The sequence below is a fragment of the Taudactylus pleione genome, unplaced genomic scaffold (assembly GCF_031769625.1).
Source record: "Taudactylus pleione unplaced genomic scaffold, aTauple2 ptg000199l, whole genome shotgun sequence".
Lineage (NCBI taxonomy): Eukaryota > Metazoa > Chordata > Amphibia > Anura > Myobatrachidae > Taudactylus > Taudactylus pleione.
In genome coordinates, this window is record NW_028284601.1 from 8597179 (window position 1) to 8669267 (window position 72089).

Genomic DNA, 72089 nt, shown 5'->3' on the forward strand with positions numbered 1-72089 from the left:
CGCCAACATGTAATTGGCATTCTTGTGGCCCTCGACCGGCTGTCTGGCCTCCTTCGCCAGTAGTTTTTTTATTTTTGTTAACTTTTCAAAATAAATTTATTCAGACAAATATACGTTCTGGCTCATTTTTTAAATCCAAAACCAAGATAGTTTAGCATGGCATAAGTAGACTGTTCCTGCAAGGATTTCCCTTTTTTAAAAGTTAGATTGTGTTTTGTCTTTGTATGTCAAACAGACACAAGAAACACATAACAGTAACAATGTCATTTCCCTTTTTGGGTGTAGTGTCAATTACATATTTCTACATTTTACAGGTTCCTAGTTGGTGCGCAAGCTGCTTAGGCCAATCTTACAAATCCCAAGGTTGGGCCAGGCTTCCTTTTGGTGTGGGTTGGGAAGCTGAAAACATATTTCAGTTTAGCTCAACTGGCGTCAGTACTGGATTACCCCTTAGTCAAATGTAACTTGTGTTAACCTGGTTACACTTGCTGTTAACGTCCCAAAAAAGGAAGACCATTTCACTCTCCAAACATTTATTCACAACATAACAGAGAAAACAAAGTGGTCACTCCCAAAAAAAGAACACAGTGATAAATTCAAATACAACACATACCAAGAAATAATTAAATAAAAACAAAAAATCAAGAACTGGTTGACGAAGGACCATGCCAACATGATTCCACAAACATGGCGTTGCGATATGGGTTCCAGAATATATGCCCAAAAGGACCAGATCCAGGTTTGGTAAGGGTAGCAGGAAGTAGTGAGCGTTGGAGTGCCAAAGATTATGTGAACAAACAGAAGATGGTGAGAAAAAAAACACAAAATTAGATGTTCGCAAACAAACACAAACACATTAGGTATAAACACTGTAGTTTTGTTACAACTTACCAAAAAAATCTGGCCACCACATCATCGCGTATGGCCCCCCCACATACTGACCTCCGACCAACCTCGGGGGGGCCATCCTCAGGTAAGGCATCCTCTGGCTGCATTGGGACACCACTCCTTATGGCAATGTTGTGAAATATCCCACACAGGACCACAATTTTAGACACCATATCCGGCACATACATGAGCTCGCCACCAGAGCGGTGGAGGCATCTGAATCGGCCTTTTAAAAGGCCGATACAGCGCTCCACCACTTGCCTGGTGGCTGTAAGTGCGGAATTATACGCACTTTGTGGCCCTGGTGTGGGAGCCAAATAAGGAGTGAGCAGCCAGGACATGCAAGGGTATCCACTGTCTCCTGTGAAAAAAAATAGACAACATCAGGAACACTGTGTATCAAGCTTAACATTGTTATGTACTAAAGGTCTCCACTTACCCAGAAGCCACGCATCACCAGCTTGTAGGTTGGTTAATTTCTGCCATATCCCTGATTGCCGGATGACGAAGGAGTCATGAGCACTTCCTGGTAATTTAGCATTCAGGGACAGGATCTGGAGGGAGGCATCACATACCACCATTACATTCAGGGAGTGATAGTGTTTACAGTTTCTAAATATTGCCTCCAGCCGTGCTGGAGGCTGAAGTGGTATGTGAGTACCATCCACAACCCCTATGATGTGTGGGAAGCCAGCTATTTGTTAAAAATTGGCCTTGGCCACACTAAGGGCACCCATATCCAAAGGCATTTTAATAAAATGATGGAGGTGCTTGAAAAGTGCCTCCATCACTGCCCTCAGGATCCGGGAAAAGGAGGATTGGGAGATGCCCGCCACTATTCCCACCGTTGTTTGAAACGATCCTGAGGCACAGAAATGTAACACCGCCATAAATTGCGTCAGTGGTGGTATTGCTGTTGGACTGTCAATTTGCCGCTCAAGATCACTTTCTATTAATGAGAGAGTGTCTATGATGATTTTGGGAGGTAGACGGTAGCGTCTTAAAACCTCATCATCGGGCATTCCAAAAAGGGTGACACGTGTTTGAAATATCTGGGGCCTTGCATGCCTACGATGCCTACGCCTGGGACGAGTTTGAGGTTGGTCGTCTTCCGGGAGCAGGGCCAGAACAATTCGCCCCAGATCTACCTGAAATTCAAAGTTTACAATGTAAGGCTTTTGAGCCACCCCAAAAGTAACATAAAACAACTTAGCTTTATGATACCATCCATAGCTGCTTACATGCCGGGGTATTGTCATGATACGTATAAACTGTAAAAAAGCCAAAAATGAGACATCAAAAATTTAGAGGGTGATTTTATGTTTGTCAAATTGGTGCAAGCCAACACATAAAATAGGCGAAACACACATTTGGCCATCGATGAAAACGACATTGCACACCGTACGTCAAATAGGGGTCAAATGGACCCCAAAAATGGAAAAGGGAAAAGCAAAACTGGTTTACATGATGAATAAGCCTCGAAAAATGCGTTAATTATTTCGCAAATGCAAGTCACTACACCAACAGTCAAAAATGCGTTAATTAGTTCGCAAATGCAAGTCACTACACCAACAGTCAAAAATGCGTTAATTAGTTCGCAAATGCAAGTCACTACACCAACAGTCAAAAATGCGTTAATTAGTTCGCAAATGCAAGTCACTACACCAACAGTCAAAAATGCGTTAATTAGTTCGCAAATGCAAGTCACTACACCAACAGTCAAAAATGCGTTAATTAGTTCGCAAATGCAAGTCACTACACCAACAGTCAAAAATGCGTTAATTAGTTCGCAAATGCAAGTCACTACACCAACAGTCAAAAATGCGTTAATTAGTTCGCAAATGCAAGTCACTACACCAACAGTCAAAAATGCGTTAATTAGTTCGCAAATGCAAGTCACTACACCAACAGTCAAAAATGCGTTAATTAGTTCGCAAATGCAAGTCACTACACCAACAGTCAAAAATGCGTTAATTAGTTCGCAAATGCAAGTCACTACACCAACAGTCAAAAATGCGTTAATTAGTTCGCAAATGCAAGTCACTACACCAACAGTCAAAAATGCGTTAATTAGTTCGCAAATGCAAGTCACTACACCAACAGTCAAAAATGCGTTAATTAGTTCGCAAATGCAAGAAAAATAATGGACTTACCAAAATCGAATATATAAGATTTCCCTCAAAAAGGTCTTTGGGTCCGAAAGCCAAAACAAACTAAAATAGATGAAATTAGTGTTAAAAAAAAAATATCAAACAAAAAACCAGAAGTAGACACCAATTGGCCACAAATTAGACTGCACAAAACTTACCAAATCAGGAAACGATGGCAAAAAAAACCCCCAAAAAATGCGAACGGAAAACCAAAACAACTGTAGCAAACCAAAAAAAATACAAACACCGCCAAATCCTCCAACCGCAAACAACCAAATCCAACCAACTTAACCGCCAACAATCCAACAACGCAACCTCGACTCCACACACACCAAGCCATAAATAGTGTTTATTTTCCCGCACAAATTAAGGATGAATCATAGGGACGCACAATCAATGATGCGGCCGCAAACTAAGGACGCATGTATAAATACGTCACGAAATCACATTTAATTTCTGGTTGATTTCATTCTGGAAGCAGAGACATGGCTTCAGACCAGGGAAACAATGGCCAAAATTCCGGCGGTAAGGCCTTCATGCATTTTGTCTCAATGATTCTTTTAAAACATAATATTGTGCAAGTTGTGAAGTGGCTAAATCTGCATATTTACCCAAATAGGTGAGGAGGATGACATGGAAGAGACTGCTGGCCCCAGTCAACCCGCCAAAGCTGCCAAAAAAAAAAGGCAGCCACATTTCACAAGCAAGGAGATGGAGGTTTTGATCCAGAAGTGCGTTGACATCCTGCCCCAGGCAGCCAGGAATATGAGCCAAAGCCAGAAGTGGAGAATGTGGGAGGAGGTCGCCGTTGCTGTCAATAGGGTGGGTGATTATGTCCGTCTAGCCCGGGATGTCAAACGGCGGTAAGTAAACACTTTCCCATCCTATAAACAAACCCCATTGTAAAAAAAAGGATAATGGTTCCAATTTCATTCCACAGATGGGCAGACTTCAAATATCGTCTCAAGCAAAAACTTGCCGACAGGGCTAGGCATGCAAGGGGGACAGGTGGGGGTCCCACCCCTGTGTCATTGGAGTTGACAGACTTAGAAGAGCTGGCACAGGGGTGTGTGCAGGCTGTGGAGGTGTTTGGCCTGTCCAACATGGATACGGACATGCCAGACTTTGCGGCTCCTCATGTTGGCCAAGGTAAGTCTTGTGATGTCACCAACTCTGAAATGCTATTGTGCCAATATGTAGATTCTAATGTGAGTCTTTTCGCATTTTTCCTAACAGAGACAGAGGCGAATGAGTCTGCTCCAGAGGGGAGCCTTGGCCGCAGAATTTCTGCTGGCTCTGCAGGGGAGGAACCAGTACATCCGGCTGAGGACCCTGCAGAAGCCAGTCCAGGGCGTGCCCCCTCGCAGGCAGTGGGCCTCCTCACAGAACTCAATTTTAAATCGGATTTCCATACGGAGATTCTGCAGAGGATGGACGCCAGTCTGATACGGGTGGCTGAGGCCCTGGAGCAAAATGCTGCGGCCAACGTGACCATTGCTCAGGCCCTGGCGGAAAATACCAGGGCCAACATCCGCATCGCCGATGCCCTGGAGCAGCTCGTTCGCCAGCACATGGTGGAGCCGACCTCCCTTCCTGCCGGAACATCCGGATCCTCCACTTCTGGCACAACATCAGCCAATCCTCCAAATGTGCCTAGCCCTGTGCCTAGTCCAGAGGCCACAACATCTGCCTCCTGACAGGCCAGCCCGATGGCATCCCGGACCCGGTCTGGCGCCCACCCTCACCCAGCCAAACGGGCGAGAAAACGGTGACAGCAATGGCGACTTTTCCCACACTCCTTCTGTGCTTGGCTCATATTCCTTTCTGGTCAAAACTTCCCTCTCCTTTCTTGTGAAATGTTTTTAATTTTGGTATTTACGTTTATGTTACCAGTTATGGCTTTTTTTTTTTTTTTAACAAATATCTTTGCCACAAAAAAAAGGCAACAAAATATTAGGCCAATTTGTTTGTGTTTAAACAATAAATTTAAAACAAAAAACTGACATTGTATTGTGACATTATTGTACAAATGGGTTACATTTAATCCTGGCCCTAAAGGCAAAAACTGACCCTCTTAAAAAAAAAAAAGGCCTCTTTAAGGAACGTATAAAAAATCACATAGCGATGCAAATTCCACAGTAAACCAAAAAAAGGGGAGCTAATTAAAACATGATGACATTATTGTTACAATAGGTAATAACCAACAAATTGTGTCCAAAATAAAACACCAAAAATGTACGCTAATTGATTGTGTAATCATGACATTAGCAGCTCTGATTTCCACCTGCGTACGCTTTTGTGCTATCCCAATAAACTGCTTTCCAAACACATACCAAGCCGGTTTTCAATCCAACACTAATTACTTTACTGACCAGCCGCGATTAATCGCAGCACCATCGTTGAGTCCCGGGACGGAGGAGAAGGCCATCGCCAATGTGGTCGAGTAATCCTGACCCTAAGCTGTGCGAGCATTTTGAAGGGAAAGCGGATGTTCCAGTGACGTATGAGACGGTCCGAACACATTTGACGTTCGCATCTGCTAATGTATGTACGCCCCAAAAACGCCTCGCCACGCCTGCGTTTTTTCATCTCCACCCCCGTCAACACCCAAAAACGCCCTGTTCTGTCAATCACATTTGACATGTCACTTCCTGTACGCTATTTTAGGAACGAGAGAAAAAAAGCTCACAATCTGCCGTACGCACATGCGCAGTGTAACACCGACGCATGCGCGGTTAGTCAACATCGGAACGCAACGAGCGTACTGTTGTTAACGTGCGGCTCTGAATGAGGGCCAGTGTGCGCAGTAGCCGCACGTGCATCAACAAAGTAGTGCCAAGCGTGCGCCTGTGTCATAAGTAAAGGTCCGGCTGGCTGGACCGTTAAAGGGTGCTGTAACCCCCAAAGTACACTCCAGTCCAAACAAAAAAAAATATATTTTCTGTGTTTGTGAATTGTGTGCGCAGTAGCCGCACGTGCATCAACAAAGTAGTGCCAAGCGTGCGCCTGTGTCATAAGTAAAGGTCCGGCTGGCTTGACCGTTAAAGGGTGCTGTAACCCCAAAGTACACTCCAGTCCAAACCAAAAAAAAAATTATTTTCTGTGTTTGTGAATTGTGTGCGCAGTAGCCGCACGTGCATCAACAAAGTAGTGCCAAGCATGCGCCTGTGTCATAAGTAAAGGGCCGGCTGGCTTGACCGTTAAAGGGTGCTGTAACCCCCAAAGTACACTCCAGTCCAAACCAAAAAAAAATATATTTTCTGTGTTTGTGAATTGTGTGCGCAGTAGCCGCACGTGCATCAACAAAGTAGTGCCAAGCGTGCGCCTGTGTCATAAGTAAAGGGCCGGCTGGCTTGACCGTTAAAGGGTGCTGTAACCCCCAAAGTACACTCCAGTCCAAACCAAAAAAAAAATTATTTTCTGTGTTTGTGAATTGTGTGCGCAGTAGCCGCACGTGCATCAACAAAGTAGTGCCAAGCGTGCGCCTGTGTCATAAGTAAAGGTCCGGCTGACTTGACCGTTAAAGGGTGCTGTAAACCCCAAAGTACACTCCAGTCCAAACCAAAAAAAAAATTATTTTCTGTGTTTGTGAATTGTGTGCGCAGTAGCCGCACGTGCATCAACAAAGTAGTGCCAAGCGTGCGCCTGTGTCATAAGTAAAGGGCCGGCTGGCTTGACCGTTAAAGGGTGCTGTAACCCCCAAAGTACACTCCAGTCCAAACCAAAAAAAAAATTATTTTCTGTGTTTGTGAATTGTGTGCGCAGTAGCCGCACGTGCATCAACAAAGTAGTGCCAAGCGTGCGCCTGTGTCATAAGTAAAGGTCCGGCTGGCTTGACCGTTAAAGGGTGCTGTAACCCCCAAAGTACACTCTAGTCCAAACCAAAAAAAAAATTATTTTCTGTGTTTGTGAATTGCGTGCGCAGTAGCCGCACATACATCAACAAAGTAGTGCCAAGCGTGCGCCTGTGTCATAAGTAAAGGGCCGGATGGCTTGACTGTTAAAGGGTGCTGTAACCCCCAAAGTACACTCCAGTCCAAACCAAAAAAAAAATTATTTTCTGTGTTTGTGAATTGTGTGCGCAGTAGCCGCACGTGCATCAACAAAGTAGTGCCAAGCGTGCGCCTGTGTCATAAGTAAAGGTCCGGCTGGCTTGACCGTTAAAGGGTGCTGTAACCTCCAAAGTACACTCCAGTCCATACCAAAAAAAAAATTATTTTCTGTGTTTGTGCATTGTGTGCGCAGTAGCCGCACGTGCATCAACAAAGCAGTGCCAAGCGTGCGCCTGTGTCATAAGTAAAGGGCCGGCTGGCTTGACCGTTAAAGGGTGCTGTAACCCCCAAAGTACACTCCAGTCCAAACCTAAAAAAATAATATTTTCTGTGTTTGTGACTTGTGTGCAGTGTGGCTGCACGTGCATCAACAAAGGAGCAGCGCCAAGCGTGCGCCTGTGTCCCATAAGTAAAGAGCCGGCTGGCTCATTTCTTAAAGGGTGGTGTAACCCACAAAGTGCACTACTCTCCAGCAAAAATAAAAAAATATTTTCTGTGTTTGTGTGCGCTTTAGCCGCACGTATATATCAATATAACATAAATGGAGGACCAAACTTTCTCCGATAAAAATAAAATAGGGAAAGATCAAGAACCACTTCCTCCTAGTGCTGTTGCTGCTGCTGGGAGTTGTTCATCATCCCAGAGAGGAAGCAGGAACATCACTACTTTTACTAAACAATTGACCCTCCAACAGTCCTTAGCGATGAGGATGAAGTACGACAGCAGTCATCCTGAAGCAAAACGTATAACTGAGGCCTTGACTGCTATGTTGGTGTTAGACGTGCGTCCGGTATCCGCCATTAGTGCAGTGGTATTTAGACAATTGATGGAGGTAGTGTGTCCCCGGTTCCAAATCCCGTCTAGATTCCACCTGCATCCTCAAAGCAGCAGCGACAAGCGTGCGTCTGTCTGTTAAAGGATGGTGTAACCCTCAAAGTGCGCTCCACAAACAATAAAAATATTGTTCTTTTTTTTTCTGTCTTTGTGAAATGTGTGGGCTGTAGCCGCACCTGCATCCTTAAAACAGCAGCGACAAGCGTGCGTCTGTCTGTTAAAGGGTGGTGACACCCTCAAAGTGTGCTACACAAACAATAAAAATATTGTTCTTTTTTTTCTGTCTTTGTGAAATGTGTGAGCTGTAGCCGCACCTGCATCCTTAAAGCAGCAGCGACAAGCGTGCGTCTGTCTGTTAAAGGGTGGTGACACCCTCAAAGTGTGCTACACAAACAATAAAAATATTCTTCTTTTTTCTGTCTTTGTGAATTGTGTGGGCTGTAGCTGCACTTGCATCCTCAAAGCAGCAGCGACAAGCGTGCGTCTGTCTGTTAAAGGGTGGTGACACCCTCAAAGTGTGCTACACAAACAATAAAAATATTCTTCTTTTTTCTGTCTTTGTGAATTGTGTGGGCTGTAGCCGCACTTGCATCCTCAAAGCAGCAGCGACAAGCATGCGTCTGTCTGTTAAAGGGTGGTGACACCCTCAAAGTGTGCTACACAAACAATAAAAATATTCTTCTTTTTTCTGTCTTTGTGAATTGTGTGGGCTGTAGCCGCACTTGCATCCTCAAAGCAGCAGCGACAAGCGTGCGTCTGTCTGTTAAAGGGTGGTGTAACCCTCAAAGTGCGCTCCACAAACAATAAAAATATTCTTCTTTTTTTTTCTGTCTTTGTGAATTGTGTGGGCTGTAGCCGCACTTGCATCCTCAAAGCAGCAGCGACAAGCGTGCGTCTGTCTGTTAAAGGATTACATCGGTGACAGCATCCAAGTAGGCATGTCAGACAGTCCGTACCTGTACTGGCAGGAAAAAGAAGCAATTTGGAGGTCCCTGTACAAACTGGCTCTATTTTACCTGAGTTGCCCCCCCTCCAGTGTGTACTCCGAAAGGGTGTTTAGTGCAGCCGGGAACCTTGTCAGCGAAAGGCGTAGGAGGTTGCTTCCACAAAATGTGGAGAAGATGATGTTCATAAAATGAATTATCAACTCTTCCAGGGAGACCAGCCTCCAGAACGTACAGAGGGACCTGTGGATTCCAGCGGGGACGAATTAATACTCTGTGAGGATGAGGATGTACACAACACTGAAGAGGGTGAGGAATCGGTGGATGAGGAGGATGAGGACGACATCTTGCCTCCGTAGAGCCAGTTTGTGCAGGGACAGATTAATTGCCAGCTTGTTTTGTGGGGGCCCAAACGAACCAATCATTTCAGCCACAGTCGTGTGGCAGACCCTGGCGCTGAAATGTTTGGTTTGTTAAAGTGTGCATGTCCTGTTTATACAACATAAGGGTGGGTGGGAGGGCCCAAGGACAATTCCATCTTGCACCTCTTTTTTTTCTTTGCATTATGTATAGTTTGGGGCATAGTTTTTCAAACTGCCATCCTGTCTGCCACTGCAGTGCCACTCCTAGATGGACCACGTGTTTGTGCCGCCCACTCGTATCTCTTAGCATAGTCATCCAGCTACCTCGGTGCAACGTTTTGGACATAAAAACACTATTTAGAGGTGTGAAGTGTTCAGAATAGACTGGAAATGAGTGGAAATTAAGGTTATTGAGGTTAATAATAGCATAGGAGCAGAAAAACCCACAAATTCTGTGATTTTAGCTGTTTTTAAGCTTTTTTTCAAAAAAATACAGATTCAAAACACAAAACCCAGAACCCAAAACACGGAAGGGTGGTTTTGGCAAAACCAATCCAGATCCAAAACACGAAGAAAGATCCAGATCCAAAACCAAAACACAAAACACGAAAAGTGGCCGGTGCACACCCCTATTGCTATATAGACACAGATGGCAGCGCTGCCCATACTAACCCACTTGCTTGCTGGACTGATAGCCAGCTCAGATACAAATGATAAAGAAACAATAAATTGTGTGAATATGTTGTGAAGATCCCAATATACTAAATTGTATATAAAATATAAATATATTCTGTATAAGACCAATAGTGGGTTGTGGTAGAAATCAATATAGAAATCAACTAAACGGATAAATATGGGCTACTTTATCATTTGTTATTTATTTCTTGTATGTTTTGTTTTTATCCTTGTGGTTTCAGGGTCTCATTCAGACCCGCTCGCGAGCGCTGTACGCTCGCAAGCGGGTCAATGGTGCCCAAGTGCGCATGCGCACGATGGAGGGAGCTCCGTCGTGCGCACGCGCGAGACCCGGCGAGCGACGGGGAAGCCGTCGCTCCAGGTCTCGCACCAAAGGGGGCGTGCTGTCGATGGTGAGTGACAGCACGCCCCCTTTGGTGGGCGTGCTGGGGGCGTGGCTACCCAGACGGAGGCGTTCCCATGGGAACGCCTACCCTCTGGGTGCGGCCCCACTGACATCACTAGTGATGTCAGTGGGAGTGATTTTGGCTCTGATAGAGCCAAAATCACTCCTGGGCTTGCGGCAGACAAGACCCTACCGCAAGGGTCTTGTCGCAAGCCTGATGGACCATCATCATGGACGCTCGCATAAGCTGTGGGTGGTAACCCACAGCAATGCGAGCGTCCAAAAAGCCGCTTCGCAATTAAAAAAAACACGCCCTGATTCAGAGCGGGCGCTCGTTCTGAGCGTCCGGCTCTGAATCAGGCCCTCACTCTGAATTTTTGCCATTATGACGTCCAGTCATCGGGAAATAATTTATTTATCCTAGTGACGTGTCTTTAACTAAGGGCGGAAGTAATTACGATGTGCCCATACCACAGATGACGATCACATTTGGGGATACTATCGGAATTCCGCCGCCTTCCCCACATGGTCAATTCCATCTAATGATATCATTATGCTCTTTGAAGAACATCCAATTCATAATAAGTCCCTACTAGCCGGGCGGAAGTAAATGAAGCCGAGTCTGGTGGAAGTGACATAATTGACCGGGCGGAAATAAACACGGCCGGACGGAACCCAATATGGTTGAACCGGGCGGAAGTGACAACTCCAACACGTGGAGTGAGGAGGAGGACTTACCAGTGGGTATATAAAGTGCGGAGGTTGCAGAGACTCGCCATCCTGATGAAGCCCAGATATTGGGTGAAACATGTTGATGACAGCGAGGTAAGTGTTTGCCGGCAAACCACCTCTGTTCACTTGTTCCTGCAAGCGACCCAGCTCAGCACAACAACGGTGAGGTCATTACTTTTACACCTTCACGTGGATCTATACCGCATCAGTGTGTCAGCTGCTACACATCTCAATTAAGGTGTTACCTTTACTCCATGGACATTTATTGCATACTTGCCTACCCTCCCGATTTGGTCGGGAGCCTCCTGAAAATCGGGTTCCGCTCCCGACCTCCCGGGAAAGCAGGCAATTCTCCCGGCTGCCACCCACCCCTCCAATCCCCCCCCTCAATAACCCCTGCAACCCCCGCAGCGGGTTGCAGGGTTCGCATAATTTTGGCCCCGCCCACTGCTTCACAATGCCTATTTTATCGGCATTGTGTACCGGGGGCGGGGCCAAATTGACGCGATCGTGTGACCCCGCCCAAGCCACGGCCACAAGTGATGTCACCTGCCTGGACACTCCCCCTTGTCCCAGCCACGCCCACCCCATCCTGCCGATCTGGCTGCTCCCTCCCGGAAGGAGCAGCCAGAAATGCGGCAGGTATGATTTATTGTTTACATGGAACATTCCATGTGAGACTTTATTCCAGTGTGGAGACTATTGACTGCACCCAGTTTTTTATTAAGAGAAGGGAAGAGTAAAACGCCCAGTGGTGTAGCCTACCCTTATACCTTACACGAATCTATACCTGCACTGTTTGTTTTATGTTTTTTGTTTTATGTTTGTTTGTTTATCTGTACGTTATCTTTTATACTATATATACCGGTATATTTTTAGCATACACTTGAGATATCATTTATAATAAATTGTTATATTACCTACTTACCATTTGTGGTTTGGAATTTATATATATACATACACTGGTCTATAAGTGAAGCGCCAGGGGTGCATTTCCTTTGTTTCATTTCTCAACATTACAGTAGGGAAGGTGAATCCCTATCCACCCCCAGGCTAGCATCCCTTATAAAATATATATTGGTGTAGCGCAGCTTTTATTTGTTTTGTTTGAAAAATTACAGTTAGGAGCTGATTGGTTGGTTCTTTTTGTTCGTCCACTTTATCTTTCTCCAAGGCTTAGAGAATAGACCCCATATTTTCTCTTTCTTCACTTTCACTTCCTCCTGACCCTTGGCCATCATTTCTGTGTGACTATGGGGCCTATTCATCATCAGCACATTTTCACCTGTAATGGTAAAAATTAAGGGCCTGATTCAGACCTACTCGCGAGCGGCTCCCACGGGAACGCCTCCCGTCAGAAGCCGGCCCACTGACATCACTAGTGATGTCAGTGGGAGTGATTTTGGCTCTGATAGAGCCAAAATCACTCCGGAGCTTGCGGTTGAAAACCTCAACCGCAGGCTCCGGCTCGCAGTTTCGATGGTCGCGATGGTCAAGACCATCGCGGCCATCAAACTGCACGCTCGTATAGCCTGTGGGTGGTGACCCACAGCTATACGAGCGTCCAGGAGGACGCTCCATTTTCATGGAGGCCGGCCCTCATTCAGAGCGTGCGCTCTGCTCAGAGCGTACGGCTCTGAATGAAGGCCTAAGTTATCGGGCCATTCATCAAGAAGGTAAAGTAGGAGATATCACGGCTATCTCCTACTTACCTTCCTCTTGCGGAATGGCCCGCTGTCTCCATACACTAGTATCTCAGATCTCTCCTACTTACCTTCCTCTTGCGTAATCGCCCGCTGTCCTCATACACTAGTATCACAGATATCTCCTACTTACCTTCCTCTTGTGGTCTAACCCGCTGTCCCCATACACTAGTATCACAGATATCTCCTGCTTACCTTCTTCTTGCGGAATGGCCCGCTGTCCCCATACACTAGTATCACAGATATCTCCTACTTACCTTCCTCTTGCGGAATGGCCCGCTGTCTCCATACACTAGTATCACAGATATCTCCTACTTACCTTCCTCTTGTGGAATAACCCGCTGTCCCCATACACTAGTATCACAGATATCTCCTGCTTACCTTCCTCTTGCGGAATGGCCGGCTATCCCCATACACTAGTACATTGGTTCTCAAACTCGGTCCTCAAGACCCCACACAGTTCACGTTTTGCAGGTCACCCAGCAGGTGCTTAGGTGTAATTATTATTCACCAACACATTTTGAAAGGTTCACAGGTGGGGCTAATTATTTCACTTGATTCAGTGTGGAGACATGGAAAACATGCACTGTTTGGGGTCCTGAGGACCGAGTTTGAGAACCTGTGCACTAGTATCACAGATATCTCCTCATTACCTTCCTCTTGCGGAATGGCCCGCTGTCCCCATATACTAGTATTACAGATATCTCCTACTTACCTTCCTCTTGCGGAATGGCCGCTGTCCTCATACACTAGTATCACAGATATCTCCTACTTACCTTCCTCTTGCGGAATGGCCCGCTGTCCCCATACACTAGTATCACAGATATCTCCTACTTACCTTCCTCTGGCGGAATGGCCCGCTGTCCCCATACCATAGTATCATAGATATCGCCTACTTACCTTCCTCTTGCGGAATGGCCCGCTGTCCCCATACACTAGTATCACAGATATCTCCTACTTACCTTCTTCCTCTGGCGGAATGGCCCGCTGTCCCCATACCATAGTATCATAGATATCTCCTACTTACCTTCCTCTTGTGGAATGGCCCGCTGTCCCCATACACTAGTATCACAGATATCTCCTACTTACCTTCCTCTGGCGGAATGGCCCGCTGGGAGGGGGAGTCGCCAGCTGCTGCTGCAACGGGAGGAGGAAAGGGTGAGAGGGGGGAGAGAGGAGATTGACGGCTGATTCGGGGGGGGGGGGGGCGCCGTCTGCTGCTGCTGCAGGAGAAAAATGGGGAGAGGCGATTGCCGGCTAATGAGGGGACGGGGGGGGCGCCATCTGCTGCTGCGGGAGGAAGGAAGGGGGAGAGGAGATTGCCGGCTAATGAGGGAGGGGAGACCGCCATCTGCTGCTGCGGGAGGAAGGAAGTGGGAGAGGAGACCACCGGCTGATGCAGAAGAGTGGAAGTGGCTTCCGTGCACTGTGGGGGGGTGGGGGTTGGGGTGCTGGCTGGTGCAGGAGGAAGAGAGGAAGGGGGGTCTGACGGGACCTAGTGCTTGTCAGCGCTACATAACAGTTACTGCACCCAGAAGAGTTTCAATTACACCAACAAGCTGTAAGTTCAAAATACCGCTCATTGATAAATACACAGAGCAGTGATTTTCAATGGCTATATGAAGGGAAATAGCACTGCTATATCACAGCAGACAATACAGTGCTCACATCAATGATAAATACCAGGAGCTTCTATTTTACATGCAAAATGAGTTTAAACACATAAAACTCGTTAATAAATGGAGCCCAAAGTCCCAACCAATCAGCTCCCGTCATTTTACAGGCTGTGTTTGAAAAATGACAGTTAGTAGCTGATTGGTTGGTACTTTATCTATCTCCATTTTATCTCTCTCCAAGCTTTGATGAATCTCCCCATATCTGTCTGTTATTACCCAGTTTTGATCTATTATTGTTGTTTCCAATTATAAAGTGCACCGAAATATGCTGTGTTATATCAGAAACTGTTATTAATCATCATCATAATAATAATAACTGTAACAGAGTTATAACAGTGATAACACACACATACATTTGGTAACAGCACCACCTGCTGTCCCTCCAGTGTAATTACTCAAGCACATTAAGGGCCGGATTCAATTAGCTGCGAAAAGCCGAGATCGATAAAAAGCGCAATGTTTTCGCCTCATTCACCTGTTTTGAAGCAAAGTTTTTGCGTACTTTCACAATGCGTGTCCCCCCCTATTCGCCCTATTCAATTGCAAAACAGGTGAAAACGCATATGTGCGAATGCAGTGAATAGCGAAACTAGCGAAAAGGACATTTTTTTATTTTTGAAAATAAGTCTGTACCCCTTAAAAAGCATAACTGACACGGAGAATCAATATAGAAGTGTATTAATAACCATAATAAAAGTAATTAGGGTACTTAAATTCAGTCAAAGGGCTGTAATATGCATATTTGCATAAGTGTGGAAAAATGATGGAAAGTAATTTATTTTGGGAAAAATAATTGCTGTAGTTAAATTGGGGTTACATGTAAATGGTGCCATAGTAAATTTTTGTGTCTGTCAAGTGCAGATTAATTTTTTTTTAAAAATACACCTGCTGCAGCCACCTACAATCCTAAAAACACCTGTCCCATCCATACAGCAGCCCACATATAGCTGAGCCACTGCTTTAGACCAATTTTCCAACACTTTTTAAATTTTCACCCCAAAAATGACATGTCTTTTTTGGGGTGAATTATAATTAGTAAAAAATGTTTTGCCTAAATATTCATTAGGGGGTTGTCCAAAGGGTTCTGAACCAAGGCTCCAAATTTTTACCACAAAATATGGAATTTGCACCTTTTATCCTGCCTTTGGGTGGAGAAACTTTTTCGCCTGCTTTTACCTATGGAGTTTTCGCCAAGGCGAAAACGTCCTGGAATTGAATAGAGTGATACTTTGGAAACAGGCGAAAACCGTGCATCAGCGAATACTTTTTGCCAATTGTGGCTTTTCGCCTTTAAATGAATACGGGCCTAAGGGGGTAAATTTACTAAGAACCCTGTCTGGCCCGAAGTTAAAAACGCTTGACATTGCAGGGACATGGAAGAGTTTTGTCAGCTGAAACACTCAAATATATCAAGAATTGTGTTTTGCTGATTTGTGTTCTCCGATGGTGTATGCGATTGTGTTTTCCCCCCCGTGTTCTCTGAGTCTGACCGTGGCCAAACACTCCTGGTCATGAAGCCTGCACAGATCATTGAGATCCGTGCAGGCTTCTGTGTGTGTATACGTGCCCCCCCAACCATAACTAGCACCAGGCTTTTTGAGCTGGTCCTGGTTCAGGAAATACAGAGGAAAAACGGCATGGGGATCCCCTGTGTTTCATTGAACCAGCATCGGGCTCCTGAGCCTGTCCTGGTTGAGGAATTATGGGGAAAAATGCATAGGGTTTCTCCATGTTTCCATCAACCATCACCGGGCTCTTACTAGTGAGGGGGTAATGCCACAGCAGGGGTACATACTTCACGGGGTACCCCGGCCAAAGCAATAACCCCCCCAACTAGTCAGCCCAGGCCCGGGCTATACTCCACACCCCTAGTGCCTTTGGGTGTAGGGTTAATTGTATAAAAATAGATTAAATACTGTCTATTACAGTCACCTCTTGGGTTTCGGGGCTATGGGTGCTGCAGTAAAAAAGGACGGTTCGGTACACATCTGCATTGACCCTGTGCATCTGAACAAGGCTCTGATGAGAAAGCATCACTCCCTCAGAACTGTGGAGCAAATAATAGCTGATATGCCAAATAAAAGATATTTAGTGCAAATTGGTTTTTATTGAGTTGATTTGCATTAAATGGATAAACAAGACAAAAAAAAACATTTTTAGACATGTAAATCACAGTCTACATTCAAATAAGGTATGAGGAGACAACATAATATAGAGATAGCAAGAGCATACAATACAGTCTCAAAATAAATCAGAACATAACAATGTCCATAATAACAAAAAAAAAAAACCATACGTTACTAGTAAATCAAGAAGGAAGCAACAAACCTGGCGAGTTAATTGAAGAAAGGAAAGAAAGAAAGAAAGAAAGAAAGAAAGAAAGAAAGAAAGAAAGAAAGAAAGAAGAGCTGAAGGAAAGAGAAAAAATAAAAAAGGAAAAAGGGGACGATGGGGAAAGAACAGCTCCGGGTCCTACAAAAACAAGCAAAAGAGAAGCAAACTCCACTCAGTCAATTCCAAAGTCCGGCCAAATGAAGAAAACCCAATCAGTGTCAAAACCAGGGAGCCGCCGATTAAGAAGGTCCCGCAAACCATAAAAGGGTTTAGGAGGGATAAGATGTAATAATATCCTTAAAGGAATTTGAGCCCTTGAAGTCCATCCAGGTGAACCAAAAGCTGCATAATTATCTTCCGCAGAATACAGAATAACTTCCATTTCCATATAGAAATCAATTTTATTGAACCAGTCTCTAGCTGTTGGAGGAGAGGCCAGGACTTCATACCCATTCCTTTTTTGTTATCTCTGTTATTTTTAAGTGTATATTTATTTATTTTTGTCATGTTTATTATTAATATTTTTTTGGATTTAGATATGATTATAATTAACAATTTGGATGTAGATATGATTCTAATTAATAATTATCTGTAATACACTGAATTTTACACATACATCTACAATGGTATCATTAAGAATAGCATCAGCTTTTATAGTGGTAGATAAATAGTGTTTTTCATTATGTCTGATTCATTATGTCTGATATATCACAGACTTCTTAAATATATACTGTATAATGTGTACTGTGAAGCACTCTGGCTGGAAAGAGGACAAACACCGGCAGACTTGCAAGGTAGAGTGGACTTTATTTTTCTTACAGCAGTTTACAAAAGACAAGTTGTTGGCATCTTCATATACATCACTACTACAGGTCCTGTTGTTCACGCTGCTTGGCAGGGCTCCCTAATGCTAGCTTTTACAAACTATCGCCTGGCCACTTGCTGGTGTCAGGAGCACTGGTAACAATACCTACTCCAGCTAAATCGGGAAGTCACTTCCTGGAACAGCTGAGGCAAAGCCCATCCCGGCTCCCAAGGAAACCCGGACTCCGAGCTAAACCCAGGTCGTAAGCCTGAAACAATGTTAGCTGCTTGAACTGTGGCACCTGAGTCTCTCTGCCACAGTACTCTAACTTAAATGGGGACAAAACAGATTGCAGATGCTGTATATACTAATGAATGAAGCTGATTGGAGAGAATCTCCTTTAAATAAGACATCTTACTGCTTACTGACATCCTTCTAAAGAAATTATCATAGAGAAAGAAACGCATTAAGGGTGTCTCCATAGCAAGAATGCACATCTAATTCCTACTACAGACTTACAGGAGACTGCGTGGATCAACTACTGTAACCAGTGGGTTAAATAATTAATTTCTACATAGGCATACAAGTTGTAACACAACCTTTGCTAGGCCCCATTGAGGTTTGAAAAGAGATTGTAGTTGCAGTCTTAGCATAGAATGGTCATATTCACCTTTTGAGGTCAAACAAGACATAAATTGAGGGTCCCTAGCTTGTACCTGTCACTATTAGTAGATGTATAATGAGCCCTTCATAGCTTATATGGTGTTATCAGTAGACAGTGAGCCACATTCCAATAGAATGACCATTGTAAGATGTGTAGAGATGCTAAGCATTATGGGTAACTGATAGTGATGTCCATATTCTGTACACAAAGGGACTTTGAGAGTTTATCTCCAGACATACTAGGATACGTCATTACTGTATTTCTTTGTCTGGTAGTATATGTTGGTGCTTACAGAGCATGTGCAAGAGGTACGAATGGTCTATGCTATGTTGTACCAATCAGTGCTTGATACCCAGTTTGTAACTAATATGGGCTTAATATCCGGAACGCCAACACCCCATACTAGGGTATATAAATCAAGAGCTAGACAAAGGCTCTTTGGCTCATGCATGGACCTGAGACCGCAGTACATGGTGCCTGCAATGTATATTGAACTGCCTGGGCATTGTGAAACGAGGGCTCCCCAGATGAAGATGAACTACATCTTATGTTGAAGATGATGAATTACCAATGTCATCTGAATACCTATACAAAAGTTGAGTATACTGTATACTTTGTATATTAATTGTTTGTTACTTGTAAATAAAGTGTGTTCATTTGTACCCACTCAAATGGTCAAGTGTGTGTACTATTCATTTTGATCAGAATGAAACCCACTGTTATGCAACTACAGACTATCTGCACGGATATCAGATGCATAGGGGCAACCTAGGAACTTTTTGCATACCGTGGTTTATATGTGGAACTGTTTATGGGGCCGTAGTATTACATAGGCTTTGAGAAAGTCATAGGCCAGTTATTGGAGTCCTAGTTAGGATATCAATAAGAATCACCGCGAGTGGATACATTCTTACTTATTACACTTATCTCATGGGAGGCCGCAAATTTGAATATTGTTTCTATGACCTCTATTGTCCAAATCATCCAACCTTTTTGCATGGCCCTCATATCCAGAGACTGTTGAGTGATCGTCTCATGAAGAATGGATAGCTGGGAATGTACAGGGTCTCTGTCCTCTTCCAAAGTAAGCTCACGAGAACCAGTGGCGTAACTTCATCCCAGGTGCCCGGAGGCAAGATAAATGTTGGTGCCCCCCCACCTCCCAAATTAAAATGTACCACCCCCCCAGCACCTATGCCAGCCCCAGCCGCCGCCTCCCCCCTATGCAGTGCCGTCCTATGTAGTGCCCCCAGTAATGTTCCCCCTATGCAGTGCTGATCTATGTAGTGCCCCCAGTAATGGTCCGCCTGTGCAGTGCCTCCAGTAGTGGTCCCCTTATGCAGTACCTCCAGCAGTGGTCCCCTTATTCAGTTCTCACAGTATTAAGGGCCCCTGTAGTGCCCCCAGTTGTAATGCCCTTGTAGTGCCCCCAGTAGTAATGCTCCCTGCAGTGCCCCAGTAGTAATGCCCCTTGAAGTACCCCCAGTAGTAAGGGCCCCTGTAGTGCCCTCAGTTGTAGTACTCCCAATAGTGCCCCCAATAGTAAGGCCTGTAGTGCCCCCATATGATGCCCCAAGTAGTAATGCCCCAGTTGAGTGCCCCCAATAGTAGTAATGCCCTGTAGTGCCCCCAATATGATGCCCCCAGTAGTAATGCCCCAGTAGAGTGCCCCCAATAATAGTAATGCCCTGTGGTGCCCCCAATAGTAAGGCCCCTGTAGTGCCCCCATATGATGCCCCTGTAATGCCCCCTGTAGTAAGCCCCCTGTAGTGCCCGAAGTAGTAAGCCCCCTGTAGTAAGCCCCCTGTAATGCCCCCTGTAGTGCCCCCAGTAGTAAGCCCCCTGTAATGCCCCCAGTAGTAAGCCTCCTGTAGTAAGTAGTAATGCCTCCTGTAGTAAGTCCCCTGTAATGCCCCCAGTAGTAAGCCCCCTGTAGTGTACCCAGTACCCCTGGACCCTCCCTAGTTACGCCACTGGAGGTGGTGCGCCGATCAGTGGCGCTCCTCCATGCAGCTCCTCAGCAGTGCCGGCACTGCAGGGTGACAATGGAGCCAGGTGCCCCCTTCAGGGCTGGCGCCCGGCGGCAAATGACTCCATTGTCTCCGGTTCTCTGCCACTGACGAGAACCCAGATGAGTGACATCGGCCTGCACCAGAGAAATCTCAGTTTGCAGAGATCCATGAAGTTGAGACTCAAGAGTTTGCATATCCTGTTTGGAAGGGAGCGACTTGACGTGAGACAGAATGTCCACAATTTTGCTCTCAGACATATGATCATCAGTATCACTGGAGGGAAAAGCAGCAGCCATGATAGAAGGGGAACTGGTGATGACCCCGGCTGGCACCTCAGAGGAGTCTGTAATGTGTGAAATAGACAGATACTGTAGGAATGCAAGTTCTGTTGGGAGGTATTATCACTGGATTTCCGGAGCGTCTTACTCTGAGATCCTTACCCTGTTTTGCCCATTAGAGAAGTAGAGTAGGGGAAAGTTACATAGACAGAGAGCACTGTGAACAAAATGGATGACGAAGATCACATTCCCCTGTGAGTGTAGCGGCATAGAGGACAGAAAGAGCCTACATGAGACCCTGAATGTTGTCGATTTTGGGTCACATTGAAGGCCAACCGGGGGTGAGGTTATGCTCCTAAATAGGTCAGTCCTCAGCAGTGTTCTCCCCAGGCTGTTTTCTGCGTGTGCATCGCCCGGCAGAAACAGCCTACCACTCGGCACTTTCCCCCGCTGACCCCCGCTGGCCTCTGAAGTGACCGGAGGCTAAAGAAGCCTCCGATCGCTTCAGAGGCAAGCGTTCCCAGTGATGCAGTACGCGGGTGACGTTGTGACGTCACCGGCGATGTGAGGAGCCTGCCCCACGCGCCTGCTGGATCTACTTAGATCCAGTCAGAGCAAGTCAGTGGCAGCGCAAGCGGTGAGCAAGTAAAGGTAAGTTCTGCCCCGTGGTGCTGCACTCCCCTGTGACACTGCTGCCTGTCTTCTATGCTGAGCTTGCTTGACTGTGTGTCTTCTCCAGAGGGCTCCCAGCTGCTCTGATCACATTCAGCCGGGCTGGAAGTCTCCCGCTCACCGCCTTATCTGTTCCCATCCTCTGGTTCTGCTGCTGTCATCTGCTGGGCTTATTCCTGACAGGCTAGGCTTAGTGGTGCCCCTGGGGACTTGGTTTACTGGCACTTGCTGCTGTCTCCTATGCATCTCACTGCCTCTGGGACCTTTAGACACTGCATAAGAGACACAAAGCCTGGAGGCACTGCATAACGGACACTATTTAAGCCTAGGGGCACTGCATAAGGGGCCTGTCTGGGGGCACTACATAGGGGCACTATTTAAGCCTGGGGGCACTGCATAAGGGGCCAGTCTGGGGGCACTACATAGGGGCACTATTTAAGCCTGGGAGCACTGCATAAGGGCAAAGCAAAACTACAGGGGGCAATGCATAGAGGGGAAAATGACAGGGGGCACTGCATAATGGGCACTTTTGGCTGAGAGCCAGTGGGGGAGCAGCCTGAGACCTGTCAGGCTGGAATGGTAAGGGAGATACCCCTTTTCCCGGCGCACGCATAATTGCGAAGGCCCCCTACCCGACTACTTTTTGATGCCACCCGGCTGGAAAAAATTTCTGGGGAGAACACTGCTCAGTATTGCTGTGTCACTGATCACAATAGAAGAAAGGGCAAATATAATGAAGCTGTAGGTTCTGTAATCGACCACTGGAGGGTGCTGCAATAACAGAGAAGGAACAGCACTGACAAAGGAGGGTGATTTAGCTTCAGGGGAGCAAATCCACAATTATTGGAGGAACACAGCCGGATGAAGAGATATATATTTGGATCTCTGTCCCAGGTTATCAGAATGTGCAGGTCAGCTGTAAGGCTTTTAACTATATCCAGCAGCAACAATAGCTCAAGAGCCAGCAATAATGCAGAAGCCAGCAGTGTTATAGTAGTAACTTGCAGGCAGAGCAGGGAGCCCTAGGGAGAAGTAACCACTGTGGGACCTGGTGCTTCCATGCACCCCCAGCCAGGAGAGCGGCCACTATGGCTATGGCAGCAGGTGGCCTTGAGAAAGTAGTCTCACATAAATAGTACCTGGAGCTGGGAGGTGATGTGGAACCAGGGCAGCCTCCTATGCCCAGCATTAGGCTCCATGCTCTGGGTCCAAGATAGAGGGCAGGACCCAAGCGGGTCCGGTGTTCCCGGCTCTGGCCACAGGAGACTGTCCCACTGGTCAGGTAAGGGAGCCAGGGGTCGGCGACAGGAGGTGGTGGCATCTCAGGGGCCGGGTGGAGAGAAGAGATGCAGGCCGCCGGGAGCAGGCAGTTGCGGAGATGCGGTGGCAGGGGCAGTAATTGTGCCAGCGGCTAATGGGAGGGAGCTGGCAGACCTGGAGCACACCCATACAGCAGAGTGGACATAGGTGGATTAGGGCAGTGGTTCTCAAACTCGGTCCTCAGGACCCCAAACAGTTCACGATTTGCAGGTCACCGAGTAGGTGCACAGGTGTACTCATTACTCACTGACACATTGTAAAGATCCACAGGCAGAGCTAATTATTTCACTTGTGATTCTGTGAGGAGATCTGGAAAACATGCACTGTTTGGGGTCCTGAGGAACGAGTTTGAGAACCTGTGGATTAGGGGATCCCCCAAAACAGCCCCAACAGTGGCAAGGCTGCGATGTAAGCCAAGTCTGCTCTGCCTGCCTGCCAAGCCATGCCCCCCCAAATGCTGAGATATTTACGACCCTAGAGGCCAAATGTGGATTCTGGAATATTTATATTGGACAAGGAATCATCCATGCTCACCACGGTCATGACACCTGTGGGCAGGTACGCTTTTGCCCAAATGATATACAGCATACGAACTGGTAGTGAAATATTATTAGATTTCGTGGAGTAAAGGGGGGTATCCACTAGGCGATTTTAGCAAGCAATTGCACGCAATCGCTTGCTAAAATCGCGCATGCATTGTGCATGCATCGTGCATGTTTTGGTCGGAAGCAACCAGCGATGTGCGTGCACCCTGGTCGCTTCCGACATCTATCATCGCCCGTACATGCTGGTCAACCTGACGATCTCATCAGGTTCAGCATGTGCGGGGATGAGGGATGTGCCTGGACTGAACGAGTGAACGTTCAGTCTAGGCACATCACTAGATATACAAACGAGAGCACTATTGCAATGTCTTAGTCGTGCTCTCGTTTGTATATCTAGTAGTGGATACCCGCCTTTACTCTGCAAGAAATACGTTGTGAGACCATTGTGGATAACATCCTAGAGCAGGGGTGGGGAACCTCAGGCTCGGGGGCCGTATAAGGCCCACAGAATCATTTGGTCTGGTCCTCTGAGCTTTTTTTTGCTAGCCTCATCTGGCTAACAGGGTGCCTAGAATCTATGCAGCCGTGGTAATCCAAAATTGGGCGCTAGGGGCGCAAGGCTTGCACACCTATCAGGCGCTTATGTTGTAAAAACACAAGAACCTTTTAAAATTTTCTTAACAAGCAATTGGCATATCAATCATGCAGCTCAGCCATAGATTTTCTAAGTAAACCTTGCAAAAGCCACAACAAACACAATTGGATACTTAAGGCAGTGTGGAAATACTGAAATCGCAACAAAATAACACAAGCTATGCCCAGACTGCACACTGTGCATGTGTCAAGGTACATTTGCTCGCAGAAACTATTTATTTGCAGTGAGGGAGCAATGGTGGGTGATAACGGAGTGTGGGCCTGATTCATTACCGATTGCAACTGCGATTACGCACGCAATTGTCCGATTGTTGCATTCTGCTCATTCGTATGCATCGCAGTGCGCGTGTGCGTACCAGCCACCGTGATCGGGACTGTGATCGTAGTGACTACGCAGACCCATCGCAGAGTGATTGACAGGAAGTGCATTTGTGGGAGGTGACGGGCAGGCGTGCCAGTGCGTTTCAATGCCGTTGCAGGGACGTGCATAAATTAGCCACTGTGATGCCGTACGCAGCCTGAGGACTGATAGCGTGCGATGAGGTCAGCAATTATTGAGTAAGGTCAGAGCTTGTGCAAGTGTGCGTGAGGCTGCGATGGTACTCCATGTTACCGATGTTTTTGCAGTCTTGCTGAACATTACGGATGTGTGTAAGGTAAAGTGGGCATCCTTATGTTGTGCTGCGACGTTATAGGGATCACAATGGATTAGCATACTATTGCATATTGCAGTGGAACTATGTGGATCTGTAGGGAATCAGGCCCTGTGTATCGGCTAAAAATCCAGGTGTGTCACAAATGTTTCAGGGAGGGTGCGTCAAATGCTGCGTCTGTGATCCCATATGCAATAAACATGACTCCGGCTTCTCATTTCCTGCACCCATTCTGCGCGACCACAAAGTTACTCCGGACTGCTGACATCGAGTGATCCTAAACTCTTACATCATCGTTGGTCTGTATGTTCATAGCTTTAGATGATCTTTACATTAAATCTTGATAAATTTAAACAAAGACATATGGGCCGTATTCAATTAATTTCGCACCCGCGATACTTTTTCGCCTGAGGGACTTTTCGCCTACATTGCGTGTTTTGCATGCGGAAAAGTATCGGGCGTTCTACCGCTATTTGCCGTATTCAAATAGAAAGGACGTGAAAATGGCACCCTGTGAAACTGAAACAGGCAAAAAGTCCTGTCATAAATGGGGAACTCAGCCTGACACCCCCCCAAAAGAAGCACTAACATTGGGGATCACTATGGATACCCCCGAAATGCCCTGCTGAATGTATTTGGGGTACTTAAATGGTCTCAATAGGTGCTGTTTAGCATATTTGCATAAGGGGTGAAGAATAGCATTTAGCACTTTTTTTGTGTAAAAATAACTAGTCCCAGCAAATTTGGGGTAAATGAAAATGGGTGCTAGCATATTTTAAAGTTGCTAAAGTGAAGTTTTAAAAAGCTGAAAAAATTCACCTTCCGCAACCACCTGCAATAAAAAACCACCTGAGGCATACTTGGGGACCCCCTGGAGTCTATTTAACTAGTTTTTAACTTTGTCCCTCAACTTTGTTTTTTTTTTCACCCCAAAACGAAAGTTCTTTTTTGGGGTGTTCTTAAGTGTTTTTTAAACTTTTTTTGATGCAGTTTACCTTTGGGGGACTGTCTTAAGGCGGCACGGGGGTGTTCCCGCAACGTTGCACCCCAAAGCTCCAATTCTGCACTTTTTTCCGCCTGCTGTTCATAGGCAAAACGTTTTCGCTGAGTCCATTGCATGACTATCTGCCTAGGCGAAAAGTCTTCGAAATTGAATATGTTGAAAAGTTTCCACCTGGCGAAATGACGTCACTCGTGATACTTTTTTGCCGAAACTGACTTTTCCCTTCAAATTGAATACAGGCCATAGAATGTAAAATGAATTAGCTATTTTGACTAAAAGCCATATTTGGTTATTCGGGTATCCGGCAATTATCCTCAGCCTCTTGAACGTGTTAATATTTGTCTTGTTTCCTTTCCTTATTAAATACATAACACAGGATCTAATCTGTTATTTTTAAATCTATCTTAACGAGCTAGATTTACACACTTGTCACACAGAAAATAATTACAATGAGTTATTACCTCTTGTTAAACTCCAAAATACATAAGTAAATAAATACTGAGGGGCCCATTTATCATTCAATATTTGAGGTAAAATCCCTGAAAACACACGTTTTCGGGGGTTTACCTCAAATACTAAGTATCCCTCGTATGTATGAAGGAGGGACTGCAGCAGATATCTCCGACACCTGCTGCGATTCCTCCATTGCCGCCGGTAGCCGCCTCCCCCATAGGTTTCTATGGGGGATGCGATGCTGCCAAATGTATCAATATCCGAAGCATTCCCGATATTGGCACCAGCAGCTAACGCCATTTGAAGACAGCATTAGCCGCTGTAGTCTATGGCAACTTACCGCATATCAGCCAGCGGAGGGATCTCATGGAACCCTCCGCTGGCAATGAGAGCAGCTCATGTGCAGTCCGCAGGACTGCGCATGCGCGGCAGCCCCGACTGCCCTCCGGAGACACCGCAGGGATGGGCACTTTTGGAGCCCGTCTCCCTGCATGTCCCGGATAATACATCCAGCCGATAGGATTGCATTGCAGGGTGTTACTGGCATGCCCTGATAGCATTGCAAAAGCGATCTTTGATAAATGGGGGCCTAAAAGAATTAACCATTTCACATGTCTCATTAGAAGGAGAATAAGTTTAAGGGATAGACATTGAAGATGGATCCTGGAGGAATGATGTATCATTAGGATCACTCCAAAATCACAATTCTCAGTAGCACACGCAAGGGGGGGGTGTTTCTAAGCACCCAGAAACCCCCCCCATGACGGGCCACTTTTTTTTTTCAGAGACGGAGACAGCCTTGTGTCCGTCTTTGCACCAGCCGTTGGCAACCCGCTATCGGAGCTACCCGGCCACTGCCTGTTTGATACCCTTCAGCTACCGGTTAGGGTTAACTGTCAGTTCTTCCGCGTCAGGTGGCTTTCATATCACCTGACGCGGAAGCGCTGACAGCTGATCCGGCAGGGTCAGGGCAGTGCGCCGCAATCACAACACAGTCCTCCTCGCAGAGCAGCCCTGCACCTAGGAGGACGTCCGCAGCTAGCAGCAGAGCCCACACTTCAAAGGAAAAGCTGCTGTGAGTAAGCTACTGTATGTGTGTGTTTATACTTTGTAAGTATGCTGTGTGTGTATGCTTCAGTATGTGTATGTATGCTGTGTGAATGCTATGTGTAAATGTTATGCGTGTATGTACTGAATGCTGTTTGTGTATTTGCCATGTGTGTGTGTGTTTGTGTCTCACATATATACAGCACATATTATCTACACACACATAAACACGGTATATATATATATAGCATATGAATCAATGGCACTCCAAGAAAAACACACTTCGCAAACGCAGGTGAGTTCAAAGTTTCGATGCCTTTAATGCATCATTTTCAAGATAACAAAATACAGTAAAAGCAGCTACATACACACCACGTGTACGGCCGCGGCATCCGGGTTCTGCCTCAGGACGCCACTGAATGACGTCACAAGCGCGACCCGTTGCCGAGGCAACAAACAATGTCTAAAAACAAAAGCACAAAATACAACAATATCAAAATAATAGCACATATAAACAATTGCATAACATACTTTAGCAGCATAATACAATGCTATTAATACAAAAGAACTATGCCCAATTACATTAGTATATTTCATATGAATATGATCTTGCGGATATGAAAGGTGACAGGAACTATCCAATATAAGAAAATATAAGGTACAATCAGTGCCACCAAATCGATCTGGAACATCTGTCCAGTGGAAGGTCCGGACAGACATCCGTGATCACCCGGTGGTACAATATGTGCCCACTCACGGCACTTACAGAAAACAGTGCAGCCCTAAGCTGTCGTTCAACCCTTTGGGTATAATGTCCCCAACCTATGGATCCATTGTGACTCGCATTGCAGCAACTTCTTTGATCTGTTGCCCCCACGGGCCAGGATCGGGACATGATCAATGATAATGTACCTCAGGGTAGACAGGTTATGACCAGCTTGCCAGAAATGTCGGGCCACTGGTTGGTCACTAGAACCAGAGCTAATGGCCGCTCGAATCGCCGACCTATGTAGTGCCATACGATCATGTAGTGTCCTATCCGTCTTACCAATATGTAATTGGGCATAGTTCTTTTGCATTAATAGCATTGTATTATGCTGCTAAAGTATGTTATGCAGTTGTTTATATGTGCTATTATTTTGATATTGTTGTTGTTAACACTCCTCCGCATTTTGTGCTTTTGTTTTTAGACATTGTTTGTTGCCTCGGCAACGGGTCGCGCTTGTGACGTCATTCAGTGGCGCCCTGAGGCAGAACCCGGATGCCGAGGCCGTACAAGTGGTGTGGTGTGGGGTCTATGTAAGTAGCTGCTTTTACTGTATTTTGTTATCTTGAAAACAATGCATTAAAGGCATCGAAACGTTGAACTCACCTGCGTTTGTGAAGTGTGTTTTTCTTGGAGTGCCGCTGATTCATATGCTGTATTGGGGAAGCATTTGTACTTTCCACGGAGGGCACCCAGACTCATATCTCTTCATGGGAGTGCCATCTACTCGTGACTGTTTTATATATATATATATATATATATATATATATATATACACAGTATATAGCAACCCCCACTAAAAATTCTGCTTTTGCCACTGACAACGAGATCTTACCGGACCCCAGTGTTTCTTGCTCCACTGTACAGATATGACCGTTTCTCATTTTTCTTTTCTTGTAACTGCAAATGCACGACCTTTCCCTAACTTACCAACTGCACATGGATGAAGATAATATAGATCCTGGAGAAGATCGATATTATTTCCATGATTTTTTACTGTATTAAATACAAGAATGCTGTTCCCATATTGATCCAAAAGATTGATATGGGACCACCGATTGGCCATTTCTAGCCTTTAGCTGGGTACACACTGACAAATATATTGGGCGATCAATTGATCGGCCAATATATCTGCTGCCCGTTGGCCAGTGTGTACCAGCGGTATGTCTGTGAATGACGTTGTTCACAGACATATCGCGTCTGCTGTGCTGCAGAGCCGATGGCAGATATATCTCCAGGCCTTCCCGTACACATGCTGTAGAGGCCGCGTGGAGGGTGGCGGACACGGCCCCGCCCCCCGGCCGTCGGGACCTGTGGCCAGAAGTAGATGATGGCCGTTCAGTGTGTATGAATGACCATCATCTGCAGATATATCAGCAGATCACTCGATCTGCAGATATATTTGTATAGCGTGTACCCAGCATTAGATTCAGTAGATGATATTCAAATTTGGGGAAATGCCTAGAGCAGGGGTCCTCAACCTTGGCCCTCCAGCTGCTGTGGAACTACACATCCCAGCATGCACTGCCATAGTTTCAGCATGCTGTTATATCAAAAAGGTGGCAGTGCATGCTGGGATGTGTAGTTCCACAGCAGCTGGAGGGCCAAGGTTGAAGACCCCTGGCCTAGAGCTTTAGAAATGCTAAATATCCCCACTGGGGGTGTGGACTAACAAAAATTACACATCCACACTCCAGGCATGAATGCTAGTGTTTTCCAATGATGTATGGTCCAAAAAACACAAACCCTTTTAGTAACCTTCAGCAAATCCCCCCTTCCCCCCGGGAAAAAAACAAAACAGTTCTCTACCATTCTTATCATTTCATTGCTAGGGGCAAAAGAGATTATAATGAGGCCAATAGTGAATGAAACACCCTGGGGTAAATTTACTAAAGTGAGAGTTTTTAGAAGTGGAGATGTTGCCCATAACCAATCAGATTCTAGCTATTGTCCTCTAGATGGTGCTAGGTAAATGTTAAGTAGAATCTGATTGTTTGCTATGGGCAACATCTCCACTTCTAAAAAATCTCACTTTAGTAAATTTACCCCCCTGTATTTAGAATAATGTAACAGGAGTGCCCACTCTGTAAGCTCTTTCTCTTATACATATCTGACTGCCCCAACCTGAGCCCTTGTTACCTGTGTACTCTGCCTTTCCCTACCTATGGCATCATCATCTCCATGATCCAGCCAGCACTGCTGTTCTATCAACTACCATGTATATATTTGTTTTTTTTTGTTTTTGTCTGTTACATGTACTTTTTATGACTTTGCAGACTTATTGTGGCACCCTATATATACCCACTTGCGGCTGTCCGCTCGCAAGTGGGTCGATGGTCCGCACTGTGCATGCGCACGACGGAGGGAGCTCCGTCGTGCACATGCGCGAGACACGACGAGCGAAGGACTTTCCTTCGCTCGGAGTGTCTCATCAAAGGGGGCGTGCTGTCAATGTTGACTGACAGCACGCCCCCTTTGGTGGGCATGCCGGGGGCGTGCCTGCCAGACGGAGGCGTTCCCATGGGAACGCCTTCCGTCTGAAGCCAGCCCCACTGACATCACTAGTGATGTCAGTGGGAGTGATTTTGGCTCTGATAGAGCCAAAATCACTCCTGGCCTTGCGGTTGAAAAACTCAACTGCAGGCTTTTGCTCGCAGTTTGATGGTCGCGATGGTCAAGACCATCGCGACCATCATCCTGCACGCTCGTATATGCTGTGGGTGGTGACCCACAGCTATACGAGCGTCCAGGAGGACGCTCCATATTAATGGAGGTGGGCCCTGATTCAGAGCGAGCACTCTGGTCAGAGCGTCCGGCTCTGAATCAGGGCCGTTATTACTAGTGACCTGCCCTGGCTTTGCACGGGAGCAATTTCATCTCACCACAGCCCCCTGCATCTCATAACAATCTACGCCATGTCACCACAGTCCCCTGCATCTTATAACAACCTACACCATGTTACCACAGTCGCCTGCATCTCACCACAGTCCCCTGCATCTCACCACAGCCCCCTGCAGCCCCCTGCATCTCACTACAGCCCCCTGCATCTTATAACAACCTACACCATGTCACCACAGTCCCCTGCATCTTATAACAATCTACACCATGTCACCACAGTCCCCTGCATCTCATAACAACCTACACCATGTCACCACAGTCCCCTGCATCTTATAACAACCTACAACATGTCACAACAGTCCCCTGCATCTTATAACAACCTACACCATGTCACCACAGTCCCCTGCATCTCACCACAGCCTCCTGTTTCTTACTCAAGCCCCCTGCATCTCACAACAACCTCCTGCTTCTCACTACTGGACCCTGCATTTCACCACAGCAGCTTGCATTTCACTACAGACCCCTGCTTCTCACTCCTGCTTGTTACCCTTGTTACCACAGGTCTCTGCATCTCACCACAACCACCTGCATCTCACTCCTCTATCCTATCTCACCTGTGTCACCACAACCTCCTCTGCTGCTGCCCTGCAGCAGGCTGGGGCCCGGCCACAGGGATGTCTCCTATCTCACCAGTGTCACCACAACCCCCACTGCCCTGCAACTGGCTGAGGCCCGGCCACTGGGATGTGCTGGGTAGGGCAGGAGGATCATGGATGAGAGATTTGTATTACAGCTACCATAAGCATTATCAGCAGCATGTCCCTGGGGTTGGGGCACCTGTGCATATTTCTGCAACTACCATGCGCACCCCTTCCCAGCTTCCGAACACAGGGATTAGCAATGTCCTCTTTGCACAATGTACCCTGTATTTCCTGAGCTTCCTGTTGAGCCTCCTCACCATGGTGCCCCTGTCCGAGAACAATGATGACTTCCATGGTAGGTGCCTCCTCTTCACCGAGTGTAGGAGTGGAGGCCGGAGTCTGCCTGCAGGTTCAGCATAGGGTTGGACATAGGAATACGATGTTTACTAACCATCAATGTTTTTGCTTCGATGGTAGTGTTTTAAAAATTTGGTGGCAGTCCGATGTTTGCCACCATTGAATGGAAATAATTTCATGGTGTTCCGATGGTTGTTTGTATTTATTAAATTGCTGTTAGCTATGCTTTCCATGGCTCCTTTCTAGCTACTGTGTATGCATCAGGGCATCTTCATGGGTTCGTCGGAGGCTGTCTCTCACTCTGTCAGCCTCAGACGTGACCCTGTTCAGTCCCTGATCCCTTCCCTTCTCTAGGCTGCTGCTAAGCAACAGGGCACTTTGCTATCTCTGGTGCAGTTTCAGATGGTCGCTTGCTGTTTCAGCACCCTGGCCAGCTCCTATACAGCAGCTCAGTGAAATATTGTTTTCTGTGACTTGCCTAACTAAAATTGTAACTGCTCAGCTCCCTTTTGTCACAGATAAATGCTTCATACACCTAAACCTTCCTTGGCCAATGCTGTATAGTATAGTGAAAACATCATCAAAATCCAACCAGTGGTCCAAGAGATTAGCCCAAATGAACAAGCAGACCCCTTTACCCGGGGATTTTATATACATAGAGATTATTGTATTTGGGAGTTATTGAGTATAAAGTTAATAATGCTAAATGGGGTTGTTATGATGATGCTCAAGGAGTTATTGAATTTTGTGGAGGGCTTATCAACAAGGGAATAATGTGGCAGTCACAGAAAAAATTATGGTCACTAGAATGCTGTCAGTATTGTAGAATGACCATTGGGTTGCTCTCTGTATTGTATATTGGTCACTAAGATTCTCCCTATGCTGTATGACAGTCACTGGAATGCTTTCTGTATTGTGTGATAGTAATTGGGATGCTCTTTATATTGTGTGGCAATTATTGAGATGCTCTGCTCTCTGTACTGTATGACGGTTACTGGGATGCTCTCTGTACTTTATGGTGTTCACAAGGATGATCTCTGTACTGTAAGGCGATCACTAGGATGCTTTCTACACTCTATGATGGTCACTAGGATGCTCTGTATATTGTCTGGTAGTCATTGGGATGCTCTTCATGTTGTATGCCAATCACTAAGACTCTCTCTGTAATGTATGGCAGTCACTAGGTAGCTTTCTATCCTGTACGGTGGGATTAGTATTGTCTGTGTACTGTATGGTAGTCACTAGCATGGTCTCTGTACCAGGGGCATTGCTAGAGAGGACGGGGCCCGTGTGCAGTCTCCAACACGGGCCCCCTCTTCTCTGTCCGGCGGCCGGCAGCGCACTGAGCTGTGTGTGGCCAGTGCCGGAGTTATAGACTCTAGGCACTAGAGTGCGCCCAGAGTCTACAGAGTATGAGTAGGTCACCGGGAAAATGGCCATGGTGGCCATTTTTCCTGTACTGCGCATGCACAAACGATGGGAAAATGGCTGCTGTGGCCATTTTCCTGTCGTCTTTACAGCGCCGGACCCCCGCGCCGACGTGGGACTCAGGAGAGGCAAGTAATACTATGGGTGCAGGGTGTGCAGTGCGGGGCCCCCCTGGACCCAGGGGCCCATGTTCCTCACACACCCTGCACCCATTATAGATATGTCCCTGCTCTGTACTGTATTGAAATCTCTAGGATAGTCTTGGTATTGTGTGGTAGTCAATAGGATGCTCTTTGTATAGTATGGTGGTCATAAACATATTCATGTCAATACAAAGTTCAATCTACTTCCACCTTAGGACCATCCACTTAATTAATTTGTACTTTTACCCTTTTTTTCATAAAATACTGATCTGTTTAGATTCATTTATGTATTAAGTTAATAGTGATAGTTATGGGAGATCAAGACTTTCTACATTACATATGTCACCTTTTTGTGTTTGAGACTTTTTATTACATAGATTACAGTGCACCCAGTAATATGCTTTCTGCTAAAGTGCAACTGCAAAGTGCACCCCATTAAAAGTATTAGACAAGGGGGTAAATTTACTAAAGTGAGAGTTTTTAGAAGTGAGTTTTAGAAGAGATGTTGCCCATAGCAACCAATCAGATTGTACTTAACATTTAACTAGCACCTTCTAGAAGATAATAGCTAGAATCTGATTGGTTGCTATGGGCAACATCTCTTCTAAAACTTACTTTAGTAAATTTACCCCAAGGTCTGATTTACCCTACATCCAGACTGGGAGAAAGGAATGAAAGAGGTCCTTGCATAAGTCACTTTCTGTGGGAAATCCAAAGAATCTCCGGGGATTAATCCAATTGGCACATAGGGAAGAAAAAAAATACAAAAACAAAAAGATCGTCTTAGTGGTCTAATATTGTATTCCAAATGATGTTAATGTATCAAACATGGGGGCAGAGTAATATCAACTTCGCCAATTAATTAGATTGGTGCATACCCCAACTCATGTCAAAACATGTGGTGGGGTTCCCAGAAAGGTTTCTTTATATCTCCCGCCCACACGATAGTTCAACCAATGCTGCTATAGTCATGTGTCATGAATGAAAACAGTAGAATGATGCATACCCTACTTACATATTATAGACGTAATATTCTGCACATAAAGGTTTCTTTCAGTAGTTCTCCAAAGAATTGTAGGGATTAACTCCTTCTATGATATATCCTCGTACAAAAAGAAGGACAGGTATTGTAGCTAAAAAGTTCTCTTTAATAAAAATATACATACAAAACAAAAAATAAAAAAAAAATATAGATAAAATATCAATGACCTGAAAGTTGGAGGTGATAGAAAAACCGCCACCTCATCAAGGAGCAAGTAATAAAGTCCCAATCTTAACCTGTCCTTCTTTTTGTACGAGGATATATCATAGAAGGAGTTAATCCCTACAATTCTTTGGAGAACTACTGAAAGAAACCTTTATGTGCAGAATATTACGTCTGTAATATGTAAGTAGGGTATGCATCATTCTACTGTTTTCATTCATGACACATGACTATAGTAGCATTGGTTGGAACTATCGTGTGGGCGGGAGATATAAAGAAACCTTTCTGGGAACCCCACCACATGTTTTGACGTGAGTTGGGGTATGCACCAATCTAATTAATTGGCGAAGTTGATATTACTCTGCCCCCATGTTTGATACATTAACATCATTTGGAATACAATATTAGACCACTAAGACGGTCTTTTTGTTTTTGTATTTTTTTTCTTCCCTATGTGCCAATTGGATTAATCCCTGGTGATTCTTTGGATTTCCCACAGAAAGTGACTTATGCAAGGACCTCTTTCATCTTTTGAAACAGACTGAGTATTCTCCTCTTCACTTATTTTTATTTTTTGGTTTATATTTTTTTGTATATCCAGCGCCACCTGGCAAACACAATAATTTTTTTCGTTACAATTGTATAGTGGAATATAGTGAGTTCCCCATTTTCTTGTGTTATACCGGAGGCAGCAGGTTTTGCGCACCTTTTTGAAATAGTACTGTTTTGTATTGATTCTCTGGGAGAATGGAATATCTGCTTCGAGGTAAACGGGTATCTATTCACACCACTGTTATGATTAGTGGGATTGCTTGCTTACTTGGATTGGGATCTCAATAGACGTCTTACTAGAAAGAACAATACCCTTAGTAAATTGTTACTCACGCTCACATAGTTCATAAAGGTAGCTGTTAGTTTGAGGCAAAACTGTGTATAATTGAATGCATGGCAATAGATGAAGACGAAACAGCTCATAATTACAATTCAAATAGTTTATTATTCACTTGTATATACAAGTTAATCTAGAGTTTGTGATTTTATTTTCACTTTTAAATTATTTGCATTTCAACAAACATCAATGCTATTGATTTCTATGTGTGGTCACTCCAGCACTCCTGCTTAATCGACCTTGGAGCGGTAAAACCAGGACAGGACAAAGACACAACATTCTATGGAAACAGGTGATAGACAGAATGGGAAATCAAGTGATGGCTTGTGATAAGGATAATATTCTGTGATAGTGCTGGTAGTGTGCTTAGGGGACAGAAGAGAATTTACACTTGTTTTGTGATTTAAGCAATGCAAATATCAATAAAGTGACAGCATATTTTTCTCAGAATTTGGGATTTATATAGAAACCCAAAACATTGATGGAAGCTCTTACGGCTGACAATACAGTGCAATATCTATGTAACAGAAGAGTGTGTTTTAAAGTCGTGACAGATCTTCACGGATTTGTTAATCAAGAACATTGATCATGATGAAGGAACATTCGTCAATAATGGGCAGACAACAGAAAAGAAATGAAGAGCCTTAGTAGAAGGATATTTAGACAGGCTAGGCAGCTCAAGGCTTCAAGGTAACATCATAATGCACAAGATAGCCATCATTATACATGTAGAGTTTGCGCTCGTTTGAGTTATAACTGAGACTTTGCACCTTCTCACTGATCTTCTCGATCATAATGCTTATCCGACCCTCTTTTCCTGTCTTGGTGTCAAACATGTAGAATATCTCCTCCATCTTCTGGCTTACTGAACGAGTGGCATAGAGAACTCCACATATCATGAATGTATTGGTCAAACCGGGTTTGTACTGTGTAGTGGTCCAGCTGATATCCACGGACATGGTGGCAACGTTGACTTTACCCACCACAAGGTTGCCAGCAGTTGACTCTGTGGCGTATAGGACCCACAGACCCCTCTCATCGGAGGAAAAGTCCATGTCTTGATAGGGAACGCCAGCGTAGGAATAACGGTTGTTGAATACCGCATTAGTGATAGCCTTTCTCTGGTAGACTCCACTGCTCAAACTAACTCTGCACATATCTCGACTGTTGTAGCAGTTGTAGTACAAATAGTTGTTGTGGACAACCTGTCCAGAGCCTTGGCCAGCAAAGGTGTGATTCCATTTGTTCTTGATGAGGATGGAGAGGGGCAGGTCCACAGAGTTCTTGTACAGTTGTAAGTCGATCAGTGATGGGTAAATGCGTATGGACTCTAGAACTCGTCCATCACTATTCAGCGGAGCAACCCAATACAATGACTTCTTAGTGGTGTTCCATGCTGCGTCCTTACCCCATGCTCCATACTTAAACCCAACTCCTTTCCAGTTAAGCTGCAGAAGGTTGGGTTTGCTAACACGAGTTAAGCCATTGTGCTGACAAGATCCTATGAGATAAACAGAGTTATTACATGAAGGAAAATGGTTTAAAATGTAGGGACAATTGTTCGCATATGAGCTGTTGTTAAAAAGTATTGAATCAAATCTTGTAATCTCTTCCTATAAAGCTTCATAATCCTAAATACAATCTCTTCATTTCAGTTCTCTATTGGGCCAATTTACTATGAGTCCACGATAAAACTGATTTTGTATTGCTGCTTATTGCAACAGGAGAAAATCTTGTTTCATCCAATAGTATCTTTGCCAGCCAGTCCTGCTCTACTATCACAATCCTGAAATGGCGTTAGCAATAGGATATTGCATGGGGAAGTCTTCAGCAGAAAACCCAGTGATAGATATTGTTGATGATACCGGACAATAGCTATCAACAGCCCGGGCACTTTAATAGATAATGAGAAGCCCTGTCTCTTGGAAAACTATCAGTATTCACCAGATAATTGGTCTCTCTACTAAATAAATAGGTCCTACATAAATCGGTCTGTAAATAATTATTTTATTACTCCATGGAATCCTCCCCATAACTACATTTAACCCACCATATATCACTGTGTCTTTATAATGCCCCACTTGAAGGAGGAGGAAACACCCAACTACAGCAAGGCATCCTTAGTTGAGGAGGTAGTCTCAGGGTGGAGTGTGAGCTGACAATGCTGCTGAGGGTTCCAAAGCCCTTTAGTAATACTACCATTTTTTTTATCACCCCGTATATTCACTGCTGAAAAGTACATGGCTTTTGTTTTAAGCTGGCAGCTGAAGGAGGTAGTCCTGTATTTTATATATTCTTCACTGCAGTTATTATTACTGCCTGAGGAAGTGGACTGTGATTCATGAAACGCGTTGCTTTTGGACACCACACAGTAAGATTACTGATTTAAAATTCTTATTTTCTATTTGTTTTTCAATTTACTTTTGTTTTATAAGGGGTCAATGAAATAGGCTTTGAGACATTGATGAGTTCTGTGCATGACTGCCTGATGTTTTAGAGTAGCAGTCTTTTAATAGGCAAAATCTACCTGGTTTTAACTACTAAAAGACTGCTACTTTATCATTTAATTGCTATTTTTAATATTGTTATGCTGTCAAGTTTTTAGGTGTTGAGTACAGGATGCCAGCGTTCGGGATCCCAGCAATCAGAATCCCGACGTTGGCATCCCGACAGTATCCTAACCTTCCCCTTCTCTCTACCCCTAACCCTCCCTCCCCGCAGCCTGAACCTAACCCTTCCCCTAGTGCCTAACCCTTACCCCTAACTCTTCCCCTAACCCCACTACTTACCATCGATCCCGGCGCAGGTATTCTGACAGGTGTCAGCATTTCGGCAACGGCATTCTAGCTGCTGGTATCCCGACTGTCGGGATTATAACTACCTCCCGTTTTTAGTATATGCTATGTAGATCTTCTGATATTGATTATTTACTCTTATAACATGTGAGTCCATGTATATGTTTTACAATTTCTTCAATTTAAGTATAGTAGTTGTTACTGACACAGGGCCTGATTCAGAGCCGTTCGTTAGCGGCTGCTCGTTCGCTCCGAGCGATGTTCGCACATCTGCGCATGCGTACGGATTGTAATGCGCATGCGCCAACCAGTCAGTGCGGTCAGAAATCGTGTGTTCGCAAAATAGCGAATGCCTGCTAATTTGAGTGACAGGATGAGGCGTTTGTGGGTGGTAACAGGGGAAGGTGCTTGAAAATGGGGAGTGGAGATCCGAACACAGGCGTGCCAAACGGTCAAAACGGGCATTTTAAGGGTGTGCATAATTAACAAAGCAGCGTCATTGACCACGTCACGTGGTTGTCTTTTAGTCTGAACTGCTCACATGATTGCGGTAGGAAAATCCAACCACAAGAATAGCGAGCAGTTCATACGCCGTTCGATGTACTCGATTAATCTAATAAATAGCGGAGATGACGTATGGTGCGAGCGGCCAGGGGGCGTTTTTTTCTAAATAGCGGCCGCATGTTTTGTTCGCTCGTTCAGACATAGAGGCGTCAACAGACCGCAAAGAGCGAGCGCTTAATTTAAATATCCGGCCCCTTTATCAGAAAGAGCGTCCGCAAATAGCGTCCGGCTCTGAATCAGGCCCACTGTCTGTCCCCTTATTGAGGTATTAACACTCTTGGACAAGGATTTTAAAATATGAATCATTCAATAAAGAGCATTTAGACTCTTACTTGCAATACTAAACATGTATTATTGCTATTACTAATGATATTATATGAGTAAAATCATGCTCCAGATTTGGTTTGAGATTTGACACTTATTAAGGTTTTAGACAGTGCTGGGGGACAATTTGCTATTTGCATATTCCCTCAGGAGTTATTTTGGGAGCCCTCCTCTGCCCCAAGGATGCAGTTTTATTTACCCTTAAGGAGCTAACCATGGCCCTCATTCAGACCCACTCGCGAGCGGCTGTCCGCTCGCAAGTGGGTCAATGGTCTGCACTGCGCATGCGCACGACGGAGGGAGCTCCGTCGTGCGCATGCGCGAGACGCGACGAGCGAGGACTTTCCTTCGCTCGGAGTGTCTCATCAAAGGGGGCGGGCTGTCGATGTTGACTGACAGCACGTCCCCTTTGGTGGGCGTGCCGGGGGCGTGCCTGCCAGACGGAGGCGTTCCCAAGGGAACGCCTACCGTCTGAATCCGGCCCACTGACATCACTAGTGATGTCAGTGGGAGTGATTTTGGCTCTGATAGAGCCAAAATCACTCCTGCCCTTGCGGTTGAAAAACTCAACCGCAGGCTGTTGCTCGCAGTTTCGATGGTCGCGATGGTCAAGACCATCGCGACCATCATCCTGCACGCTCGTATATGCTGTGGGTGGTGACCCACAGCTATACGAGCGTCCAGGAGGACGCTCCATATTAATGGAGGTGGGCCCTGATTCAGAGCGAGCGCTCTGGTCAGAGCGTCCGGCTCTGAATCAGGGCCCATATACCCTATGATCATTTTTGCTTTAAGTTGACAGCACGGAATCGGTATGAAATACCGGCAGTCGGGATGCCTTCTGTGAAAATGCCAGCAGCGGCATCCCGACAGGGGTCAGGTAAGTATGTTAACCCTCCCCCTTCTCCCACTAACTCTCTCTTCTTGCACCTTAACCCTCCCCACCCCACACCCTAACCCTTCCCGTTAGTGCCTAAACCAAACCATCCCCCCTTAGTGCCTAACCCTAACCGCTCCCAGTGGTGCCTAACCCTAACCCCCCATAGCCTAACCCTAAACCCCGCCAGTGGTGCCTAACCCTAAACCCCCCCCCCACGACTAACAGCTAAGGCACCCTGCTATACTTATGATCAGGATGCCAGCTGTCGGGATTCCGGCGTCGGTATCTAAACTGGCATCGGGATTTCGATGCCTTTGTATAGTCCCGGGTCGGGATTTAGACGCCGGGATTTCAACAGCACGGACTTTTCGCTCCCTTATTGAATACCCCTATTAAGCTGTTATTACTCCATATAAGCCAGGAAACTTTGACAATGAAGGTATCTGCTTCCTATTGTGTATTTGTGTAGATTTGCTCACCTAGTGGTACTGTAGCCGGAGTTCTCAACTTCAGATTTTTCTCACAGTCTGCCAGACGTTTCTTCAGATCCTCCATGTCCCTTTGGGCTTTGAGAACGTTGTTCTTGTCAAAGGCCTCCAGCTCTCCAACAGTCTTAGAGATATTCTTCACCTAACCATACAAATACACGAGTCTAGTGTCTCAACACATATTTTCTTTCATTTCCCTCTCTCAACCCTCCCTTACATTCTCCTCTTAAATGCATTGCCGCAGGCTGGAACATACCTCAGTGTACAGACTTTCCACGTGAGGATTGTTCCCACTCATCTTGCTCTTTAGCACCAGGATGAAAGTCTCCATTTCCTTTATTTCTTGCTTTAGAATATCAAAGTTGACTTCTATAAGACCTTCAGGGCGCAACTTCTCCAACCGTTCCAATCTTTTAGTTAGATTAACCAGTTTTTCCAAATAGGTGTCCAGTCTGATGTCCTGCTCTTGTAGCTGCAGATAACATAAAATGAAAGTAGAGGAACATTTCAGATTATTTTACACTTCCTTTGGTTACTATATACTGCTAATAGATTTCCTATTATACAAATAACATGCTTAATATCATAATAAAAAATAATTTGTCTGGGTAGTTCGACTCTTATATCACAGACTACCCAGTGACACAACAAGTCCAACTCACTGGTGCACCTAGAGGGGGTTTCTGGTTGCACACACCTTTCAATCAGCTGCTACACTATTGACAAGGCTCAAAACAGAGCTCTCTAAGTAAGTCTTGGTTCCCAGCCCAGACAGGAGCAGATGAGAGCGGTACACACGTCCTCCATCAGGATTGATTGCTTACTGGCTGGTGGTCTGAGACAGATGGCTTAGGTATGGCCATCGGTGTTAACATCAATGGCATTAAACCATCAATGGGGAAACAAAATATAATCTAATATATTTTCAAAACTGTAACATTTTTTCTTTTTCAAATAGGACCCCACCATTCCCGGATGTAGACAATAAGCAACTGTACCTAAGACACCAGATGCAGCACCAGGCAGTAAAAGTTGAAACAACCGTAAGAACAGAGAAAGACAGTCTGGCAAATGTCCTGATTCTGGTGGGTCCTGTTTTTGGGGCACTGTCCCATCAGTCAGGACTTTCTCCTAACTAAAGGGACAGCTGGAAGGTATGTCCTGCTTTGAACCGCTCTGCTAATAAAGGGGGTTGCTGCATGTAGTGTAGTTAGTATTGTATTTTAGGAGGATAATAAGTGAATGGAGAGCAGCCCACTACTGTCAGTGGTTCTCAAACTCAGTCCTCAGGACTCCACACAGGTCACATTTCCCAGGTTACCCAGCAGGTGCACAGGTGTAGTCATTACTCACAGACACATATTAAAAGATCCACAGGTGGACCTAATTATTTCACTTGTGATTCTGAGGAGACCTGGAAATTATGCACTGTTTGGGGTTCTGAGGACCGAGTTTGAGAACCTGTGGTCTAAATTGATAGCCATGCTACTTGCATAATGATCATGCCCACTCTAGTGTGATGAAAACCATACTCTAGAAATCATGCATTTGCTTCTGCAACTAATCATTTTAGAAATGGTATGCATATCATGGGCAGGCTACCGTTTCCAAGGTCCACTTCCTCGGCCTCCTGCTGTAACTGTGACTGTGTTTGGCAGTACAGCCCTAGACTTGTGCCTCTGTAGACCTAGATGGTGGTAGTACAGGTTTTCTAGCACTCTATTATGCACACATAGGGATGTCCGATCTCACCATCTGCATTTCATCCTCCACGCGGTTAGTCAAACGTGACGTCTCATCCTCCAGCGCACCCACCCTCTTGGCTGGGAAGGAGCTGTCTGGTAGAAGTACTTCACACACACAACGGTCTTTCCCATTTAGCGTTCCTGTAGCATTTTGGACCACCTATGGAGAGTAGACAGAACTTTGAAATCATTGCATACACACACTGGATTATAAAACATGGGGAGACCACAACATGATACATTGAGCTCTGTCACAGAAACTCTTGTGCTCTGACTGTCTAAGCTTTTGTCTGTGGCAGCTGAACTACCAATGGGATTTCTCGTGTGTCACTTCATCAGAGCGATTGTACTGTATATAATAGGAAAGGTAGCTTGGGTCAATAACAACAATACACTGTAATGTTTGTAATGATAAGCTGGAAGCCCTCTCCTCCAATCTGCCAATATAGCAGGAAGACATTTATAAATCCTTCTGATCAAGAAGAGGAAACATGCCTAGGGGGCAATTCAATGCAGTGCGGAGTGCTACTGGAACAGTCAATGAAGGCAATCCATGACCAATATCTTCATTCCTTTCTCTCGCACCCCATAGAGGTGCAGCACAAAAACTAGTGACGATATTGCCTACTGTAATAAGTGATAATGTGCACAGTCGGTCATTATGGTGACGTCCGTGGACACATCGCTGAAATTGAATTGTCCCATTAGAGCTATCAATATAAAACAGTCAATAAGCAAATACATTCCTTTCTCAGTAACAAAATAGTAAATTGTAACAAAACTAAGAGCTTGGTAAAGGTGAGTACACACTATACGTTATATTGGCCGATCTTGCGATCCATGACGGATCGTAAAGACCTTTGTATAGTGTGTGTCTAGCCAAATCCACCCAATTCATCGACTGCTATGATTGGGTGGTTGCATCATCCCATCTGACGAGCTGCACATAACATGGGAGGGTACCACGGAGTCGGACGACTCTGTGTTGTTATATTAAGTATTAACGATACAGTATATAATGTTGTTGTATGGCATATCGTTATTAGTATTGACACGTTGCTGGGTCATTCAGGTGTGTACCTAGCTTGAAATGCACAGCTATAATGGATATGTTTAGAACATTAGCTTTATAATTGTATTAATTTAATCTCTACGATGCGTATTTTTAATGTCACATCCCCACCTCCACCACTGCCATTTAACCATTCCATTAACATACTACATACATATTCAACAGTATTGTGTGACAGGACAACCCAACAACATAGTGTACACTAAAATATATCATAATATATAAATAAATATATTGTGCCAAACAAATTATATATATATATTAACATTTTATTCAGGTTTGAACACACAGGAAACAGGTACATTAGAATGTACAGTACAATACCTTCTTTGTACAGTGCACAATTTAAATACATTCTAAACATAAAACACTGGCTTCAGAATTTACTCTTTTCAATTTCAATCCAGAACCCACCTAACATCCATGACAAAATAATAGTTTGGTTTTGGGGCAACTGAAGATGATTAGAATGAGGTACAGAATGGCTTTGTTCTATATATTACTAATACATGTGAGCTCTACAGTCTGCTTGCTATCTACTTTGTAGATAGCATGCAGTTGTGGTCTGCTTTGGGAATGAGGTTCCAGGTTACTCCAGAATAATTAATAATGTGGTGGATCACCCCGCCTTCCATGGGCGACATCATGACATCATTTGTAAAGATGGAGGTGGCGGCACAGGGCGTTGTTAAGCCCTAATATGGTGTTGATGCCATAAGACAAGATGAGGTTGTCGGTGAGTACTGGAGTGCAAGGGCTCTGCAAATCATATTTGCAGAGAAGCTGTTGGTTGACCTATGGGTGACTAATCACCATCCAGACTGATACATAGACTGTCAGTGCACAATATGACATCAGGAAGGGGATTAAAGGGCTCTATTACTATGGTCACAAGAGACTTAATTGAGGACCACATATTGAGCATGATTCAGAAGTGCACACAGTGTCGATGCCGCTTGCACTTGGCCGATGTTTTTACATCTGCGCATGCATCTGAGCCGATTGTCACCGCACAGAAATGCAGCACAGATTTGGATGAAGGAGATGTGGATTTCAGTACTCGTTCATGGGAAGTTACAGGGGGATGGCTAAGCAAATGCGGGCGTGTTGCTAATAGCAACTGCATACAAAGAGCACAGCCACTCACATAGGAGGCCATGTTTAGACTGAAAAACCGCACCTGCCATAAGACTGGTGCAAGTTTCAATGGAGCGTCCAATGATGCGTCTAAACATGCACAGAAATGGATTTGCACTGTTCCAATGACACTGCAAGTGAGCATCTTAGTATGAAGAAATTTGGCCGCGGTATTAGCACAAGACACAGACACGGCAAAAGATAACGGCGCTTCCGCATCTGCGTCCATCTCAAAATCAGTCCCATTCCCGACACTGTCCCAAGGAACCACTTCTCTACATCTACCAACGAGCCAGAGAAGTTCATCGGTGTCTTCCAATGGAGCAGACTGTCCTAGGAGATAGAGTGCTGCCTGCTACAACCTTAAGGATACAAAACTAAACTAGTGCTTTACTTTACCCTTTTACCATATACCATGTAGGGTAATAAAACTTAATGGGACAATTATGGGGACATTTATAAAAACTAGTGGTAGTGAAAATCACCAGTAAATTAGAGGAAAAAAGTTAGCAAAACAAGTGAAGATTAACAATAACCAAGACCAATGGCAGCTCCAGTGGTGGGGCTGCAGCACAGTCCAAAATTTGAATAAGGGAGACACCAACTGCCACGCCAAAAGGCTGCCAAACGTCACCAGCCGGTACTCACTGGCAGTTGGTGTGGCTCCCCTACTTGACCAGGACCATCTTTTAGATATAAGCACCATATTTATATTAAAAAATATATAGTACTTATTAATATTGCATTGGAACATTTTAAAGTTGAAGTTCTGATGGCAAATCTATTTCCACTGTGCTAGTCTTTAAATGTCCACCACAGAGCCCCAGATCCTTTCCATTGAATGATGACCTTCTCACCAGCCACATGCATTCCCTTGTCACAGGGTCAAAGTCTTCCCAGGTCATCTCGCTATCCTGTGTGTAGTCATCTTCTTCAGCGCTGATGATGGCCTTGTGCCATCGTTTCATCAGCAAGCGCCTGAGAGATGTCACAGGAGAGTGATACAAAGATTCAACATGAAAAAGAAGAGCAGACGGAACCATTGAGACACATGGTACAGAGAGTGCTGGAATTGTTGCAGACACTAGTATTGGACTTGTCTGTGGAAATTGCTGCACAATATGCATCTAAAAAATACATGTGCTTCCATGTATTTATTGCAAAATCTTAGTATATACTGTCATTTTGGGGTTTAATAAGACTTGGTTAAGGCCTCGTACTCATTGGTATTATTTGCATGTGTTTTTTTAGCATTTTTTTGACACTAGTCCAGTGCATGTTACCCTGGGAGATTCTAGTGTCACCATAACTACTATGGCTGTGTCTACATTTGCCAACATTGCTGCAGGGATGTAGCATTCCATTTTTAAAAGGATATACAGTGTTACTGGTGTAACGGGTAGAAGTCAACACAATGTCATTGGGTGCCCAGACTGTGCTGTGGCTTTGCAGCCGCTTTTTCCTGCAGAAATCCATTGGAGTCTCACTACTAGGGAGATAGGACAAACCAATTCTAGCAGGAGAGGAGGAGGACAAGGCCGGAAACTATTTTCATCCTAAATTTACATCCTAAATTAGGATTTTTTTAAAGCATATGACGTAGAGTAAAACTAATTAATCATTTTGCCAAATATGTTTTCTAGAAGATATTAAAGTTCCTCAGCAGTATTTAAGGAAAAACACAGACTTAGCCAAAAAGGGTTAGACATCAATAATAATATTTCAATTCACATTAAAGCTTTCTGTCTTGTTTTGAAGGGGAGCTTGTCAAATGGAATATTCCAGGTCACAGACTGCTGACTAGTATTGTCGTCCTGGTGGCCAATTTTCTAATGAGGGGAAATAAAAAAAATAGTTATTAGCATTCTAACAATCCAAAGAAGAGTGACCAAAACTACACATGATATAATCTAAACCATTCATGGTACCAGCAGCATGGCAATATTAATGCCATAAATGTATACAAAACAGAAAAACTTTTGCTATCGGCGCTAACAATTATACAAAACAGAAAAATTTTGCTATCGGCGCTAACAATCAAAACTGAAAAAATTTTGCTATCGGCGCTAACAATCAAAACTGAAAAACTTTTGCTATCGGCGCTAACAAAAGTTTTTCTGTTTTGTATACTTTTTTATGGCATTAATATTGCATGTACCATGTATGACTTGGGTAAAACCGAGCGCGGGCATATTTCTTTTCTGTTTTTCAAAATTTTGCCTTGTGCTATCATGGCAGCTTTCAATTAAGGCTATAAAAAGCCTAGTTGGGTGTGGCTAACAGCCAGCCCCTGTATAGATGTGTCCCTCTGTATCTAGGAGGTGAGTACATTTAACTGCAATGTAATGATGTGCTAGGCATATATGCTAGTGTTAGGGACCTGCAGAAAAATGGAGTCCCTTGATGCTGGGCTGCAGGCTTAAATGCTTTGATCAAATCATGACAAAATCCCCTTTGTTTTATTTGCTGCACACACATAAATTTGCAGTATATTATTGTTAGCGCCGATAGCAAAAGTTTTTCTATAATCTAAAACATTGCGAATTTGTATTATATTTTACGATACAATTTTTTTTTATGTTTTCAAGTAAATATTCTTAAAATAATGATTTTTCTGGATAACATATCAACATTATATTAACTATATAAGCTGTACTTTGAGGCAGTAATGTGTATTTCCACACACTTATAAGTAGACCAAAGATGTAAAAATTGAACATGCTCACAGGTTTTCTATTATTGTAAAGACATAGAGAATGATTTATCAATAGGTGAAAAGAACCATTGCCAGCAAAAAACAATTTTTTCATAAGTTTTTCTAAAGCATTTTTTTATGTAATTTTTTTTATAATTTTTACATTTTGTTTAATTTTTATTCTAACAATAGTTTTATATTAGTGCACATGTGCTGCCAAAAGCTAAATTAATCTTTTCTGCTCCTGGCTAGTAACGCTGAGGAACTCAAGTAACTCAGTTGCCCCAGCAATAGATTTGTGGTAAATTGCTGTGATTTTTGTTAAGGAGAAGCCAACATGGGAAAACCGTCACATCATACTACTGGTGGTAACTATTTAATGTATTCGGGAAAACTAAAAAAAACCTTATCATCATTGGCTAAAACATCAGTTTTCGCTGGCAATATTTCTTTTTGACCATTGATAAATCCACCCCTTAATCCTAAACAGTTTAAGCTGCAAAATGTTTTCTGTATATAAATTATCTACAGGTATAAGTGTGTAGAAATCAACGTTTTGATTGTTGGTAGAGAAATTAAAGGAACGTACCAGAGATATTTCTTTCTGCCGACACACATCTTGTAGGCAGCCATTTCTTTGGAGTGCTTGTGAGAGACACTTTACGGCAGAAATATGGTTCTGTATTTTCAGTGGTGGTTGGTGTCAGTCTCCTGAGTCGAAAAAAATTCACTGGGTCCTTCCTTTGCAGCATGTTTCCCCTAGATCTGTCGTATGCAGTTCCCGGAGCTATTCAACTGACCGCGCTGTTTAGTTGGACTAGAACCACTAAAGTTGGAGAATGCCGGTTACCGCGCCTTCAGCTGGGTGTTTAGTCACGGTATCTGGCATGCCTCGACTAAAGTGCCGGCCACGAGGCTGTTACAGCATTACCCCCGATACTTAAGTTGGATTTTTGCTCGCACCTCGAAATTCTGTAGTCGGACTAAACAGAAGGAGTTCCCGGAGCTATTCAGCGTCGCGCTGAATTGAATGATCTATAAAATATGACTCGTATGAGTTTGTGGGATTTTTGTAAACTTGGGCAAAATTGGCTACCCGTGTGCAACTCTCTTAACGCCACTCCTGGTGAATGAATGAGGTATTTATAAAATCCCTTTTTCCGGTTTTGGAAACGCATCTGATAAGAGCCTGCGACTAGTTTTGCAGGTTGGCGGATGCTTCTTAAAGTACAGTTGGTGGAAACAGTGAAAAAAACACGTTAAAGTTCCTAAAGACATTTTTGGACCACCGTCTCTGTTAATTTAAACTTTTCAGTTTTTCTCAAAACATTTTGCTTGATTTACTGTATGTATTAATAAATGTGGAAATCAGAATTTTCTCTTTTACACGTGTCACTTTTACGTGTTTAACATTGCACCAAGTGCATCTAGATGTATGTTCTTCTGCTGAAGTGTAAAGTGTATCCCAAAATAAGTATACACAAGTCCTTATGTGTGACAAAAAAAGCTTTGCGTTCTTCAGATAAACAGGGACCAATTTATTTAAATTACATAATGACATCCAGCAAAATTAAATCTCGTTTCTGCACATTAGTGCGAATGTCGGTGCAGTTGTGCGCCTAACCTGCACTTAGAAAGCAATGCCGTCAGTCTTCTCAGCTCGTGACTGTGTCGGCCCTTAAGTAATAGCCTGCGAGTTGTAGGAACTGGCATATATTAAAAATGATTGATTAATTGATGCTTTAAATCTATGGGTTAATTCAACGGAATCTAACCAGTTCCATTCCTGCAATTCATAAGTAGTTACATAAGGGTCACTCAATGGAATCTTTTGTACCCCTGCAGATTGGCATGCGAATTCTTGATAAATGGACATGGTGGCCATGTGGCAGTTGCACATGCCGCATGTGCACAGCTGCTCTGCTAAGCAATGCAGCCGTAAATGGGGCATACCTCACCAACTGCCACGCTGATCCGTACAATGCAATAATCCTGATCAGGAAGGTCAGACAGAGTCCTCAAATCAGGACTTTCCCACCGAAATTGGGACAATTGGGAAGTATGTAGACACCATCATCTTGGCCAGCCACTTAGGTGCACCTTAAAATTAGGCTCAGTCTCACAGCATCGCTGATATTATGGGTCAAAATGGCTGCCCCAGCTGTGTGTTGGCACAGATGCACTCTTAGTTCCTTCATTATGATTTTCATTATGATATTACACTTTTAAGTAGTCCAATTGCCATATATTAAGAGCCATCTCTACCTAATTTGTAATTGCAGGAAGCAATATATTTTGAATTATTCAATTATATAATGAATTATTGAAGTTCCTGCGGTAAGTTGAACTTTGATACATTCTTTATGTATGCTGTTTAGGAAGGTTAGTGATATTTATCCAAGTAGTAATGAAGCAGATATCACAGATATCTATTGCATTTGAGGAGGAGAATACCACAATTACCATAGACTTCAATAGGAATGGAGATGTAGGTTTTATATATTTACTAAAGTGCAGGTTTTTAGAAGTGGAGCAACATCTCCACTTATATTAACCTGCACTTCAGAAAATATACCCTATAGTCCAGTTTGCCAAGCTCTTGCAATGTATGCCGTCTGCAAAGTAGTGCCAGCAGTGCAGTGAGACTGAGCCTTTGACAGTGCAGCCCTCCATGTAGTGTGCTGACATACTCTGTATTGCTGTGTACTGCAGCATGGTACTCTGACATGGGGTGGGGGACCCAATGTCAGAGTACCATGCTGCAGTACATAGCAATACAGAGTATGTCAGCACACTTTAGGAAGTTCAGATCGCTTAGATAAATAACATTTTTCAAATTTACTTACCGGTATATAGCTACAGCTACTACAGTTTACTCAGAGTGATCAAATAAAATGACATGATCTTTGGCAGTGCCTCTTTTATCAAAATATATTAGAAGTTTAGTAGTGTGATCCTCATCAGATTAGCATAGTGCATTGGGATCATTATCAGTGTGTCATGCATTACAACATTTGGCAGTTTAGATTTGGGACACTGCAACCTTCTTACTATCTGTCCATGTTTCATCCCATCTAAAATGCTCCTACAGATCTGATCTTCCACTCATTTACCTCTGCATCTGCTGTATGGTTACTATCCCTTGCTCAAGGCTGAATTAAGGGGAAGGGGGGGCAACAGGGCTGTCGCCCGGGGCTCCCACACAAGGTCGATGTGACTCTGCAGAGAACAGGTGTCCAACGGCACCGGTTCCTGGGTGGAAGCACAGCAGCCACGGCTGTTTTACTGTATGCAGCGCAGAGTGGTTCCTGAGTCCCCCCATCAGCATCACGTGACACATGTTCGCGATGCTGTGTAGGAGACTCAGGAGCAGCTCTGCCGACCCCTGGACATCAGGAGAGTCATCAGCAGTGGGGATGGAGCAGTAGGCTCTGTGTGGCTTTATAGGGAGAGGGTAGGCAGGTAGGCTCTGCGTGGGGCTTTTCAGAGGAGGGGGGGTAGGCTCCATGTGGTTTTAGAGGGGGCTCCCATAACTTAGATGCCCTGAGGCCCCCACAAGCCTAAATTTGGCCCTGCCCTGGCTCCTCATATCCTCTAGACTCTATGATGTGAATCACTTTGTCCTACAAAGCCCTAAAGCACCCAGTCTTATTTCTCACATCCCATATCAAAATACTCTAGTCATACCCTCTTATGTCTGCATCTTGCCTCCTCTCTGATAACCACCTCTGGAATTACAGCACTGTCCGGAGCATCCTCAGGATGTTCTGGGGGTCTATACGCGCTGCAGTGTGTATGTACGGAGCACCCAATGGACGGTCGGGCGGCACTGCAGCAGCAATTGTCTCTGCAAGCTGCCGTTCTAAGCATCCTGCTAGCCAGATGGGCATCGACAGTGCTGCCCACAGGGCTCTGCGCTCTTGGCGACAGCACCTGTCTTACACCCCTAGTTATGAACCCTAACAAGACATCTACTGCACCGCTACTCACCTCAGGAATTCCCTACAGTGTAGATCATCAGTATTGAGCTGTGATTACCGTCATTGCAGTGCACAGATAGTATTACAGCAGAGATACTCACATAGCCAGCAGCGCTGTGGAGCAGGACCAGTGTCAGGAGGCAGAAATACATCTTTAATCCGGGTAGACTGAGCGTGCTTTGCAGCCAGACTGCTGATGTTTATATACACCAGTCCCCTCTCCTTCTTCCTCATTAGGGCTGTGTTATCTTGATCCTAAAATGATGTGTTTGTGATGATTATAGGCTGCAGTGATCCCATATCAATGCTCAGTTTGCGGAAAGGGGGATTAAACGTATATGGTGACAGGTGTCAGGGATTTACCAAGGATCACTGTACCGCACCCTTATCATTGATAGCATCTATTGTTCTGTACATACTGTAGGTATGAAACATATGGAAGCAGTCGCACCTTACTCACCTTTTTCAATAGTTTATTTTTTTTCTTAATTTTTTTTTTTACATATTTTTTGGACTCGCCAATGTACTTGTCAGCAACTTTGAAGTTGGTTGGTCTGGAACCAGTACGTAGCCAGTCAGAGCACTGGGCTGTGCAGCAGAGCAGTGGTGATTGGGACACGATTCTCGTCTGCACAGCAAATCTGGACAATGCTAGAGGAGGTATGCTAAAGGTGATAGGTATACTGGAATTATTGCAACTTTCAGAACATTTAGTAATGGCAAGAGTACACATCTGCAACAACATACTAAGGGGAATATTTACTAACGGGCGGTCTTTGACCAATAGTTTTAAAACAGCAACGGGAATCAAGGATAAACTAGGCTTGCTTAGCATTGATTTCTGTTGCCGTTTTAAAACTATAGATCAAAGCTGCTTATGATTGTTGGCTCTGATATAGCTACAGTTACTAAATTTACCCATGAGGCTGAACCATAAAATCTGCAGACCTGCACTGCTTGTTTATTTGCCAAAGAATTATTAATTAAAGGTGTATGAACGCTTTATTCTCAATGGAACTGGTCTCCAAAAATCATCCTGCTCCTAGCTTGGTGAGGCTTACAGATGTACCAAAAAACCGGCTTACCACATTCACATTAATTGTATGTTTTCCTCCCCAATTACTGCTGAGCTCAGCTTCACTTTAATCTTTAATTAATTATGAGAGTGAGGGGATTTTCAGGGCTGTCTTTATTGTTGATAAAGAAGTCAGCTACTGTGCAGACTCCATATTGTTTTACAAGGGAGGCTTTATTTCCTGCTCCAAGATAGCCACCGAGGTTAGTACTGAGCATGTGCGGGGCCATCTTGTCTTTCCTGTGATAGGTGTGGCACAGTGGAAGATGGAAGTCTCCCACTTAGCTCTGAGAGACCTGGGTTGGGATGCATGACTCATCGCATTTGGGATGTGATGCATCCTGCCACCCTTCGCATGCATGCTGGCGTTAATTACACTGGTATGCATGAAGAAAATCTTGCGCTGTCCTTTGCGAATGAGAGACTTCCAAGTCTATGACCCAGAAGCCCCTCTGCGCATGTGCAGAAGGACAGGCACCATGGGGATTGCTGGGAGGGGGTTGCAAATAGGAGCCCATAGGCTTCTATTGGGCAACGCCATCTGAAGATGGTGTTGCCCACCGCATCAAAGCCCCAGAATGTATCGGCTTGATGCTTATGAGAAATGCTGTCAGACCCCTGAAAACTGCATTTTTCGGGGGTTTGACTGCATTTGTGACGTTGGTGCATCCCGCCCCTGGCGTTATTACCAGAAATTACCGCTGTCCCAGCATCCTGCAGCACTATATACAGTCAGCGGCTGGTGAGCTGTATCACACCCCGCTCTGCTCATAACCAGTGTATCACAGTGAGTAAGGCTGTGAATCACATATCTTCCAATAAAACATCCTACTGGTTAAGCAACTGGGCTGTCTGTAGTGATAAGGCATTCCTCTGGTATGTACATAACTCTGCCATACCACCGCACCTGTACACATGGCATTTCCAACATTTATTACATCTGACATTTGTGTGTTTGAAACATACTTACCTACTTTTGAAAAAGCATTTCAGGGAGATTGTGAAAGCATTTTAAAGTGGACGTGTACTGCTACATCTGAGAGGCGTGTCATAAAATTTACTTACATCCAAAAGTAACTGAGTCCAAAAGCAGTTAGTAAGATCTATTTAGTCATGAAAACACACTATTACTTGTCAGAAAATGCATGTAGTCATAGGGATAATTGTGCCTTATAATCAATGCATGAAAATTACACTAATGATCCCATCTGACTGTACATATATAACAAAAAAACCATAATGGGGGTAAGGTGCAATCAGGGAGATTGCTACTATTTCAGGGAGTCTCCCTGACAATGAGGGAGAGTTGGCAAGTATGGTTTGAAAGTGTTCATTAAATTGCTCAAAGTACTGTAGAAGTAACTTTGCAACAGAGATACTGAGAGATGAAAATGCTTTCCATTGAAAGTATAGGATGAGGCCCACTTTCCGCCACCTCAGAGGACATGAATAAATCAGCTAATTTGAAATAAGAACATCTTAGGAGTCCTCCGGTAAAACAGATGGCTCCACCCTAAATGCATCCTTTCCATGCCTTCATCTCATTTGTATACTCTCATCCTAGAAGATGAAATCTTCTTTCTTTCCTACGTTTTCCCCATATCCTCCTATGAACTGTCTCAAACTTTTGCACCTGGGAAACATTACCATGTTGCATGTCCTTGACTAAATAAACGGGGACATTTGCGGATAGCTAGTTACATGATGTTACCAAACAGCATTTGAATTGTGCTTTGTAAATTAACCTGACTGATTGGGCCTGGATCCATAGAACGCTCAGTGTTGGACCCAGGGCCGTAGCTAGGGTAGTGCGGCCGGTGCCATCGCACAGGGCACCACAGGTCAGGGGGCGCTGTTTTGGCCTGTCAAATTTCTGTTTATTATCATTCTTGCTTGTAGCCACCTCTTATTTCATCCTCAGCATTTCCTGGTCTCTCCTATCTCTTCCCTGGCCCTTCCCCATGAGGCCATGGCCCTTTTTTGGTTGCATTATGTCCCTTTGAAAAATGAGGGGGGCGCCAATGCTCTTTCTGGCACAGGGCACCAAAAAGTCTAGTTACGGCTCTGGTTGGACCCTTAAAATTTCTGCTGCCGCCTGTCCAAACCAGTACTGTGACTCTATGATACAAAATCGGGATGCATGTGCATACAAAAAAACATTGTCCGTTTTCCTGAATATCGGAAATCGTCCAACTGAGAATGAGGTCCACGGTCATGCAGGACTGAAGCTAATGCATCCTCTCTGCGAGCGACATCAGTATTGAAACTCGACGCATGCGCAGACCACCGATAATCACTCAACTGCGTACACTTTGGCATTGCGTCCATATCAGGCCCATGGTTGGGACTAATGCAAATGTGCCTCCTGTTGGGATGATGGGACATTCCCTTTAAACTGGGACAAATTCAGAGGTATGACTTTTATTTTATATCGCCTCCTCATTTTAAGATGAGGAGGCGATAACAGAAGTTAATCATTTAAGAAAATGCATTATTAATGAAATAAAGCAATATTTGACCATTTTTTTCAAACATTTTTTTAGATTTTTTTTTTTCAAAATTTTTTATTGAAATACAGTGAGACATTTTTTTAAAAAAGTTCACAGACACTGAAATATTTTCAATATGATTCAAAGAAACACTGTCAAAAATAACAATAGATTTTGAATACAATGCATCACATTGTTTTATAGCAAACAAACACAATACCAGTGAATTGTGAACTGAATACATACAACCATAAATATTAATAACAATAAAGTAATGTAATAGTGACCCCGGCTGCGATCCCATTAACCAAAATAAAGTATCGACAAGGAACCCCAGATGAAAAACCCACCAACACCCCACTAATTAATCTAATGAAATAGGTTGGTCCTGGGCTGCTAGTCTGGTTAAATACCACGTTGAATTTTTAAGACTGTGGTGGACTTGTGGTCTTACTGGTAATGGCAGGGTGTTTAGGTAAGACTCCCAGGTCATGAATAATCTTTCTGCTCTCATATCCCTAAGCAAAAGCATTTCTATCCAATCCATCCTAAATAGGAAATTAAGCTTATTGAGAAACAAAGGTATTTGGGGGGGATCTGCAGCAATCCACCCCTCTAAAATAGTCTTCCTCTCTGCAGTACTAAGCGCTAGCAAGAGTTTTTTCCCTGCTTTTGTAACTCTGAAATCTGGATTCATAATCCATAATATTGCCCATTCCGGGGTAAATGGTACGTAGTTAATCAATTTCGCCTCAGCATATCTACAGATAAGGTGCCAGAAATATTGAGCAATTGGGCATGTCCATAAACAATGATAATTGTCAGCTCCCTCACTATGGCATTTCGGGCATGTAGTAGTGACCGAATTCCCCATACGGAAATGTCGGATCGGAGATAGATAAGTATTATGGTAAATATTTAGATAGAGCTCTGTATACATGCTTGCTGTCAAGGTAGTCCTAGAGAACCAGAGAGCCTTGTCAAGTTGTTCCCTATTCAAAGTAGGGAAATGTATTAACCATCCCGCCATACCCCCAGAAGTCCTGGCATGATCCATAATCTCTCTTAAGAAATTGTAGTGAATCGATATTGCTTTATGAGTAGGCACTGGCCGGCCCAGAAGCTGATCTAAATTATTCTCCCAATCCTTATCCGAGAAATGACTCAACAAATGTGATACATAGAACCGTACTTCTAAAAAAGCCAGAGGATATGGACTGACCACTGCATGTGATGCTGAGATTTCAGAATATGAAAGGATACGTTTTTCATCCCTGGAAACCAAAGATTAAACATTACCCAATCCTGCCGCCCTCCACAAAGTAAAGGGGCGAGCAGCCATGCCATCCAAGAAGTTAGGATTTCCTAACAAGGGTAAGAATAGGGAATGGAACGCAGTTAATTCTGCTTTATGTCTGAGAATATGCCAGATTCTTCTGGTCGTGGGTTTGAGCTTTGTAAATCAGGAATTTCATGGTCATGTTGGTGGAGAAAACAAATGAGATCAGTGTTACATAAGAATTCTTGGTCTACTGCTGTATTGGTATAAATGGAGGTTTTATGAAGCCAATCCCTCAGGTGTCTTAAAAGCGCTGCATGATTGTACGTTTCAACATTTGGGAAATTAATACCTCCGTTACTCTTGGGTTGGTTTAATTTTTTCAGAGCAATTCGGGATCGGCCCCCTTTCCAAATAAACTTTCGAAATAGGGCATTGATTTGTTGTATTCCCTTTTTTGGTTAAAATCAATGGAAGAGATTGGAGTGGGTACAGCAAACGTGGTATAGCAACCATTTTTAATAAATTAGCCCTCCCCAAAAAAGAAAGTGGTAACCGTTCCCAGTCTTTGATATTTCTATTCAATATTTGTATAGCTCGGTCGACATTATAACTATATAGGTTAGCATGATGTCAAGGTAAAACTATTCCCAAATACAGAATATTAGAAGTGGCCCACTGAAAATAAAACGTATTCGCCAAAGGAGGGCGTACTAGTCTGTTATGTAATAGCATTGCTATCGGCATATTTATACTAAAACCCGATATGGAGCCAAATAAATCAATTTTGTCAAGAATTTGAGAAAGAGAGTGTTCAGGGTCATGAATATATAAGGATGTCGTCAGCAAAAGCTGATATTTTAATTTCCTGGTGGCTAATTTTAATACCTTTAAAGGTGTCCCAATTTTGTAGAGTTCTCAGCAAAAGGTCCAGAGCCAAATTAAACAGAAGAGGAGATAATGGGCACCCTTGCCGGGTTCCTCTCTCCAAGATAAACCGAGGACCTATTGTGCCATTAATCAGTAGGGATGTGGAAGGCTCAGTATAAAAATATTTAATGAAATTAATAAAAGTCAGGTCAAATCCCCGTATTTCCAAGACTTTGAAAAGATGTGGCCAGAGCACCATATCAAATGCCTTATTCGCATCTAGGCTTAAGAGCATATTTTGTTTCGCTTGAGAAGCATTAGAAGATATTATTGCAGTTAATGCAGTAAGAATAGTTTTATTTTCATGGCGGCCCTGGACAAAACCTGACTGATGTTCAGATAAAATGAGAGGCAATATATTTTTGAAGACGGGTGGCCATAATTTTGGCCAAAAGTTTGAAATCTGTATTTAATAAGCTGATTGGCCTATATGAAGTTACTAGATCCGGATCCCTTTCAGGTTTAGGTATTAATGTCATAAATGCCTCACTGAAAGTAGTGTATTGAGAACCTTTGGTATGGTTGTATGAGGTTGTAGAATGCGATAGTAATCCCCTGATAAACCATCTGGACCAGGTGATTTACCATTAGGAAGACGAGAGATGGCTATATTCACTTTGTCCATAGTGATGTTCTTAGATATTTTTATTCATTTTTCCCTTTAAATTGGTCACATGTGCATACGCCCTCAGACTGACCCTGAAAGCAATATGTTAAGTTTACCCTTATTGTCTACATTACAGTAGTTGCTTGCAGCGACTATTTGCTGGCAGTGTGATTGACAGTTAGGGAGCATTTGGGGGACGTAACAAGGAGTGCTGCAAAGAACGCAGGCATGTCAGGGGCGTGTCACATCGTGTGTCTGTGATCCTGTACGCAAGAGAAATGTATCCGGCATCTCAGTTCGGGTGCCCTTGGCATTAGCCACGCAGGGGGGAGGGTTAGGTTTAGATAGCATAGCGGGTTAGCGTTAGGTTTTTTGGGAGGAGGTTAGGGTTAGGCACCCCTAGGGTAAGGGTTAGGCACCACTGGGGGGGGGGGTTAGGCACTAAGGGGGGAGGTTAGGGCTAGGCACTGTCGGGGTAAAATCATCGGGATGTTGGCATTTTGACAGGAGGCATCCCGAAAGCCGGTATTATAAGCCAATTCCGTTTTAAACACCTGTCGCATCCATACCGCCCCCCCAAAAACCAGACCCAGTACGTTAAACCCATTTTCAACCTTTTTTTTTTTCACCCAAAACTTGACACGTCATTTTTGGCGACATTGCTCAAATTGCAAACAACTTTTGTGGTAATTTATGATTAGGGGGGTGTCCAAAGGGTTCTGAAGGAAATCCCCACATTTTTAGACAAAAATAGGGATTTTGCTTTTTTTTTTCACCTACTCTGAGATGGTGAAAACTTATCGCCGGTTTTACACTGCCCGAATATCGCACATGCAATGAAATTACAGTTAGGAGCTGATTGGTTGGTATTATATCTCTCTCCACTTTATCTCTCACCAAGGCTTAGCACATCTACCCCATAGACTGAAACAGCCCCCATTGCAACTATTGACATTTATGTCGTTGTTTGCTCTGGTTTTCTGATTTGTAATCTGTCCCTGAAGTCCGGATTCCATGACAAAGTAGGTGTATGTTGTAACACAAATCCTCATCTGTTCACCAAACATCCCATTGTGCACAATTTATGTAACAGGGATTATCTGCTTAATCTTGGGACACTTGGCAGGAAAGTGCCACATGTGCTTCCTTGAGTGAATTTATAGCATAGACTGGAGAATATAACCCTCTGCTTTGTGAGTACAGTTTGTACTTCTATATGCCAAAGACAATGTCCCAGACACAGTTGGTTGCAATATTTGGTTACTTGAGGAAGTTGGTTGGAAAACCCATTAGTCATTCTACTGTAGTAGCATTTGGAAATCTTTCTTTCATTAGATACTATGTACAAACCACAGTTTGTTTTTGTTTTTTTTCTCAGATATTGAACCCTGGAATTCTTTCCATATTGCAGAAGTTGGTCGCGCCATACTGTATGACAATGTAAGCCTGTTTTCATTGCATAAAACATGCATTTACAATTTGACGACTGGAGCAAAGATACGTATTGGTAACCTTTGCAGTGTTATAGAAAGATATAAAAAAAAATAAAGTAAAATAAAAATACCACCAGCCTCTTTAAAAGTGAACCAAGGAGCAGTGCTTGTAGCCTGGGCTGGTCACCACTAAAGCCGCATTCAGCACCAGACTTTGATCGGCCGGACTGTTCACTGTCACAGGGAAACCTCAGCATGGCACTGAAGTCCCTTGTTACAGGAAAACAACTTGCCCTGTGCTGATAGCAAAGGGGCTCATCCCGAAACCCCTGGGCGATGGGTATTGTGGTAGATATACGAGTCACTATTGATCCTAGCAAGCCCTGACACATACTTGTCTAATCTCCCGGAACATCCCCTGGATATTAGGCCACCTCCCGCAGCCCGTCCACTTCCTGGTAAAATGAATGAGATGAGGCGGGGTCAACATGACTTGATAATTTAAGAATGGTGCCATTATGTCATCGTGTGCCCTCTTTGTGGACCCACGATTTGCAGCATAACGCTACCATGGAGCAAGGCCTAATGTCAAGACGGCCTGTCCGCACCACCATAGTGATCATCTAAATTCCTTTTCTGGACACTCTCCCAGAGAGAGGAATAATTTGAAGTTGGTAAGTATGCCCCGGCAGTAATAAATTGCTTGAGTATTTTGGTGTTTCTAGATCTAGAGAATGCAGCCAGTGAGGACAGGACACATGCAAACTATGGGCAGAGCAGCTGAGAATTGGGTCAGACACAAGTACTAGGGGGCATGGCTGAGCATATAATAGCATGACTACTCCTTGTGGTGAACACTAGAGCCTGCTGCAGAAACTGTGCACTGCCCAGTGAAGCGGGCATGGCCATGCTATCTTAGGGGTGTGCCTACGCCTCCCTGCTAGGCAGGGGCGGAGTCAAAACTTTGTGGGCCCCGTAGCAAAATTTAAACTGAGCCCAATAGGTCTAGCTATGCCCCCTCTTGGGCCTGGCTCCCCATCTCTCCTCACTGATGCTGGGAGGAGGAGGGGCCATGGTATGTGTATGTCCTAGAAGGCTCAGCACAGCCACGCCTGCTACCAGCATCAGTAGGAGTGATTCAATTGTTTTGTGGGCGGCCATAATTAATGGGCGCCCAGTGTTGCAATTCAATTGTTCTGGGCGCCCATTAATTATCAAGGTCTTCATGCCCAAGTAGACCGGGTTTAGTCATTTTACACAGCTAAACCTGGTCTACTTGGCCGTGAAGACCACAATAATTAATGGGCTCCCAGAACAAATTGAATTGCAGCACTGGGCGCCCATAAATTATCACCACCCACATCTAATCTAATCTACTGTGCTAGTTAGGGTGCCCAAACAGCTGTTTGGGCGTGCTAACCACGGGTTTATTGCTCATTTTTGCTCACACACTCCTGTGGGAGAGAGCAGAAATGTTGGCGCTGGTGGCTATCGTGCCCATAAGGGGCAACAATTGAATTGCTCTATCGGGCACCCACAAAAAATAGCCACCTAGAAAAACATTTGAATCACCCCCAGTGAGTGAGGCGCGTCGTATCAGAGGAGGGGTGGGGGATGAAGGAGGTAAGGAGTCGGTAAGTCTGATAGGAGGCCCGCAGCCTGATTATACCCGAAAACTGCTTCCTAGTTACATAACTGAAGTGTGCCCGTGACTAAGAAGCAGCTTGCAGGAGGGATCAGCGGCCCCTTCTCTTCTCTCACTGTGTAATTCCACTGAGATGCCTGGGGAGGTGGGCCCTGGAAGTGCTGCAAGCCCCTTGGCAACCACACCCTTTGCACCCACGCTAGCTACTCCCTTGCCCCAGCCCCATTGCTTCTAGAGAGACACCTCTCTCTGCAGTTGTTCATTTTTTGCTCATAATAGTACCATAGTTTATTTTATGCCCACATTAGTGCCATAGTTCATTTATGTCCCACAGTAGTGCCCTAGTATATTTTATGAACCATAATAGAACCATAATTAATGTTATGCCCCATAGTAGTGCCCTAGTACATTTCATGCTCTTCAATGGTGCCCTAGTTCATTTAATGCTCTACAACTGTGCCCTAGTTCATTTTATGAACCATAGTAGTACCATAGTAAATGTTATGACCCATAGTAGTGTCCTAGGTTATATTATGCCACATTGTCCTTAGTTCACATTATTCCACAGTGTCCCCAATTAATTTTATGCCGCATTACATTGCACCCAGTTCATATTATGTCACATTGCAGTGCCCCTAGTTCATTATGTCACATTACAGTGCTCCCAATTCATATTATGTCACGGCATACGTTCTGCATGCCGCTAGTTCTAAGACCGCTGGAGGGAATACGACAATAAAAATTGTAGAGATGTAATGCCGATATAGATGTTATACCGACAATATCAATCCCGACAGGATGAAAATCCCGACACGTCTTTTAATGACATGAGAACAAAACCGACAAATTACAATACCGACATCAAGTACCGAAAATCGAAATTCGAAACACCGGCACTGAAATCCCGCTGATTCATTTTACAGGCAAAAGCATTTTCCCAATGATGCCAAATACCGACTACATAAATATACCGACAGACACTATACCGGTCCATACAAACACCGACTAAAATAATACCTTCTAAACATGAAACTGACATAACACAATCCCGAAATTTAATTCACAAATATCGTCAACTGAAATCCCGAACAATAATTAACAATTACCGACAATAGAAATCCCGAACACTATATCCCAAATACCGGCAATTGAAACCTCTGAAACAAATATCCCGACTAAGAAATACCGGCAAACATGAATCCTCCTAAACCTAACCCCATCCCTGGCTACATGTATACTTACCCCCGGCATTAACATAGGCATCGTTATTTCCACGCCTATGTTATATTCCATGCTGGGATTACACAGGGGTATTGAAACTGGCTGCCATGCGTCTGCTGGTCTCCTAATTACATAGTCTGCATATCTGCCAAAATTTAATGTCACATTTCATGTCTACTGTATCTATTGTTCTGCCATAATATTTTTTTCTATAATAATTTTATTAGTGTTGAAAATACTTTTCTACATGTAACCAATGGAAGGATATATATATATATATATATATATCTATCTATATATACACAGTCAGGTCCATAATTATTGGGACATTGACAGAATTTTCATATCTTGGCTTCTATTCACCACCACAATGGCTTTGAAATGAAACAAACAAGATGTGCTTTAACTGCAGACTTTCAGATTTCATTTGAGGGTAATTACATCCAAATTAGGTGAATGGTGTAGGAATTACAATGGTTTCTATATGTGCCTCCCACTTTTTAAGGGGCCAAAAGTTATGGGACAAACTAAACAATCCTAAATCTAACTCTCACTTTTTAATTATTTGTTGCAAATCCTTTGCAGGCAATTACAGCCTGAAGTCCGGAACACATAGACATCACCAGACGCTGGGTTTCATCCCTGGTGATGCTCTGCCAGGCCTCTACTGCAAATGTCTTTAGTTCCTGCTTGTTCTTGGGGCATTTTCCCATCAGTTTTGTCTTCATCAATCGGATTCATGTCAGGGGATTGACTTGGCCATTGCATAACATTCCACTTTTTAGCCTTAAAAAACTCTTTCGTTGCTTTTGCAGTATGCTTCGGGTCATTGTCCATCTGCACTGTGAAGCACCGTCCAATGAGCTCTGAAGCATTTGACTGAATATGAGCATATAATATTGCCCTAAACACCTCAGAATTCATTCTGCTGCTTTTGCCAGCAGTCACATCATCAATAAATACAAGGGAATGGCAGATATACATGCCCACGCCATGACACTACCACCACCATGCTTCACTGATGAGGTGGTATGTTTTGGATCATGAGCAGTTCCTTTCCTTCTCCATAATCTTATCTTCCCATCACTCTGATACAAGTTGATCTTTGTCTCATCTGTCCATAGGATGTTGTTCCAGAACTGTAATGGCTTTTTTAGATGTTGTATGGCAAACTCTAATCTGGTCTTCCTGTTTTTGTTGCTCACCAATGGTATACATCTTGTGGTGAACCCTCTATATTCACTCTTGTGAAGTCTTCTCTTGATTGTTGACTTTGACACATATACACCTACCTCCTGGAGAGTGTTCTTGATTTGGCCAACTGTTGTGAAGGGGTTTTTCTTCACCAGGGAAATAATTTTTCTGTCATCCACCACAGTTGTTTTCCGTGGTCTTCCGGGTCTTTTGGTGTTGCTGAGCTCTCCGGTGCGTTCTTTCTTTTTAAGAATGTTCCAAACAGTTGATTTGGCCATACCTAATGTTTTTGCTATCTCTCTGATGGGTTTGTTTTGATTTTTCAGCCTAATGATGGCTGGCTTCACTGATGGTGACAGCTCTTTGGATCTCATATTGAGAGTCGACAGCAACTGATTCCAAATGCAAATGTCACACCTAGAATCAACTCCAGACCTTTCACCTGCTTAATTGATAATGAAATAACGAGGGAATAGCCCACACCTGTCCATGAAATAGGTTTTGAGTTGATAGTCCCAATACTTTTGGCCCCTTAAAAAATGGGAGGCACATATAGAAACCGTTGTAATTCCTACACCGTTCACCTGATTTGAATGTAATTACCCTCAAATTAAATCTGAAAGTCTGCAGTTAAAGCACATCTTGTTTGTTTCATTTCAAAGCCATTGTGGTGGTGAATAGAGGCCAAAATATGAAAATTCTGTCAATGTCCCAATATTTATGGACCTGACTGTATATATATATATCTATCTAGATCTAAGTATACCCATTATATATATAGGAAAATGTTGAATATCTGAAAAAAATGTCATAGGGTCCCCCCCCAAAAGCCTAACCAGCCACAGGCTTGCCAGCCAGTCCTGGTTTCTAAAATGACAGGGAACAAAATGTGCAGGGTTCCACTGTAATTTAGAAACCAACACCAGGCTGCAGGGCCAGTTCTGGTTTTAAATATAGGGGGGAAAAAAATTGCGTAGGGGCCCCCTATATTTTAATACCAGCACCGGACCCAAAACGGCCGGGCTGTAATGCCACAGCCCGGAGACCCTTTCACGTTGGCTCCGGGGCCAAAGCATTATCAGCCCAATCCAGTCAGGCCAAGCCGGGGATCTCAGGGGAGGTGGGAACCCCCCAAGAAGGGGTCCCCCCCATCGAAACCCCAGGCATGGAGTGATACCCAGGGCTCTTCCCCGCTCCCCTGGAGCATTGGGTACGGGGGTAATAATGTAAAGAATAGAAGTTAACTATTGTATTTTACAGTGGGACTACAGGTGCCAGCATGCCTGCCCTTTGGTCTTTGACCATCGCGACCATCATCATGGACGCTCGCATACGCTGTGGGTGGTAACCCATAGCTATGCGAGCGTCCAGAAGGCCGCTCCACATTTAAATAGGAGGGCCCTGATTCAGAGCGAGCGCTCTGGTCAGAGCGTTCAGCTCTGAATCAGGCCCATAGTCGGCATTATGTTTGTCGGTATTACATGCAGCGGGATAATAAATAGTTTATTATCCCGAATTTTGTTTTGTCGGTATTGTACATAGTCGGCATTATAAGTTTGTCGGTATTGTATACAGTCGGCATAGCAAACATCGGTATTTAAACACAATCTGTATTTTATACTTTCGTTTTTTTAAAGTTTAAGGTATTATCATATGGAGGGATAACAGCCATTTCGGGAATTTAACGTGTCGGTATAATATATTTCGGATTTTAACTATTATCGGGTTTTAAATATGTTCGGTAAATGAAATTTTTGTATACAGTTTGAATGGATTTCATACACTTCCTGATTTCATACTTCAGCTTTTTCAATAGATCGGTATTATGCTGACGGTATAACAATTGTAGGTCTGTATTTTGCCGGTAAATCATACGGAATCCTATGTCACATTGCAGTGCCCCTAGTTCATTATGTCACATTACAGTGCTCCCAGTTAATTTTATGCCACACTATAGTCCCTTTAGTTAATTTTATGCTCTACTATAGTGCTTCCAGTTCATATTGGTCACATTTTAGTGGCCCAGTTCATATTATGTAACATTATAGTGCACTCCACATTACAGTGCATCCAGCATACATTTTTTCTACTTCACCCCCTTACCATTATAACATTCACTACACACAGACTGTACCACTCACTGAAAATGGATTGTCACCCTATGAGGCTGCTTTAAGTCTGGTAAGAGCTTATATATCATTGACCTGTGATCTTATGTCACCTTATTTACCAATGACGACCCTTAGGGGGTTCCATCCCTTTTGGCAGCTTTTGAATCTCTTAATGAATGAAATTCCACTTTGACCGGAGATCGTTCTGGGACGGCCCTACTCTCGCAGCTCAAACCCTGCCCCCTGCTTTCTTCACAAAGGCTGTAATCAATGAGACGTCTCCTCTCCAACAGTGCTGGGCTTACTGATTAGCTCAGCTGTGCCTGTGAGGGTAAAACTAGAGCACATGAGATGGGTCATATTAGTGTGTAGCTTTACTGAGAGTGAGAGACAGAGATCGCCACCTTTATGAGCGCCGAAGAGTCCCTCTTTTCATGCCAGACAATGGTCTTGACCCAATTGCTTAGTGGTCAATTCCGGGAATTTGGTAAGATCCTCTATTAAGTTTGAGGTATAAATCAGTTAAATTGCATTCTCATCCCGATAGTCTCAGGCAGTATGTTATAAGAGCACCTGTTGGGTAAAAGGTCACAGCACTTTTTCAGGATCCCTCGGTTACTAGCGTAATTGCAGTGAATTAAAATATTCAGAACATTTTATTTTCTAGGTTTTAGATATATTATTTAAGTGCAATTAAACGCCAATGATACCAGTATTAATAAGATACTTATGTTGCTACACTCCCTTTTTTTAACAACATTTGACATTATGATACTGTGATTTACCAAACTTTCTTGATTCGTGGTGCCCTAAAGTATCACATTTTTTTTCAAGGCACCCTTAGGTCAAAAGTTTCTCATTGAGAAATTCTGAAAAAATTATAAAATGAAGTAAACTGTGCTCATATGTCATACTTTCAGTTATTTGGCGGCGGACAGGGTTGCCCTTCTGCTTGTCCGCATAATTTTATGATAGGCAAAACCAGTGCTGGTAGCTGCCAATCACATGGACCATAAATAATTAGATTTTGTCCTGGACTACCAACCAGTGCCACCAGTGTTGAACTGGGGCATAAAGGGCCCACCGAGCATATGCAGAGGTATAGTAGGGGCCCATTATTAAGGGGTGTGGCCAGCAACCATTCCATGATCCTGCTCCACCCTCTGATGACAATGTATTAATAGAGTACATAATCTGGAAACTGACCCCTAAGGGAGAGGAAGGGGCAATCAGGCAGTGGGGCCATCTGGGATTTCCCCTGTCCTCCTATGGGCCAGTCCGACCCTGAGTGGCAGCCCTGCAAGTGCCTCACGGCATCCCAGGGTGCCATGGCACTCAGTTTGTCAACCACTGCTTTATTGAGTTTCACTACAAACTCCTGTTGTGATTACTTTTCTCTGATTGCTGGACAATTTTAACATTTATGTTTATATGTATTTATTTTCACCTTTATTTGGAAGTACATTTTCTTCTTCCTATTTGTCTAACTTTTTTTTGATGTACTACACATGAATTTTACACATAGTATACATCTAATATGATGGCAGTATTGGTACTCTAGCATTACCAGGACAAAAGCGTGAAATAAATCTATCTATCTATCTATCTATCTATCTATCCAAATACACACACTGTATGTTTTTTTGCTGTTGGTATTTAACATATATTATTTAATTGAATATCAATTAAAAGTAATATTTTATTTCGAGTTAACAAATTGTTTTTTTCTTTGTCGCATTGCAGCTGTAGGCTAGATCTTTTTCTTATTTACAATTATTTGACATATACCCAAGGGTCCTTTGAACCCTATGGCACATCAACACCCATATTTGTTTTGTCTCGTCTCCCCTCCTTCTTGCTCTCCTTTTTTCTCCCCAATTTATGTATAATTGTTATGAATCCCAATGCCTGCTCCATGAGAACCCACTAGAACCCAGCTAGCGAGGTCTTCCAGCAATAACAACCGCCCGTTGCTCTCTTAGAACTAAGACAAGTTCACCGGTACTTAGGCAGTTGCCTGGACTTATAACTCGGAGTAGTAGTGGTTAACACGGAGGTACAATGGGATTTAGTGGTGAGAGCACTGATGGGAACAGGTGGGATGTAGTCAGGAAGCCGACGGTCTAAATCCCGACCGCCGGCTTCCCTACTTTCTAATCCAGGCATGGTGCTAATGACAGGCGTCGAAATCCCGACGCCTGTCATTAGACCTATGACGGGAGCCCAACACCTTTGATTGGTGCGCCGGGCGCGGACAGCCACGGAGGGAGGATTAGGTTAGGGGGCTCCCGGGGGACACTTAGGGTTAGGCACCCCCCTGGGAGGTTAGGGTTAGGCTACGGGAAGGGGGGTTAGGGTTAGGCACCCCCGAGGGGAGGTTAGGGTTAGGCACCCCCCTGGCAGACTTAGGGTTAGGCTGCGGGAAAGGGGAGGTTAGGTTTAGGCACTTAGAGGGGGGTTAGGCACTTGCGGGGGAAGTTAGGGTTAGGCACCCCTAAGGGAGGGTTAGGGGGTAGAATAGGGTTAGTTAATATACTTACATTCTGACGTTCGGGATCTTCAACCCTGCTGGGCTTCCGCTGTTGGGATTTGAACTTCTGGCCTACCTACTACACCCGGAACAGGTATAGGTTCGGGCAGGCTTAGGAGTGGATGGTATGACTTAGTGAGCTGATGGTGTGGCTTTGAAGCCAATAGTGCAGCTTAGCGCTGGTAGTATAAGAGAATAATGGTTGATGCGGCTTAAAGAACCGATGGTGCGGCTTGGAGCCAGTTATAGAAGAAAGTACACAGTTGATATGGCTTTGAGAGCCGATGGTGCTACAGAAGAAAGTACACAATTGATGCATCTTTGGAAGCCGATGGTGTGGCTGGAAGCCGGTTGCAGAAGAATGTAAACAGTTGATATGGCCTTGAGAGCTGATGGTGTGGCTTGGAGCCATTTACAGAAGAGAGTACACAATTGATGTGGCTTTGAGAGCCGATGGTGTGGCTTGAAGCTGGTTGAAGAAGAAAGGAAACATTTGATTTGGCTTTGAGAGCCAGTGCACAGGTTTGGGTACTAGTTTGTGTACTAATTAGTGTACTGTGTCCATAAGAGTACTAATTAGAGTACTGCATCCAGAGGAATTGGTACACTAGTTTGTGTACTAATTTGTGTACTAATTAGAGTACTGCGTCCAAAGGAATTGGTACACTAGTTTGTGTACTGACTAGTGTACTGCGACTTTGAGAGCTAGTACACGAGTCTGTGCTCCATGGTATGGCTTTAAGAGCCAGAGGTAGCACGGAAGTTGCTGGTGCAGCTAAGGAGCCGTTTCAGAGGCTGGAGAGCCGGACACAACATGGAAGCTGCTAGTGCGGCTAAGATACCGGAGACAGCAAGGTGATTCCGCTGGAGAATCAGAGTTCCTTTCCACGAGATGCCACAGGAAGCTGACGGTATGGTTGAGTCGAGAGGACCTACTGGAACGCTATAGTCGGTAAAAGGCCAGCATGTACAAATAGGACAACCAAATCACGCTGTGCTATGGATAGCATGTGACCTCCTGAGGCGTGCCGACCGCCTAGCAACTGAGAGCAGGAACAACAGCATCATGCGAAGGTAAACTGCTAGAGGGAGACAAGTCGTGACAGCGACTTGTAACAATCATTCTATTGTTTTTTGTTTCTTCCTTTTATTGTTGTTTGTGGTAACTATTTACGTGCTTTAATAACTAGAAATTATGTAATATCTGATGTCACTCATTTCCTGATATGATATAGCCAAATATTGTTACCAATTAGCTGTTTGAATTCTGATACGTCTGTGACTGTCAATAGGTAGCCAAAATGCTTTTTTTTGTGTACATTTCATTTTATTGTGGAAACCCCATAAATCTCGTTAAAAAAATTATATTTTATTACAGGCAGAGAGCCCCTAACCTGAAAGTTTCCTTTTCCGCCTTTTATCCTTAGTTAAACGCATGTGTGAGCCTCCTTAGCCACTTGTCCTTAGTTATACGCATGTGTAAGCCTCCTTAGCCACTTGTTCTTAGTTATACGCATGTGTTAGCCTCCTTAGCTACTTGTCCTTAGTTATACGCATGTGTAAGCCTCCTTAGCTACTTGTCCTTAGTTATACGCATGTGTAAGCCTCCTTAGCCACTTGTTCTTAGTTATACGCATGTGTAAGCCTCCTTAGCCACTTGTTCTTAGTTATACGCATGTGTGAGCCTCCTTAGCTACTTGTCCTTAGTTATATGTACGTGTGAGCCTCCTTAGCTACTTGTCCTTAGTTATACGCATGTGTAAGCCTCCTTAGCCACTTGTCCTTAGTTATACGCATGTGTAAGCCTCCTTAGCCACTTGTCCTTAGTTATACGCATGTGTAAGCCTCCTTAGCCACTTGTCCTTAGTTATACGCATGTGTAAGCCTCCTTAGCCACTTGTCCTTAGTTATACGCATGTGTAAGCCTCCTTAGCCACTTGTCCTTAGTTATACGGATGTGTAAGCCACCTTAGCCAGTTATCCTTAGTTATACGCATGTGTAAGCCTCCTTAGCCACTTGTCCTTAGTTATACGCATGTGTAAGCCTCCTTAGCCACTTGTCCTTATACGCATAAGTGAGCCTCATTAGCTACTTGTCCTTAGTTATACGCATGTGTAAGCCTCCTTAGCCACTTGTCCTTAGTTATACGCATAAGTGAGCCTCATTAGCCACTTGTCATTAGTTATACGCATGTGTAAGCCTTCTTAGCCACTTGTCCTTAGTTATACGCATAAGTGAGCCTCATTAGCCACTTGTCCTTAGTTATACACATGTGTAAGCCTCCTTAGCCACTTGTCCTTAGTTATACGCATGTGTAAGCCTCCTTAGCCACTTGTCTTTAGTTATACGCATGTGTAAGCCTCCTTAGCCACTTGTCCTTAGTTATACGCATGTGTGAGCCTCCTTAGCTAGTTATCCTTAGTTATACCCATGTGTAAGCCTCCTTAGCCACTTGTCCTTAGTTATACGCATGTGTAAGCCACCTTAGCCAGTTATCCTTAGTTACACGCGTGTAAGCCTCCTTAGCCACTTGTCTTTAGTTATACGGATGTGTAAGCCTCCTTAGCCACTTGTCCTTAGCTATACGCATGTGTAAGCCTCCTTAGCCACTTGTCCTTAGTTATACGCATGTGTAAGCCTCCTTAGCCACTTGTCCTTAGTTATACGCATGTGTAAGCCTCCTTAGCCACTTGTCCTTAGTTATACGCATAAGTGAACCTCATTAGCTACTTGTCCTTAGTTATACGCATGTGTAAGCCTCCTTAGCCACTTGTCCTTAGTTATACGCATAAGTGAGCCTCCTTAGCCACTTGTCCTTAGTTATACGCATAAGTGAGCCTCATTAGCTACTTGTCATTAGTTATACGCATGTGTAAGCCTCCTTAGCCACTTGTCCTTAGTTATACGCATAAGTGAGCCTCATTAGCCACTTGTCCTTAGTTATACACATGTGTAAGCCTCCTTAGCCACTTGTCCTTAGTTATACGCATGTGTAAGCCTCCTTAGCCACTTGTCTTTAGTTATACGCATGTGTAAGCCTCCTTAGCCACTTGTCCTTAGTTATACGCATGTGTGAGCCTCCTTAGCTAGTTATCCTTAGTTATACCCATGTGTAAGCCTCCTTAGCCACTTGTCCTTAGTTATACGCATGTGTAAGCCTCCTTAGCTAGTTATCCTTAGTTATATGCATGTGTAAGCTTCCTTAGCCACTTGTCCTTAGTTATACACATGTGTAAGCCTCCTTAGCCAACTTCCAGGCTGTGATTGGATTTATTTAATTGGGAAAAACATGAATTATATTTTACTTTTTAGATTAGCAAAGTTAATTTAATTGATGTTATTTCCCAGGAAAAAAATAGGCTTGGTAGCATAGAACATATAGGATAAACATATTTATTATATATGGAATTACAGGCTGAATTAAGGCAAACATATTTCTTTTTAACCTTTACACAATTTTTTTACCCATTGATAAATATAATAAGCTAATGCTGCCAGGTGTGATACCTAATATGTGTAATTTATTTGTTTATTTGAATAAGTGAGAGGAATGTGAATGCAAACACTATTTAACTCTATTTAGGGGAAACCCTGATTCACTGAATGGGTGTTCTGTTGGAGTGCATGATGAATCAGCGTAAACTGGATCTGATTGGGCTGCTTCTATTAGTTCCAATCTACATGACTTTACTTCCCCTAGCAAGACGTAATGAAGCAGCTTTATGCTGGGTGTTATGATTCCTCAAACTAGCTAAGTCTGGCACCTTTGCCAGATCACTTGACAGTTGACTGTCCTTGATAATAGGTCATAGTGATGTCTGTGCTCCCAGAGGAATGATCACACTATTTTCTGCCTGCTGTTAAGAAACTTCTCTGATGCTAGAGGAGTGCCCTGCTCTTCCTCTCTTGCAGCCTTTGGTCCATACTTGCCTACTTTTGAAAAAGCATATCATGCATCCGAATACTTGAATAAGTTTGAGGATAGATAAGCACCCTGTTTGATATGTAATTTTGTTAGGTAAGTTAAGGGTTAAAAGCTGGAGGGGGATGTGGTTAGTATTCGTCACTTGAGGAGTATAAGCCTATGGTAGGATTTAAGGGAGGGCTTAGAGGTTCCATATAAATAGCCTGGTGAGGGGAGCCATCTTCCTCTTTCCAGTTTATTTCAACCAGGCTGGCTAATTGACATATGTATTGTATTTTATATGTCTGTCTTTCTCTTCTTCTTTCACATTTCACACCCCATTTATTTCCCCTGGTCTACCACCCTCTCTGTCTCCTGTTAATTTTATCTTTTACTACTTTCCTTTTTCTAATTTCCCCCCTGTCCTTTCCTTTCTGCACATGTTCCATACTTTTCCTCCCCCTTCCCCTGCTTGTGTTTCCATATAGTCCCTGTTACCTGTCAGTGCCCTCCCTCCCTGCCATTTACAGATACACAGGCCCCGTGTCCCCCCCGCCCCTGCCGGCGGCTGCCAGGCCTCTCACCATCGTGGCTGCTTCCCCAGCCAGACGAGGGCCATGGTCAAGCTGCAGCGATATTAGCTAGATGGCCCCCACCCCCGTCTCCCCTCACGCTAAGCGCGGCCATCCCGCTCCCTGCACCGGTGGCTAGCTCCACCCACAGGGTCGCGGCGGCCATCTTGTGCAGCCAGGCGCCGCATGGTGCTCTGCCGCACCCCTCCGACCCCCCCATGCCCCCACTACTTAAGAACAGGGGGGCACCTCCCTGCACAGCCCCCCCCTGCTCTGCCACCACAAGAGAC

At 44.1% G+C, this 72089-nt stretch overlaps 1 protein-coding gene across 1 annotated transcript; it reads right to left on the bottom strand.

Annotated features, from left to right (window-relative positions):
- Positions 1-35340: 35340 nt before the first annotated feature.
- Positions 35341-57206, bottom strand: LOC148518763 (olfactomedin-like). The gene is made up of 7 exons (XM_088477139.1): positions 57072-57206; positions 45865-45962; positions 44991-45111; positions 41932-42084; positions 40436-40651; positions 40171-40321; positions 35341-36629 (listed from the first exon to the last, which is right to left on the bottom strand). Exons 1-7 carry the CDS (start codon positions 57204-57206, stop codon positions 35806-35808), a joined length of 1698 nt encoding a protein of 565 aa, XP_088333265.1. The 3' UTR covers positions 35341-35805.
- Between the last annotated feature and the right edge of the window lie 14883 nt (positions 57207-72089).

Coding starts and splice junctions, on each gene's coding strand:
- LOC148518763 (XM_088477139.1), bottom strand. CDS start 57,206: ATGGACAAAGTGAATATAGCCATCTCTCGTCTTCCTAATGGTAAATCA. Junction 45,963..57,071: donor TTCTCAATACACTACTTTCA/GTGAGGCATTTA, acceptor TCCCCTCATTAG/AAAATTGGCCACCAGGACGA. Junction 42,085..44,990: donor CAAGGGAATGCATGTGGCTG/GTGAGAAGGTCA, acceptor TACTCTCCATAG/GTGGTCCAAAATGCTACAGG.